General features: G+C 49.7%; 2 long non-coding RNA genes and 1 other non-coding gene across 4 annotated transcripts; 1 reads left to right on the top strand and 2 right to left on the bottom strand.

The window, feature by feature from the left end:
• Positions 1-22,067: 22,067 nt before the first annotated feature.
• LOC116658182 lies at positions 22,068-37,285 on the bottom strand. Its single transcript, XR_004313391.1, has 3 exons — positions 37,201-37,285; positions 36,178-36,180; positions 22,068-22,079 (listed from the first exon to the last, which is right to left on the bottom strand). It is a non-coding gene; the product is annotated as an uncharacterized LOC116658182 (long non-coding RNA).
• Positions 33,497-33,603, bottom strand: LOC116658400. Its single transcript, XR_004313780.1, has one exon. It is a non-coding gene; the product is annotated as a U6 spliceosomal RNA (small nuclear RNA).
• Positions 37,286-52,061: 14,776 nt separating the features above from the next.
• Positions 52,062-59,900, top strand: LOC116658178. 2 transcript variants are annotated; one of them, XR_004313386.1, is made up of 3 exons: positions 52,062-52,198; positions 52,896-52,944; positions 53,175-59,900. It is a non-coding gene; the product is annotated as an uncharacterized LOC116658178 (long non-coding RNA). The 2 variants fall into 2 exon arrangements; XR_004313385.1 differs by having other exon boundaries at positions 52,896-54,815; positions 55,356-59,900.
• Positions 59,901-70,690: the final 10,790 nt, after the last annotated feature.

Below are 70,690 nucleotides of genomic sequence, written 5' to 3'. Positions count from 1 at the left end.
AAAAAAAAAAAAAAAAAAAAAAAGTGGCTTTTTCCCCCTTCTGGATTGAGTTAGCACCACAAAAGATAGTACAGAATTTGTCAAAATAAAATGTTCAGCTTTCTCTTCCCTCAAGAATACCACACCGCAAACCATCATAGCGTCCAGAGGAGCTTGCTTTTAGCTCAGGAGTTTGGGTTGACTGAATTGCTCTTCAGGTCCAGAAGGGCTTGGCTGATTTGGCTGGACTGGCTCACCTGCCTGCAGTCAGCTAATTTGTCAGCTGGGATGCCTGGTGTCTGCTGCTCACTTTCCATTGGGCTAACTGGCCCTTATTCATAGGGTGACTGTGCAGGGTCCAGGGAGAGTGGATGTGACCAATCAAATCCTCTTGTGCCCAGCTTCAAAACTAACACATTATCACTTCTGCCACATTCCATTGGCCAACACAAGCCACAAGACCAGCCCAGGCTCAGGTGTGGGAATATAGACTCACAAAGTCACATTGCAGGGGCAATATTGTGTTAGACTTATACTAAGTATTTCACTTTGGGGATGCTGGATGCTGATGCATGGTGTTTTTAATTTCAAATTCCACTTGCTCATTGCTGATATATAGGAAAGCAACTAATACTAACCTTGCATCCTGCAGCCTTGCTATAAATAACTTACTAGTTCCAGGAGGTTTTTTTTTTTCCCCCCCCTCTGGGTCAGTTCTTTCGGATTTTCAACATAGATGATCATGTTATCTCTGAACAAAAATAGTTTTATGTCTTCTTTCCCAATTTGGATATCTTTCACTTCCTTATCTTGTCTTATTGCATTAGCTAGGACTTCTAGTACAGTGTTAAAGAGGAGTGGTGAGAGGGACATCCTTGCCTTGTTCCTGAACTCAGTGGGAAAGCTTCTAGTTTGTCATTATTAATTATGATGTTAGCTGTAGGTTTTTTGTAGACATTTTTTATCAAGTTGAGGAATGTCCCCCCATTTCCCAGTTTACTGAGAGTTTTAAAATTATGAATGGGTGTTGGATTTTGTCAAATGCTTTTTCTGTATCTCTTGATATGATTATAAACTTTTTCTTTTTTAATCTGTTGATGATTATACTAGTTGATTTTTGAATGGCAAACAAGCCTTGCATGCCTTGGATGAATCCCACTTGGTTGGTTGTATAATTCTTTTTATACATTGTTGAATTCAATTTGCTAGTGTTTTATTGAGGATTTTTGCATCTCTAATCATAGCATAGTTCAGATATTGGTCTGTAGTTTTCTTGTAATATCTTTTTCGGGTTTTGGCATTAGGGTAATGCTGACCTATTAGAATGAGTTAGAAAGTATTTCCCCTGTGGGAATAAAATTTTAATGATAAAATTGATAAAAATGGGTTTTAAGCTATTTTATTAAACAATGTACCAAATCTGAAAGAAATCACATGAAACTTTCACCCCAGGGCTCTAGCTAATGTTTCTTGAAAATTTTAGAAATGATTTAAAACATTCCAGTTACAGACCCGCATATGACTAAAATGATAAAACTCCAGTAGCTACATGGCTTTAGCAATTTGAATGTGCTTTTCTTCTCAGCTAATGACACCTCCTAGAGATGAATTTTAGGAACAGCGGCAAAGAATTTCTTGTATTTGAAAATGTGGGGAAGAAATGCATTTTTTAGCATTAAATACTTCTTATAGATGCCCTCCTTGATTTGCTCCTGCAGGACTGACCAAGAATGGTGATTTTTCTCTTTCTCTCCACCTCCCCCTTCTCTTGTTCTTTCTTTGACAGAGGTGAGAAAGTGGAAGAGGTGAAAAGTTGGTGAAAAGTTGTTCTAACTCCAGTTTCCCCACTGTACCGTCTACCTGAGTTCAGACATCCCAACATGGGCCAAGTACCCAGTCTGAGTAATGGGCTTTCCCTTAACAAGCGAACAGGCTAATGTGCAAACCAGGGAGATCCCGAGAGCCCTGTGAGTCAACAGGGCTTTTATCATTCATCAAAGGAGGCTCCCCTTGGGTTGGCTGCCCCAGAATTTTCTCATCGCAGGATTAGCCATGGGGAGATGTATGAGAGCTGAGGGGCTGCCTTTCTTTTATAAAGTGGGAGAAAGGCTATTGCAAACTCCAGCACCTTCTGACTCCAACCACTTTAGGAAAGCGCACACAAGAAGAAAGAGAATCTGAAACTTAATTCTCTTAAGACTATTCAAGCGGTATCCCCTGGAAAGTTTTCATGTTCCCCAAAGTTAGAGGGTGCCTAGTAAGTTAGGGGATCTTCAGAATAAAGAAGGCTTGTGCAGAGGGCAGACATTTCTCATAAAGAGGGACCCTCACGCATCATCGTGTGTGGGGGAGAACTGGGGACAACTCCCTGCAGCTCTGTGCACCTTCTTTGGGGCTTTGCACTGAGAAGCCACAGAAACTGCTTTTCTAAGTAGATTCTAAGCATTCTGAGGGCAAATGTGTATCCTTTTTCAGTCCTCCCCCAGGGGGCCCAGGACTGTGCAGGGCAGATAGCAGACCTGCACAGACCCACAGCAGATGGAAGCGGAGGACTCAAAGAGACTGTGATTTCCTCAGCTCACTCCATCATGCATCTGGTGAAATGGAATTCAAAGTCTCAAAGACAGCTGAGAATTCATCGGGGTTTTAAAAAGCAAGAGAAAGATCCCAATAATGTCATGTGTTGACCCATCCTCGGGGCTGACAGCCTCGAGTACAAGAAATGTTTCCTTATGCGTAACTTGAGGGCCTGGTTGCTTTCCTTCACGGGCTGAAAATAGCTGGTCACATTATGGGTGACCTTAATCTTCACAGAGCAGTTTTGTCTCCTCCACCCTCCCTGCCGTGGGCTGGAGAGTCTGAATGCCTTGTCTGTTTCGGGGGTGTAGCGTGTTGGTGAGGTGTTCTCACTTGCCTTCTCTTATTCTGAGCTGGGGAGAATTGAAGTTTACAAGGGAGAAGAATGTGGAAGTTACCTTTCTAACTTAGAAAAGCCCATGATCCTCATGGAGCGTGCTGTGATTGGTTTCCTAATGGGCCCTCGGAGTGTTTCCCCTGGAGTCGGTTCTTCCTCAGTCACCGATGCTCCTGCTGATACCAGGCGTCCGGCTGCCCACGTGAAGACCATGCTCCCCTGCCTCCCTCGCAGCTGACTGTGGCCAGAAAGACATCAACAGCAGTGTTGCCTGGAAGCTTATGGAACGTTCCATCAGAGAGGGCACTGCATGTGCTTTTCGGCTCTGTGCTTCTCCCGCTCAGTGCTCTCTCAGTCACCCACTGCTGTGTACCAATCCACTCTGAAAACTATTGGCTAAAACCACCGTCGTTTATTATTTTTTGTGATTCTGTGGGCTGGCAATTTGGGAGATTTCTTATGCTGGTCCTGCCTGATATCCCACCTGGGCTGTAGGATCCAAGATGACCCCAAGGTCATGTCTGGCCGCTGGGGCTCCTCCGTGAGGTTTCTTGTTCTCCCACAGGCTAGATGGACTTTATCACAACATGGGTATGAAGGTTTCAAGAGGGAGACAGAGGAAGCTTCAAAACCCTTGAACGCTTCCATCACATCTTGATGGAAGGAGAGGCAGTGTCCTTGACATTGCAAAGGGGTGCAGGTGCAGGAGGTGTGATTCACTGGGGACCATCATCTAGAACCGTCTGTCATGCCTGTTGGCTGGAATGTGGTTGTGCTGTGTAGAACTCAAGCAGTTTTCCTGGACGAGGTGTGGAGACCACGTGCCGGAAATGTTAGAGCAGCGAGATAGGATGATCTGGAGTCCCTGGCAGCTTTGTGAAGGCTCTCTGTGAGCCGTGGACCATCTACACCCACTGTGGTGTAATGGGAGAGATCCATCAACTTCCATATTGTTTGAGCCACTGTCATTTTGGGCTTTCAGTCCCCAGCAGCCATATCTTTACATACACTCCATGTTCAACCTCTTTGAAATTTCCAGCCCTACTTACTAGTTTAAACTACACTACTTAGAGTTTGCTGCAGTTTCAGGGTTGCAGAGGAAGAGGGAAACCTAACACTTTGAAGATGCCATCAGGATGTTTTGATGTAAAAAATGAGGGAAGTAGGCATGAGGCAGGAAAGGGTTAGGTATTGTTGTGTGCCTGAAGCACCGCCTGGTTCCAAGTCGATCAGCACGCTCTCAACGACTAGCCGAGGGGAGAGCCCATGAACCACAGTGGCAGGTCCGGGAGCATTCCAGGCAAACAAGAAGCCAAACTTGCTTCATGCATAGACTTGTGGGTCAGTGGCTCATTTGGCTGTGGTCAGAAGTGGGCCTGCTCCTGGATATAATGATAAGTTGTGTGTCTCAGGTTCCACCTGGAAACCAGACTTAGGTTGACATCATGAGGAGAAGATACTGAACTGGGTCTCTCTTAGTTCATCTGTTTTGCATGTGCACAAGGGTGGGTTTTAGAGATGAACAGCAGCTTTCCCCTCCCTTTTTTTTCCTTCAAATATTAGGGTTTGTTTTGGGCTTTATCTGTAACTCATCACATGTAGAAATACAGCAGGGCACTGCCTAGAGGGCAAGCAGCACCATAGCCTTTTACGTGGTCCCCACTCGAGTTACTCTAGGCTGTTTCACTTTGCATGTCATTTCTCTAATGATGCAGAAGACACAGAGCGTTAACCAGAGCCTGGCAATGTTCCTCTCTACCTCACCCTTAAACTGTCCCTTTCCTGGGTTACCTCACTTCCACCCCCCACCCCCTGCTGGTACGTCAACCCTGGGTTCATTAACCCACCAGTGAAAAACACATTGATCTGGAGGCTTCACCTTGAACCCTTATCTCATCTCCCTCTCTCCTCCAAACAGGGTAGTACACAAACAAGCCTGGACAGATAGGAGGCATCTGTCTACTTCCAAAGAATCCCCACAGACAGGGCTGATTCTGTGACCTTCTTTCTTGTCCATCTCTGAGTCTAGAGGCCTCACCACCAGGGACTGTCCCGAGTCCCTAGACTGCCAACGGTGTGGTCTTCTGGTCACTGAGACCCTGTCATTGACTTCAGATGCTGTATCTTGCAGATGCTTGAATTTCTTTAGTCCTCTCTGTGAAGGACAAGCTGGCAAGGCCACGGACGGACGGGTAAACCATGACATAGGACAGAATTCCAGCCTAGTTAAAACAAAATATGCACATATATGTATGTGTATTTGTTTCCAGAGGTCTTGGCTTAGAAGATATATTTGCATACATTGGGCATAAATTTGCATACCTGTGGCAGTATTTGCATACTACGTTCATAAATCTCTACTTCCCCATAAAGTTACGTGAGAACGCCTTATTTATTCTGCAATAATTTATACCCCCCACTTAGGCCCATGTTGAATTACATCAGCTGTGTTACTGATTTAAAGAGTCCCCTAGTTTGTCCTCCACTTCCTAGAATTTGTTGTAATTTTTAAGAAATGCTTACTAACTATCACCACTGCTTGTTGTGAAACCAACCCTGAAAGACATCAAGAGGCCTTTGTGAACTAATAGCTGTGTATGTGTTGTCTGTGGAGACACTGGGACACCCCACAGAGTCCTTCGGAAAGGACCAGTTAGTAAATTGGGCCTTTAACAGTATTTAAAAAATTATGACATTATGTTTATATCTATATAAAAAAAGATTATGATTAAAAATTATAGGTGTATAGAAAATGATTTTACCAGAAGTTCTGGAACCTGCATCACAGTTATTCTCAAGTGTGACATTAGGGATATTAGTCATGGTTCAAGATCAGGGTTAGCCAACCTGCTGACATAATTATGTGTGCCCTTGGGAGGGTTCCCCCTCTGGAAAGTGAGGATGATGACCGTGATCTCAGTGTGTCCCAAACCTCAGGCTTCACCTCACCCTCGTCTCACTTATACTATCATTTATTCGTGGTTTTCTGGAATTTAGTAACTTTTTAACTTAAACTGGCGTGACCTGCCTTACCCTAGTCCTGTTCAAATGTACCTGAGAAATGGCAGGTTTGATGGACTTTGTTGTTGTTGTTGTTTTTTTTTTTTTTTTTTTACATGAAAATAGAGACTCTCAAAGATTTTAAAAGGTGCTCCTCTGTATTCACTTTAAATGTTCTCAGGTTTCAGCGGCACCTTGAGAACCGTGGCCGCAAAACGAAATAGCATGCACAGGGCTTGGGATGAGGCCAGTCACAGCCGTACCGGGAGCTATGTTCACGGTGGCTGCAGCATGCATGTCGAGGGTGAGAGGGATTTTTGGTGGCTATATTTTCAGGTAGCCGACGATATCACCTCCTGGAATCTCAGTTTCTCCCTTTGTCAAGAAGGAAAGACACCTGTAATGCAATGTTATTGTGAAATTTCAATGCAATAATGCACAAGAAACTGGGACATAAGCCTGAGATGAAACAACTGCTCAGCAAAGGGCAGCTCAGCCCTCTTCCCCTTCCTTGCTTCTGCCTAGACACGCCCCTTTCCCGGCTTCTTTCCTGCATGACCTCCCCTCTGCTCCCAGAGCAAAACCATCTCAACCTCGCAGAGGTCTCCAGGGTGGAACCACTGGGATGGACGAACAAAGTTCTGAGTGACAGAGCTAAAGACTGTTTGAGGGAGTAGGGAGGTGAGGCAGGTGGAAGGGGAGGTAGTGAGGAGGCGACCAAGAACGGGGTCCAGGAGCAGGTGTGGAGACGTGTGTGACAGACAGAGCACAGACACGGAGGTCTCTGTTAAGCCTGGGACCTGCCTGAGTACCTTCTCGGTCCTTCTGATGTTAAAGAAAATTCAGAGTTCACTATCACATACAGCTTCCTGGAGGACTGTGGGTATTGACAGGTGTGTATGTGAGAGAGACTGATCTGTCCCCTCAGGGGACGTTTGGCAATGTTTTAGAGACGTTGTTGATTGCCGCAACCAGGGGGAGGATGCTACTGGCAGCTAATGGGTAGAGACTAGGGATGCTGCCAAACGTCCTCTGATGTGCAGGACCACCCCCACGGCAAAGAATCGCCCGGCCCCAAACAGCAAACCCTGCTTTAGGGCTGTTGTGATTTCTGCTGGGGAAAGAGAACGTGTCCTGCCCATCCCCCACCCTCACCAAATGACGTGTTTACTGGTGGTTTCAGAACTCCTTTACAAGATACAATTTTTTTCATACCGTAAACAGAGCTAAAAGCCTATTCATAATTCCCACAGTGTGGGTCTCAGCACGTGTATGTGTTACGGTCAAGGGGAGCTGGAAAGATGGGAGGAGAATGGTTAAGGATGACATAGAATAAGATACCCATGAGACCTTTAACAAGTGTTAATATTTATCGAGTCCTTCCTGAGTGTCAGACCTGGGCTGGACCGTTCACATGTCACACGTGTTCCTGCTGTCACTGCCTGGTGGCCCAAGCTCACTGTCCCCACGAGTCACGCCTTGACCTCTAACTCCCAGTTACTTTACCTTGGCTCCTCTGTCAGCAGGAGCCCCTGTGTGTCCCTGGGTGTCCACGGCTCTGCCACACTTAGGCTGTTGTGGACAGGGCCAGGCTTATATCTCTTCTGGTTACTTTTTTGAGGGGAGGGGTAGATTTATTGAACTATGATTCACATACCACATGATTCAGTCATTTAAAGAGTATGATTCAGTGGTTTTTAGTGTATTCACACAGTTGTGCCTCTGTCACTATAGCTAACTTCAGAACAGTTTCATCCCCCTACCAAAAAACCCCGTCCCCATCAGCAGTCAGTGCCCCCACACCCCGCCCTCTCCTTCTGCCCCGCAAACTCTAATTACCCTCTGTGTCTATAGGTTTGCCTGTTCTGGACATTTTCTATAAATGGAGTCATACAATATGAGACTGATTTCTTTCATTTGACAATGTTTTCAGGGCCCATCCGTGTTGTAATAAGTATCAGTGCTTTATTCCATTTTCTTTTTCCTTTATTGCCAAATAGTCTGTTATGTGGATAAAGCATATTTTATTTATCCATTCCTCAGTGGGTGAACATTGATGGTTTCTATTTGGGGGGCTGTTATGTATAATACACCTCTATGAACATTTGCATACAAGTTTTTGTGTGGGCATGAGTTTTCATTTATTTTGGGTGTAGCTAGTAGTGGAATTGTTGAAATATGTTCTGAGGAACAGCCAGACTGATTCCCAGAGCACCTGCACCATTTTACTTTCCCTCCAGCAATGCATGAGGGTTGCAGTTTCTCCACGTCCTCGCCAACACTTGTTATGATGTCTTTTTGATAATAGTCGTCCCAGTACTTCTGGTTACTTCTTGCTCCCTTTAAAAAAAACCTGCCCAGTTTATTTATTTATTTAACGGAGGTACTGGGGAGAGAACCCAGGATCTTGTGCATGCTGAGCACGAGCTACACCCTCCCCTGCCCGTTTTCTAATCTCACATCTAACCTCCTGTGTCTGTTCTCTTCTTTCTGCTTTACAGCAGCGCCAAGCCTGCTGTCTGGCACAGCACTGCTGAATGGACAAGTGACCGACCTCGAACTTCACCGTCCTTCCTGCTCCTGAAGGTGGACAGCAGAGGTCAGTGAAAATCTCTCCCAACTTGGCATCTGTCTTGCTGCCTCTTTCAGTGCTGGTGACCATCTCCATAGCCTTTTCTGCACTGGAAGCTCTGTGAAGGCTTAGAGGGAATGAAGGAGGGAGGGAGGGATCTAGGCTCCTGGGTTCATCCTGTGTTGTGTTTGGATGGTCAGGCGGGACTGGGAAAGCCCGCATTCCTAATAGCTGCTTTCAGAGAGGTGGCGGCCACTGCCCCGATTGGAAGGGATTTGGGTTGTTTTTAGCAATTGAGGCAGCAGAGTTCAAAGTACAAAGTAGTGAGTGCGAGTCAGTGTTCAGTGGGGCAGCATCCGGCTCAACAATTAGAACGGGGTCTGGACATCATTATATGAAAAGAGGGAAGGGAGGAAGAGAGGGAGAGAAGGAGGAAGGAAGGAAAAGAAGAAGGAAGGAAGGAAGGGAGGGAGGAGTTCTGGAAGTCCTCACCAGCCCAGCACCGCGCAGAGAAATAAGACTTCAGTTGGTGATTTAAACAGCAGGGCCCTGAGCTGAGGAAACAGTCCGGCTGTTGGGAGGGGGTGGCTGAGACAAAGCTGGAAGTGGGGGAGCCAGTGCCTCCTCAGAAGCCCTGCTCAGACTTGTGGCCTCGGAGGTTCCCTGCAGGACGCTGCAGGAGCCCCAGCGGAAGGCAGCGTTGGCGGAGGCAGAGGCCAGCACCGAGCAGAGCTGATGCCTCTGCTCAGCTCCAGTGGGCTCTGGAGAGGAGCCCATGGGCCCTAACTCTGGGCGGGAGTGACGGGCAGCTGCTGGGAAGGAGCCCCTCCCTGCTGCTTCCTGGGCCCGTCCTCGTCCTGCTGGGAGGAATGGGGCTGGTTTAGTGCCTGGTGTTGCTGGGCCTCCGCCTGAACGTAACTGAGCAGCTCGGCGTTGGTGGGTGTGCTGCTCAGGGACACATTCACTTTTCAGAGTCAAAAGTATGATGCATTCAAAAGCACTGGCGTTCAGAGAGCTCCCGCAGCACCAAAGTTATATGGGGATTTCTGCCAAATTAAACCAGTATGTTTTCTTCAGCATGTTAAAAAAAAAAAAAGCGCTTATTTTCGGATTTCAAAAAAATTACATGTTACCCTTAGCAGGCTTTAATATTTAAATGATATTTTTAGATGGAATGATTTAAGGGGAATGAAAATAAATTAGAAATTCATTCATTCATTCATCGTATTAAGTGCCTATTAGGTAGGGCGTCCAGGGAGGTATAAAGCCAGTGGTCTGCCTTCGAGAGAGAAAGTCAAATAGCAGTACAACTCTAAGACCCTTTCAGCTTTGGTTAGACCTGCTCTGTCCAGTCCGGCGGCCTCTGGTCACATGCGGTTCCTGAGATACGTGCCACGTCCAAGTTGAGATGTGCTGTCCTTGTAACAAACACACTGGTGCCTGGGGCTTCAGCGTGGGAGAAGAATGCACACTGTCTCATTAAGAATTTTAGATATTGAGTTTATGTTCATATGTAATATTTTGGTTACATTAGGCTGAATATGTTACTAAAATGAATTTTCATCTGTTTCTTTTTCCTGTTCTTTTAATGTGGTCCCTAGTGACTTTCACACCACACATCTGACCTGTATTCTATTTCTACTGGGCAGGGCTGGGTTAACGCCTCAGAGCTCTTTTCCATCAACTTTTTGGAGGAAGCTTGAAGATACAAACTCTATGTATTTACTATAGATTTAATATACTATATACAAGAGAGCCTTCAAGAGTTTATCCATCTAAGACCCTTTGTTGGAAAGCTGAGACTTTTTGCCCTGAAAGGTGAAACTTTAGAGGCCACCAGGCATGTATGTAGGCGTTGAGTTGGAGATGGGGGCTGTCACGGCATAGGGTCACTCCAGAGTGAAGGCAGGACAGTAAGTGTGTGCAGAAAGGCCCTGCACGGAAAGCAGGAACCCCGAGTGTTCCTTCCACCACTTGGAGGAATCGTGGAGAAAACCAGTGCGGTGGGAACGCAGTGTCCGTGCAGGTGGGAGTCCCGGGGACAAGAGGGCGGAGCAGAGCGTTTTGGTTCAGATTTTATAAGAAAAATAGAATTCCCCAATATGATATCCCTGAACTCCTTTGAGCAGGAAGGTTATGGGTTTAGGGAATGTGTTAAAAAGGAAAACTGACACAAACACAGGGAACACCTCCTATTGTTGCCAGAGACCCCTTGGCTCCAGCCAGGACTGCACTGGGACAGGCTGTCTCCCCACCAAGAGCCCGGGTGGAAGACAAACCCTCAGAGAACTTGTGCAAGGTGTGATTAGCAGAAGCACACAGGATAGTGTTTATGGATGTCTGGGGGGTTCCTAAGCTGAGAGTTAGGGCCATGGAAGGGGGAAGTGAGTTCTCTCCCGGCTCTCATTTCAGAGTTGTGACTCTAGACACCGAATTATTTAACCACATTAGATGATCTTTTGGGTCTGATTTGAAATTTATAGAAACGAGGAACTATAGTCAACACCAGGAATGAGAATGCAGGCTAAGCCTGAACACTGTGCCACATTCAAGGGACTCTCTCCCTAGAAAAGAAAGCATTTGGGTCAGTATCTCCTCCGATGCTGGGTTCCCTTTCATGAAGGACCTAAGCCAGATTGTTGCCTTTCCTTGGGTGGCACCGGTTATAAATACCTAAATATTTTCACTATCATTTCATTCCGTAAAGTGATTTCAGTTTCAATGTGTACAACACCCAGCAAGGAGAGTTCTGTTCAGCGTTTTTCCTGACCGTCATTGAACGGCTGTTGGTACCAGCTCATTCCACGGCTCCCCGCTCGTATTTCAGCACGCCTCCTGCTTGGCGTGTGCGGTTGTGGAGTGATCCGGGCAGACTCAACGCCAGTGCTGGTCTGTGATACTCCGTAAATAAACACCAAAGACAAGGGTTTGACAAATTAGTTACTGTACGTTTTGCGAACACTGCCAAGAGCGGTGGGATGGGAGTGGGATGGGGATGTGATGGGATGGGAGAACACCAGAAATAAAATAAAAAAATTTTAATCTGTGGGAATTTTAATCTTAAATGTAGACATTTAAAGAAATGCCAAGCGGACAGGGAAATGCGTGTCAACTTTCTTTTATCTTTTGTCACAGCTACTTTCAGTCTTGATTGGTCCAGAAGTTGTGGCATTCCTGCTGCTCTGTGGGGACCAGTTACAGCCGCACACATGCCCTTCCCTTTGTGCTGAAACATTGGGATGCGCAGGTGTGTTTTTTTATTTCTTGACCTTTTCTCCAGTCGTTGACTTGTAACAGGTTCTCATCCGCCTAGCAACATCTGTTCCCTTGAGATTTCTCTTAACAGTTTGGGTGCTGGAGTCAGACAGTCAAGGGCAAGTCTCGTTTGTAAGCTCTGAGACCTTGGGCAAGTTACCCACTCTCTCTAAGCCTCATCTGTTAAATAATGGTGCCAGCTCACAGGGCTGGGTGAGGATTAAAAGAGATTATTCACATAATGCCCTCAGCCCAGAGCCTGGCACTCGGAAAGTCAGGGCTATATTTATTGTCTCTCCCCAGCCAGCCTCCTCCTGGCTTCCTGTAGGGCAGTGCACCTCAGTGGGCGAACGGGGAGGCCTCAGTGCCCGTGTCCCCAGAGTCTGCAACACATGAACTTACCCCCCCACCCCCCACCTCGCACCTTCACAGTCAGAGCAAGGGCCAACCGGAAATCTGCATGGACTAGGCTCCCTGGGGCCTGGGCAGTTTGCATGCCTGGTCAGTCCCAGCCGGGCTGGGGAGCCTCTTGCGTGAGCCTGCCTCCTGACACTCACCTGGCGCTCTCCCTGCCCCGCCTCATGCCTGGGCTGCAGGTGTGGGAAGAACTGAGGTGGGTTCTGGGAAAAGGGCTGTTGACTCAGGGCTCCGGGATGGATAGATGAGGGTGTGGAGGCTCCCGGCCCAGCCCTGCCCCATCCCTGCCCCAGGGAGGGGAGCCAGGGGAATTTCTGAGTGTGCCCCCCAGGCAGGCAGCCAGGAGAGTTGGCAGACCCGGCAGGGGAGAGCACCCAGTCCCTTAATTCCATGAAGTGGGGTGGCACAGATCAGCTCTCAGGATGCACATCTGCCAGCTGGCATGCCACCAGGAGCCCCCCGCCCGGGAAGCACCCACACCCCTCACAGCCCCCTCTCCACAGCCCTGGGGTAGAGCGCCCTGGTCCGGCTGCTGTGACAGCTGCCCCTTGGGGCTCCGCCTGGGACACCCCCCCCCACTTCTCTGGCAGCCCACCCTTAGCACCACCCATCCTGAGCCCTAGATAACATATTTACATGTTTATCTCACCTGGGAAGTTATAAACTCCCCTTGGGCCAGGATTTCATTCATTCCCTGGACCACGATTTACCAAGTGCCTACTGTGGCCAGGCCCTTTCTGGGGCTGGGGATACAGCTGAGAACAAGGACTACAGCCGGCACCCCCAGTCTGGGCGACATCCCCCGACAAACTCCCCCTTGGCTCCCCTCCCCCACAGTGGTTTCCTCAACTCCCACTTCCTACAGTCCACGCCCCGCAGGTCCCCCTCACTCCCACCCAAAGCATTTAAAAACACAGATCACTCAACTTCTCTGCTTAAAACCCTCTAGGGGCTTCTGGTCATGTTTAGAACAGAATCCACACTCCTTTCCACAGTGTAAGCGTCTGTGTGCTCCCTCATAGAACCTTCGCCAACTCTCCGCAATTCCCCATTGCTGCACCAGCCTCCAGACCTGCTTCTGCCCCAGACTTTTGCCCCTTCCTCCTCCAGGTGTGCTCTCCCAGACCCCCAGGGCTAACTCTTTCCTTCTCATCATCCAATCACTCCGATCACTCCGTGTGTATGACCCCACACGACCCCAGCACCCGCATCTCCGCCTCTGCTTTGGTCTCCTTAAATCATTTGTCATTGCTCAAATACTAGACTCTTGCCATTACATTACATCTGCATCTTCCACTTGTTTCCATCAGTCTCCTTCTCTAGAATTTAGAAGTTCCTTGGAGGCTGAGACTTAACTGGCTTGTTCACTCGTCTATCTCCCGTGCCTAGATGTGGCGGGCACTCAGGAGGAGCTCCGTAACTGTTTGTTGAATGAATGAATCAGTGGTCAAATGATTGAATTTGGAGTTTGTAGAATCTCTCATTAGATTCTGGTCTTGGTGTCAATTCTTTTCTCCCCTGCTCCCTTGGAAAAGGTAGAAATGTTTTTTGAAATGTTCACCAGGCTGCAAACATGATTTCTCAGTCCTGAAGTTTTGTTAAGGTGTCAAGGATTGAACCCCAGTGGTATTTGCTGGCCTTCACAGAGGTCCTTCAAGATGTCGGGAAATACTAACAAATAGCTTTAAGGGAAATTCACTACTGAATACTAGCCTGGGAATAATAAACATTCACTGGAAATTTTCTTACAGTGCAAATACTACCTAAAGGGTTTCAAAATGGTCTTTAGAGTCCAGACAGTAATACAGTGTGGATTTGTCGGGTTACTTGTCAGAAAGCACTAAGTCTGAGCAGGAGAGGTTTTTTTTTTTTTTATATAGGATAATAAGCATCAACTCTCTTAATCCTAAAAGTAAAACACAAATATGAAAGTCTTTTTGGTAGAAGGCTTTTTCACAGAGTGGAATGTTCACCCGCATCTACACGCCACGTGAACTCTCCTTGCAGGAGGTCTGCAGACAGAGGAAGGGGGTTTCTCTGAAGTTAGAGCAAAGGAGATGATTCTCCAGGACTCTTCCGTCTACGTCCTCTCTCATTTTTCTCTCTCTTCCGTTCTCTTTTCCTCACCTGTGACGTGGGAATTTAGTTTCTTCTGGGCTTGTTGCTTCGGGAGTTCTCAGAGGGAAAAGTAAACACACGTCTGTCCTTTTAGCAGATTCTGTGTCTGACAGATGTTCAGTTAAACAGTCAGACACACTGACAGAGGCCCGGGACATTCCCTTTGGAGGGGCCACCAAGAAGCTGACTTCCCTGTTGCCAGCCCAGCACAGCTCTTCCTGATTTTTGCAGAACTCGTTATACTTAGGTAATATGAAGGAGATTTTTACAACGTATCATTTTAACACACTGTCAAGTCACAACGCACAAGGCAAGCAGGGAGTTGAATTAGTACCTCAAGAAACCATTTTCTTTGCCATTTCTAGAAGCTTCTGAAAGAATTTTCCAAATGAACTCAAGCTGCCAGGTGTCTGTGTCTGTCTCATGAGGACATCTTCCTTAGAAGACAACTGAGGTGCCCTGTTCCTGTGCTTGCAGGGGCGTACTTTCTGGAGGGGCTTTGTACCTCCTATCAGTGATCATTCTTTCAGTTGCAAGTGACAAGAAACGTGATCTAAACAGGCTTAAGCAAAATAGGGACTGTGCCGGCTGGTATAATCACGCAGTCCAGAGTACATGGGGTGTGGCTTCAGGTGAGACTTTATTCAAGCCTCAGGTGATATAAGCTGGGTCCTGTTGTCACTTCTTTCTGGAGTCCCCCTCCAACACAGTGGCTCTCCCTTTGCAAGATGGTTGCCAGTGGCTCTCAAGGTGAGGGGCTACTGGGTTCAAATACAGCATGAAAGAGAGAAGATGGTTGGCTTGGGATCCTCAGGCCAAGTCTCACTGCATCTCATGCTGATTAGACCAGGAGAGCCTGTCACTGAACCATCATATGGCCGGGGATGTGTCGTATCCTGATTGGCTTAGACTCGGGCCACATGACCCACTCCAGAGCCAGGTACCTGCACCCAAAGCCAGTGGGCTGAGAATGGGGGACTGGCTGCTCTGCAGAGGGTCTGGGGATGGTTACCAGGAGTAAAGAGAAGCTGGACAGCCAAAGTTGCAGATCTCTGCCACTGACTAGCTGCATTTTCACAGATACGACAAACTAGAGGCAGTGGTGGAACATAAATAATTTTCAGGGAGTCCTACAGATATGATCATACTTTCTTTAGGGGCGGATTTAGCCAGAAGTTTCCCAGTTGGTCTGTTATTGAAATCCCTGGGGCATTTGGATTCTATAGATTTGGAGTGGGACCCACTGTGTGTGATAAATGTGATGAATCTGGTCATTTTTAGAGATGACTCTGTGTAATTTGGAAGATCAAATGGAGCTGGGTATCCTCCCACGCACCCGCTTTCCGCAGGGCCAGCTCCAGCGGTGGGGTGGGGGGGGGTGGTTGGGCCAGTTTGTCTGTCTGCACCTGTGCTCCTTGCCTGCCAGGTCGAGCCCAGATGGCTCAGCTTCCTGAGGTCAGGACACATGGGAACTTCACAGTTCATCTCTTACTGCCCCTCTCCATGTACTTTTTACTCATTGGGCGGGCTTAGTCCCTTACATAAACATGCTCTTCTGTTCCTTTCCCAGTTTCCCATCCTTGCTTATGCCATTCTCTTCTGAACGTCCTCATCTTCTACCTGATAAAATTCTAACCATTATTGAAAACTCATCTTAAATCCACTGCCTCTTTGAAGTCTTCTCTGATCACCAGCCAGAAGTGATGGCCTTCCTTCTCTGCCCTACGTGCAGACCTGCATATTCTGCCTTGTCCTGTGGAGCTTCTGGGTGGGCTTCGTGTTCCTCACACGGTCACCCCCGGCGGGACTGGGGCCGTGCTGTCCCTGAGTCTTGCATCTCCCTGGGCCCTGCTGCTGCGTCGTATGCGTGGGAAGCTCTCAGTCTGTTTCTGTTGTTTGGATCAAAGTCCGAGTGAATGAAACCCTCACCTCCGCCCCTTTTTCCTCTCTCTCTCTGTTTTTGGCATTTTCTCTTTCCCAAGATGTCTGGGGCGCTCTGAGGAACTCTAGCCTGATTTGCTGCAAAGGCCTTGAGGTGTTAGTTCTGCAGGGTTGCTAACGTGTTAGTTCTGCAGGGTTGCTAACGTGTTAAGAGGAGTTTGTTGGAAGACAAGAAGTGCTAAGTAACGGTGAACAGAAGCAGAAGAAAAGACCTAAGGCCCAGAAGCTGGGGACTCTCTCCTTTCTTAGAACTGCTTGTTTCCTGAATTAGCTTCATTGGAAAGTGGGGACAGAAAGACATGACAATGAAAACAGTAGAATAATTTAGGAGGGTCGGTAGAGATTGCTTTTTATTTTTTAATTAAAAAAAGTTTGTGGGGGGAGGTAATTAGGTTTATTTATGTATTTTTGGAGGAGGTGCTGGGGATTGAATTCAGGACCTGTGCATGCTTAACATGTGCTCTACCACTTGAGCTAAACCCTCCCCACAAGACTGCTTTTTAAATAAGGTAGGAAACCCAGATAGCATTAAAAAAGAACAAAAATATATAGATTGAACTGAAAAAATCAGAAACTCCTGCTTCTGCAGGGGGAATGCTCCTTAGTCACAGTGGATGGGAAACAAGAAAAGGAATGATAACACCTACAACCACAGCAGTTTACTGTTTGATACATGTTCAGAATTCGGCATGAGAAAGCAAACATCCTAGTGAAAAACTGGCATAGGATATAAATAGGAAACTTACAGAAGAGGAAACACAAATGGCCAGAGTGTCCGAAAAGCTGCCGAGCCTTACCGCAGTCGGGGAAGCAGACGTGGAGTTGACCAGATGTCAGTTTTCACCCACCGATCTGCAAGGCTTGAAACAATTCACAACATCCAGGCCTGGGAGTGCTGGTGCACTGGGCGTCTCCGCCATTGCCGGCGGGGCTCTGAGTTGCTGTAAATATTTACCACAGTCATTTGGAAACATCTATAAAATAAATGATGTTTAGAGCCTTTGATTGAACTAGTAATCCTGTTTCTAGGAATCTAAGCTGTAGCTTACAGAGTGAAAGCACCAGGGCATAAGACCGCAGGTACATAGAGATGGTTTCGGCTTTGTCTGAGGTGAGGGGAAAAATAAAGGAAACACTGAATAGCCCCTCATAAAAGAATAGGCATCCATTCTATGGCATCTCGTGAAGCCAATAGAGAATGAGTTGGATCTATGAGAGGGCAGGGGGTAGGAGATGACTGCCGTATATATTATATTATATATTGGAATGCCACTTTTATTAAAACGTTAGAAAGAGGAAGCAAACCTCTTCCATATGTGTTTATATTTCTATGTGTTTATATTTCTATGTGTTTATGAGCCCACGAGAAAGGTGTGAGGGTGACATAGCAGGCTGTTAACATGGTTACCCGAGGGGAACAAGCTCACGACGAGGAGGCAGGCCTGCCCTTACCACTGTGAGGTGGGCCCCAGAGAGGGCAAGTGGGCTCTTGGCCTTGTCTGCTCCCTGCTCTTCTCCCCAGCTCCCGGTGCAGCTGAGGCTTCCTGCACACGGGCCCCAGCCTGCCCACTCCCACAAACGCTCCTGGAGTCTCGGAGCTCACACCTCCTGGGCCAGTCTTCCCCAGGGAGGGCAAGCCCCCGAGGAGGCCCGCACTGGCCCTGGAAGAGGGTGTGGGGCCATTTGGGCAGGGGATTTTAGCATCCTTGGTACCTGGACTGTGGTCCAGAAGGAGAATCACAGCCCCAGGTGGGCACACAGATAGCCTTGGTCCTGGAGACTCCTTGCTCCACTGGGTAAGGCTCAGCCTTCTAAGGCAGAGGGCTTGGTGGCCCGGGACCAAGGGTGGGGGGTGAATACAGGGGAGTGGGAAAGATGATTAAATACTTTTCTTTATGTATCTGCAAATTATCTGACCCAGTGCAAAAAACATTCAGGAATTTAAAAAGAATATTTAAAAAATATCCCCTTAAACATTTTAAACTGAAAATCAAAACATCAACTAAATTAGTCTCTAATGGAGAAATTTCAGGTGAGCTTGTAGGCAGGAGAGCGAGCTGAGGGCGGCTCCCACTTCCTCACACTGCCTGGCTCCATCTCGCTGTCCTCGTCTGCTGATCCGCTGTAAAGCCAAGAGGCCTGCAATGCACGGTGTCAGGCACACACACACACACACACGCATACACGCGTTTTGCAGGGAGGGCACCCGTTGGGTTTATCTGTCCATCAAATAGTGACTGACGGCTCTTAAGTGTTAGTTACTGTTTTGGATGCTGGGCAAACAGCAAAGAATAAAATAGCAAAAATCTGTGCCCTTGTGGAGACAGACATTAAACAACATAAACACGTAACAATAAAGGAGTGTTAGAAAGTGCTAAAAATAAAGCCAGGAAAAGAGTGAAGCTGGGGACTGCAGTTGTATGTGGCATGACCACAGAGGTCTGCCCTGGATGAGACATAAATCCGGATCTGTAGGGAGTGAGGAAGCCAGGCTTGAGTTGGAAAGAAAATTAGCTGAAGTGACAGATTCATGCACTTCCCCCCACCAGAGTTGATGAAACAACAAATCAGAGAGGAAAAGACATGGAAGAAATGTCCATATGTATTGCTAAGAGAAAGACACCAGTCTGAAAAGACTACGTGCTGTCCAATTCCAGTTACATGACATTCAGCACAAGGCAAAACCATAGAGACCGTGCTTGAGGGGGAGGGAGGGAGGGGTGACTGAGTGGAGCATATATTTGTATTCAGTATTTCCAGATATTTGTAGACATACGGGTTGGTGTATCCACAGATACGTCTTTGCTCTGTTAGCTGACGGCCTTAAGAAGAAAAATGAAAAAGGAGAAGACACCCCAGGATCAGTGAGCACACCCACTGCCAGATCTTGATTTCTAACACCATCTTCCAGTGAAGGAGCCAGAGCCCCACGGAGAAATAGGACTGGGGCGGAGAACACGCCACCTGAGCCTGGGGCACATCGTAGTGCCAGAAACGGAGGGTGGGCTCGCTAATGGGCTCTGTCGAAGGGCACAGGAAACAACCAAAAGAGCCTTGGGGGCCGAAGTGAGAACAATTCGGGCAACAAAATAAAGTACAGTTTGTAACCCGAAGTACAAAACAAATACCCACGAGTCCATGCTGAGAAGGCTGAAGGACTGAGCAAATAAGTGGGTGGGAGGTCAGACACGTCTCTGTGTGGAAGAGAGCTTCAGTGTCAGGGAGCTGGAGCAGAGCAGCCCACACAGGGACCACCCTCCCCCCAAAGACTAGGGTGTGGACGAGGGTGCAAAAGAGACATGACTGAGTTGGCAGGGCCTCCCAGGGGTGAGGAGGGGACAAGGAGCCTTTCTCTCCAGTGTCGGGGTGGAGGCCCTACCTACCTTGGGTCTGTCGGTCCTTGATGCACGTGTGCAGGGGTGTGGCAGGCTGGCCTGCCTTGCCCAGTGGTGCTAAACGAGGACCTGGACAGGTAAGGCTGATGGGGACTGTGGCTTTGTGCCTGGACGGGCAGGGGGGTTTGTGGGGAGCCATACTCCCACCTGAGGCAGGAGCAGGGACTGGCTGGGGACAGAGGCGTGGCAGAATCCTGGGGCAACTGGCAGTCTCAGGTCAGCTCTCCCTTCCAGGTCGTGCCTCGGACCAACCTCCTTCCAAAGAGTAGGGTATGGGAAAAGGGGGGAAAAGAGTCACCTTACAGTGGAGAAACCTGACAAAGACAAGCTCAGTCAGGTGACCAAGGGCAGCATCAACAGTGATGTCATGTTAACAGTCTGTGTTCTTGAGATGATGCGATGGGAATGTACTTGACCTCAGGGTCTTCCTCCCTCCAATCCATATTCCCTGTCTAACCGTAAGAAAAACATTAGACAACCCAATTGAGGGACATTCTGCAAAATACCTGACCAGTATGCCTCAAAACTGTCAAGGTCACCAAAAAACAAGAGAACTGAAACACAACCACACAAAATCTATGGGATGCAGCAAAAGCAGTTCTAAGAGGGAAGTTCATGGCCTTCCTCAGAAAACAAGAAAATTCCCAAATAAACAACCTAAGCTACTACCTAAAAGAACTAGAAAAAGAAAAACAAATAAAACCTCAAGTCAGCACGAGGAAGGGAATAATAAAGATCAGAGAGGAAATAAATAAAATAGAGATTAAAAAATTGAAAAAAGATCAATAAAACCAAGAGCTGATTTTTTTGAAAGATAAACAAAATCAACAAGCCTCTGGCCAGACTCACCAAGAGGAAAAGAGGGAGGACCCAAATAAACAAAAAGTTAAAGAGGAGAAATAACACCCAAATCTGTAGAAACACAGAATACCATAAGAAAATATTATGAACAGATACATGCCAACAACACGGACAACCTAGAAGAAATGGACAATTTTCTAGAAACACACAGCGCACCAAAACTGAATTAAGAATTAATTGATAATTTGAACAGACCAGTCAGTAGACGTGAAATAGAATCTGTAATTAAAAAAAACAAACAAACACAAAACACAAAACCAACTCCCTGCAAATAAAAGTCCAGGACCGGATGGCGTCACTGGAGATTTCTACCAAACTTACAAAGAAGAGCTTACATCCTCCATCTCAAACTCTTCCTAAAGACTGAAGAGGAAGGAACACTCCCAGCGTCATTCTGTGAAGCCACCAGTCCCCTGGCAGTGAAACCAGACAAACGCACTACCAAAAAAACAAAAGCAAACACAAAAACAAGTGGAGTGAAACCATCACAGCCAAGAGGAGCTTAAGAAGACGTGATCACTAAATGAAATCTGAAATCCAGGAGGGAAAAAAAAAAAACCAAACAAACCTTATGAGAAACTAAGGGGAAAACGTAGGAAACCTGAATAAAGTTTGAACTTTTTTTTTTTACTTTACTTTTTTACTAATAGATAGTTTCGCTAATCACGTAACCAATGTACCATCCTAATGCAGGATGTGGGTAATGGGAGAACTGGGTGCTGGGTATGTGGGAACTCTCTGTACGATCTTCAGTTTTCTGTAAATCTGAATCTGTTCCAAAAAATTGAAGTCATAAACACATACATATGTATATGCCTGTAAAACTGAAATCATAGCTTTTACACCATAGTTTTGTTCAAAGGGCAGGCAGCTGTGCGCTTCCACGCACACACACCAGAAAGACACTGGCAGCATTTGGAAGCCAGTGTGCTTGGTCTCCTACCGGGCCCTCAGGCCTCCGGGTCCTTCTGTGGCTTTGGGGGGCTGTGGAACAAGACGGGGCTCCCCGGGCACGGGCGATGTCAGAGCAGCCCTGGGAACCTCGCCTTAGACCCCCAGCCTTTGATAACAAAGCTTCTTTGCTTGCAAGAAGCAGAGTTTCCTGGCAAGGAAAGGCTGCTCGTGCCTCCTGGGAATCGGTATCTCCCAGCCGGGCCCAGGCTGCCCTGTTCCTGGGCATAGACAGTTACCAGCGGACGTGTCAGGTTTCATCCCAAGTTCGGTATTTTAGAGCTGGTCTTTGAACAAAAGAATTCCATTGGCTTCGGGTAATTTTATTTTCTATCTTCAAGGGGGAACAGTCAATAATTTACCTTGTGTAGCTTTGGGTTATCTAATAACTCCAGATTTTCTGCTCTAAGGAAGGGGAGTAGCAAAGTGACTTTTTGTTTCTTAAAGGAGAAAAAAAAAATTACTGCTGCTCTCGGGTGGAGGTAGGGGTGTCAGACGCTGGCCTGGCCGTCCCCAAGGGTTAGGTGGAGATGGGGGGGGGTGGTGGAAGAGCTGGCCTGGTGTGCAGAGGTGCTGGAGTTCACCATCTTCCCAGGGAATTATTCCTTGCACAGACAGCCAGATAAGTGAGGGTAGAACCCACTGATGGCTAAGGGGCAGACCAGACGCTCTGCCGCTTCCCAGTGGCCGAGGGTTGTACTTGTTTGTCTCTAAAAAGGAACTGAAAATGCTCCGGTTTGAGTGATTCACAGCAGTCTGGTGTGTTTGTAGATATCTTTTCCTGGAGAGATTTAAACAGGGAAGCCTGGAAGGTCTGTTTCCCGGCGTGCTGCTCTAGTGGGTGCATTGTGCTTCAGGGGCGAAGCCCAAGAGGCACTGATTTCCAGTCTCACGCGAGGTGCTACCCAAAGCATCGCTCTGGCCGCGAAGGAGGCGCCAACGTGAAGTTCTGAGGGGCCCTGCTTAACGGAGGTGAATTACAAATAAAGCGTTATCTCCGGGGGTCCAAGATCACCTTCTTTGTGCAGCCCCCTTCCTTACTGTCCAAACTCCCCTTCCCATCCCACGATGCTTGCTTGGGCCGTTTTTAACCTTCAAGGTGCTCCTGGAGCCTTTTTCACGGCCCCCATGAAATGTGAGCAAACAAAGCCGTCACTTTGCATCCCCACGTGGAGTCGGGCAGCCCCATTTTGCCCCAGTTTCTGCGGCAGGCTTGCCCTGCGAATCTGCCTGGCAGACATGTACTTAGGATATTCCCATTGTGTGTTTTCCCTCTTCCTGATTTATTAACACGTTTTCTCTGTGAGTCAAGCAGCCGTCAGGTAAGTCAGACCCGTCCTTTTGTGGAGGGGTTCCAGGGGTGGCGGTGGGTGGGGTGTGCTGGGGCCTGGAAAATCCTCTGGTGGGTGGGTGGGGCGGGCAGCAGGGAGGAACGGGCTGGTTGCAGAGGCTTTTCTTTCTCTCCCACCTGCCTTCTCCCAAATGTGAACGTGTTTCACGTCACTCCATGACTTAGGCAAGGTGGTGGTTGCCCCTGGTTCCTCATGTGCCTCCCGGGCTGGACGGCCCTTCCCCCTGTGGCTCAGTTGTTCTCCCTCAGGAGACTCTTGAATTGAATGAACTCCTACTTTCAAAAGTAGTTAAAGAGAAGAAGGAAGGAAGGAGGAAAGGAAGGAAGAGAGGGAGGGAGGGAGGGATGGAAAGAGGGAGGGAAGGAAGGAAGGAAGAAGGAAAGAAGGACAGAAAGAAAAAGGGAGAATGAAACTCGTGAAACCTGTGTGCCCATCCACGGAAATGCTTTGTTTCCACGTGGAGTCAGGGTTCGGAGTCAGGGTTCTAAGTCAGAGAGGAAGCAGGGACAGTCCCTCCCCTCCCCTCCCTTCCCCTCTCCCCTCCTCTTTCTCCCCTGCCCCCTTTTCACTGGCAAGAGTTGGATGCGCAGACAAAGGTGGCTTAGGGAGGAAAAGCTCAGGGAAGAAGCAAAGTGAGGAGAGTGGAAACAGCAAGAATCCAGACGCACTGATTCCCGCCCCGAAGTCGGGAGAGGAAGAAGCCATTTTCCTCCTCCGGGCTGGGGGTCTGGGTGGGAGGCAGTGCCATCTCCTTGGCTCGCTGGTGGCCCAATAGGAGGCTGGGGGACAGCGAGCGTCCTGCACACGGCAGCTGGCAGAGCCGTCCCCGCAGGAACACTGTTGGGCATTAGGTGGAACATATGCAGGGAAGATGCTTAGGGCTTCTCCCAGACACCGGGCCACTGTCCAGCCGGAGAAGCAGCTTGGAGGAACCCAGGGAATTAGATCATCTCCTGCCTGGAGGGACCCGAAGGCTTTACTCCCCTCCCTTCCTCTGCCTCCTCCTGGCTTCCCATCCTTTCCTTCTTTCTCTTTTCCCACTTTGTAATTTTTTTCTCCATCTCTTTCCTGTTCATGCTTTCCCTTTATTTGTCCCAAGTTTCTTTTCCTTTGCCCCTTTTGCTTCTCTCTCCTCCCTTTTCCTGCTCACTTTCTTCACCCGGCTCTCCGTGCTTCTCCAGGTTTGTCACAGCTTCTGGTTTTGACTCATTTCTCAGCTGAAATGGGCTGCAGTTCTCACGACGAGAAGGTAACGCTGTGTAACTGAGAGCCGGTGCCTTCGCGTGGCTATGGAGAGGCAGTGGTGAGAGGACACGGAAGTAGTGAGGGCTGCCATTGCTCGGGTCCTACTGCTGATTTCTGTAACAGCCCAGCTAAGTGGCCCAATGGTTTCTGGTTTACAGACTGGGAGACCCAGGCCCAGACGCCAGTCTCGCAGGAAGTCACCCTAAATGCTGGAGTGTAGAGCCGAACCCAGCTCTGTCCAGTTCTGAAGGCTCCCTTGCTCTGCCCAGCCTTGAGGATGGTGGATAAAGTGGCCTTGAATGCTGGGCGGGGGAGAGCTTCTGGTTCAAATCGAACATCTAAAGCAACATTCTCCAACTCTTTCGTGTACCAGAGTTGCCTGCGGGGCCCCACCCCCTCGTTTTCCAATTCAGAGCTGGGGTGGGGCCTGAGAATGTGCATTTCTGACAGGTCTCCAGGTGGTGCTGATGCTGCTGGCCTGGCCACCACACTTTGAGAACCTGTGGTTTAAAAGGCATCAACTCTAGACACAGGAGACTGGTTGGAACTCAACCCCAGGTGGCAGGAAACACTTTCCAGTCCCTGACACTAATGCAGAGTGGGTGTAAATGGGAGTGCTTAAGTGGTTAAACCCAGGGCATTTCACAGAGGACCTGAGATTGCCTTATAAAATGTAGGACTATAAGTGTGATGAACAGTTGAAGAAGTCAAAGGAAAAGATAGGAGTTTAGTAAAAATAGTTGGCATCCAATACGGATAATTTTCCCTCTTTGTGGCCGGAGTTACATGCAGGTTCCTTTCTTTTCCTGGTTGACCACGTCCTGTTTTCATTTTGGGAAGAGGACCCTTGAATTTGATCCCTTGAATACAATTTTCCTTTTCCCCAACATGCCTTGTGGTGAATGTCTTCTTCTTACTTGGACCGGTTAGAAGGGATGAGCAGATTGATCTTTATCATTTTTTATAACCTGTGAACTTTGGCAAAATGGCGGTTGCAGAATGTGTGTTAGCTGAGCAGCTGTCTTTGTTAAATCTCTCTTACTTGCTTGTAGTAGAAAAGAAGCCTGAGAACTCTAATCGGGAACCAGAAAGAGGCCAGCACACGACTCCTGTCTTCAAGGCGCTCATAGCCTAGCTTGGAGAAAAAGATGTACCTGTAAACCGCAGGAGAATAGTTGTGTCCTTTAACAGACTCCAGCGATTCCAAGTGTAGCAATTGACAGAAAGGAGAGAGTAGGTTGATGCAGGCACAAAAGAATAAAATTTAATTTGATAGATACACAGGGGGAAAAAATGAGAAAGCGTAAAAGAGGTTTAGATATTAAACATTAGTACGACTGCAGAAACGAAGACGGCAAGGACTTTGTCTGACACACGTACACCTGTGGGGTGGTGAGAAAGAACCGAGTTTGTCGTCGTGAAGCTTGCTGTAGATTTGCCGTTTGTGGCTGTATGCCTGGGACCAGTCGCTTGAGCTTCTTTAGGCTTGGTTTCTTCACAAGTGACATGGGGCCTTCCAGTATCTGTCGGTACCAGCTGAACTTCAGCCAGGAAACAGAAACCAGTGCTTGAAGCAAAAGGGCATTTAAACTGAGACTTAGGTGCTTTCAAAAAAAAAACCATTGGAAAGATTACAAGAACAAAAGTTGGGAGGCGCATCACTTGCTCTCTGGTTTGCTGGCACAGCTGGGAGGGTCAAAGAGTTGCTTCCACCCCAAGTTCGGGAACGGGCTGGGGCTGGCCGGCAACGCAGAGTCCTTGGCCCAGCAAAAGCGCATGTTTACCAAACCCCTGAGTGACTCCTGCCACTGTTAAGACGCCTTCCATCCATCGGCCTCCTGCCGACCCAGTCTCACCCAAGGGCAAGATGTTGGAGGAAAGCAGGCTGGAACTCTGTCGGCCAGGTACTTGAGAAAGCAGCTTCCAGGCTTCTAGCCCCAAGAATTTAGGAAAGAGCGTAGAAAGAGGCGTGGAGAGGAGTCAGGTGCCCTCGGATGAGTTTAGCACTGACTGAAAGGGTCATGGAAAGCTGTAGGTGGCAACCATTTGTGGCTTGTGAAATCAGTTTAGAAGGTTGTGCCCAGCATTAAAAAAGTCAGATGGATACAATGCCAAGTAACAGTGCATTGCATAGAGTGGTATTTGAGTGTGCGTGCAAGTGTGCTTGTGTGTGATACCTATGCTGAGCCAGAAGTATGAAAGTCCAAAAGGTTTGAAAACCACAGAATATAGAATCACTGAAGTGAAATGATTTGTGCGCTTTGTAACTTCTGAAGTGCAAAGCAAACGTTGTGAATTAATAACACATTTCCTCTCCTGAGCCCCACGTTCCATTTTTACTCAGCCTCAGTGCTTTACCGCTACAGTATTAAGGCAGCACCTGTCTGCCCGGGCAAGTGCCTCAAGATTCCTCCACACTCACGGAGGCTCACAAAATAAAACCAATGGGGACAGAAAATAGAGATCAGGGTGTCAAAGCAAAAAAGAGGAAAAGCGGCCTTTCTTCACGGCCCACCTGACTCTCTTGATGGAAGGTGTGCTCAGTCTGCAAACACGGCTGCTGGCATTTAGCTGGGGAGGAACGAAGCTGGGTGATTTGTGAAATAGCTTTTAATAGATACACTGAAACACCTTACTCGTAAGAACAGTCTATTTCCAGACTGAAGGATGTCCTCACTCCGACAGCAGCTTACCGGCGATCCTCATTACCGACATCTGGAAACTGAAATAATACTCCAGGGTCAGTTTCATACTTCAGTGAAAGCAGGCTTTGAAACTTTATTAACTGAAAACCACTGTTGCCTCTCTTCGTAGACCGTGTTATTTCAAAGGCTTCCGTATCTTTGGGAATGGGTTGGGCTTCGTTTTGCTCAAGGGTAAATGAAATGTTAAACTGGGTACAAGCTTAATCATTTTATTTCATTTTTCTGGTTTAGAAATTCCTCCTTATCTCTGTTTCCCTGTACTCTCTCCTTTTAAAAAAGTCGCTTGTAAGGGGCAGTCCAGGATGGAGTAACTGGTTTTTCCTGGAAGAGCGAACACATCATAAAAAGGGCACCTTTCGCTCCTAACAATTTGCTGGTTGTTCTCTGAGGCCCCTGGGAGGTGGAGGAATGTTGTGACTCTTCTCTTTACAGCAAGGATGTATGACAAGGCGATAGGACCCAGGGTGATGCCAAGTAGGAATTCAAAACCGAGCTCTGTCTATGGAGAGCAGGGTTTTCTGCCTTCCCACCAACAGGGGACGAAGAGCTGCTATCAGACCAGGGCCGTGCTTATCAAAAGTACCTGTGGGGCTAGTATTTGCCCCCAAGGGGAAGGGAGGCCAGGAAATGAGAGTGGAGAATGAAGGGAGGTGTGGCTTGGGGCGGGGCGGTGTGTGGGCAGTAGGGTGGGATTATTTTGGGGAGGGTGTGAGGTGTGTAAAGCAGAGTTGGGAGCATTGAGAAAAATGAGTTTGTGTGGGATTAGGATATGGGCCAGGGAAGGAGGATTCTGATTGAATCAGAATATCCTGGGTCCTGCATAGTTTTAGGGTTTGTCCAAGAATGGATTTAAGGCATTTGGGGACTAGAGAAAAATGATGTTAAATTCAGAGGGCCCCAGAGAGCTGCCTTTTGAAATGAGAGTAAAAGGAGACAAAGGAAGAAAGTTCCCGTTTCTTTATTTTTAAATTAAAAAAAATTTTTGGCGGGGGGGAGGTAATTAGGTTTATTTATTTAATTCTTAATTTTTTAAAAAATGGAAATATTGGGGATTGAACCCAGGACCTCATGCATGCTAAGCACATGCTCTACCACTGAGCTACATATACCCTCCTCACAAAGTTCCCATTTCTGACAACACTTCAGAGACTACGCTGGGTGCTTCTCTTCCTCCCTTCCTTCCTCCTCCCTCCCTCCCTTCTTTCCTTTCTTAAAAAAAAAAAAATCTCAATTTACTTCTCTCAATACTCTTATGATTATTCCTACTTTAAAGATGAAATTTTAACGTTCCAAGAAATCAAGTAGCATGCCCAAATTTATACAACTAAATGAAAAAGATTCAAACTGAGCTTCTCCTAACCCCCAAAGCCACGTTCTTTCCAAAACATTACCGCTCCCTTCCAGAAAATGGAATGGAAAATGTCTGCAGAAACCCAACTACTGTTCCAAGCTATATTGCACAGTGAGACTGTGCTTAAGTTATCTTCCTGTCTGCAGTCTGTGCCCCAAATTTCCATAAAGTTTGCTTTCTGCGTGGCTGGATATATGTTCCTCGCCGAGGACTTTGTGGAGTTGCAGGAAGAGTGAGAAGGAAAGGCCATGGTCAGAAGGGCGCTGCCCTTGGAATAGAAATTCCTTGGCCACTGAGAGTCATCACCGTGAGCGCCGGGCAGATCTGTAGCTCAGGGCTGGTGTTTTAGTTTCTCTGAGTGTCCCATAGGCATGATTGTGGCGGGGGCTAACCAGGGCCCAGTGCACAATGAAAATGTGGGGCCCCTTGCTGAAACATTATAAAGGGTTTTGAGATAAAGGCAGAGTGTTTAACAAGTGCAGACCTCTGAGCGTGCGGGGCCTCTCGGACCGCACAGGACAGCCGCCCCTGAAGCTGACCTTGGCGGGAGCTAATCCAGAGCGATTTGGCCCAGCAAAGATACTCACCGAAGGCCTGTGGTCCTCTGCATGTTATGCCAAGGCTGCTGACGCGGAAACATCTGGCAGGGTGGAAGTGAGGTTCTGTGCAAAGCAAGTTGACAACAGCAGCCATCATAAACTCACTTGTTGGTCCCTTCGTTCGTGAAGTCGTTGGTTCACAAGGCACCGATCAAGCTTACTGTGTGCAGGCACCATGCCGGGTGTGCACGCCCCAGGAAGTGTGGCCGTTGTGTTCTTGCCTCTCCCACATCGTGGCCGCGGCCCTGGAGACAGAGCAGCTTAGACACTGGGCGTGGACGTGAGAAGCGAGGGGCCCCTGAATTCTCCCGACCCAGAAATCTGTTCACTGAGCAGGCTCTCCACCGCAGGGATCCTCTCACTGAGGACTTCCTGGGTTCTTTGGTGGCCAGCAACAGAAACTGATTCTGCTGCCTTAATGGAGAAAAACAGGTATTATTGGAAAGATATGGGGAGCTCACAGAATTATGGTAGTTGGGGGTGACTATGCCTTACCAGGGACAGAAACCCAGGCAGGGTAGGGCAGTCTGGACGGAAGGGAGCTACGTCTCGTCTGAATGCTGCCTGTAGGAATGAATCCATTTCAGCTTTAAAAAGTTAAAAAAGAAAAAAAAATTTTTTTTTTGTAAGCTCAGCTAGATGCAGAGATTCTTTGGTGGCGTAGTTAAGCCTACTCTGTCTGTAGTACCCTGACCTCATAGGTCTGGGCAAGGCCCCCTCTTGCTTTATTTTATGCATTTTCCCTGTTTAATCCATGAGCCCTACTCTCCTCCCCCAAGACAGCTACCCTAAATGTGCTTGATTTATGTCCTGGATTTGTAGGTATAGACACATATATCAGATGCACAGAGTCTCTGGTGTATGTGTGTTTAGAATTTATGTACGTGGTTTTCTGTGGCAGATAGTGGTCTGAGGCTTACCTTTCTGATCAATAAAAACGTTTCTACAGGCCTCTCTGGGCTGCTGTGTGTGCACTTAGTTCATGGCTCTAAGCTGCACGTCGTGTTTTGTAGAATCATCCACCACACTCCTCAGTCCGTGTCTCTGGAGACTTCTTCTCAGCTCTCCACCAACAGGCTGGCTGTGAGGAGCAGTCTCGTGTGTGTCCCATGTTGACCTGGAGATTTTTTCTAGGATGTGGAGAGAAGAGGAGGGGGTGCTGCTTATTAAACATGCAGATTCTCAGACTTTCTTCTGGAGATTCTGATTCTGTAGGTTTAACAAGTGCCCCAGGTGATCCTTAGTATCAGGTACCTTTGGGGGAAATTGATCTACAATAGACACCCTGAGATAGGGTGCCTGGGCCCAAGGGTACAGATGCCCTTAACTTCACTGCTCTCCTCAAAGCCGGGACATTCAGGTCTCCACTCCATCTACTAACTTCTTGTTTTCCATAACCAGCACCTCTACTTGGTTCTCATTTATGACTACAGTAGCCCCTTGAATAATGTGGGGGTCAGGGGTGCCAACCCTTCACCCAGTCGAAAATCCACCTGTAACTTTCTAGTGCCCTCCCCCCCGTATCTGTGGTTCTGCATCTGTGGATCATGTAGTCCTGTGGAATTTACCATTGAAAAAAAATCACATGTAAGTGGATCCCCGCAATTCAGACCCATGTTGTTCAAGCGTCAACTGTACGTGCTTTACGTGACCAAATTCTCCTTTGTCTGTTCGAAGGAGAGAGCAATGCTCATTTTCAAGTTCTTTTTCCCTGGTTTGTTCTTAGGAGCTCATCTAGCACCGATATTTCCATCTCTTTTCTCTGACTCCCGTCATGCCCTTCTGTTACCATTCCGTTCGAGTTTGTACTCTTGCAGACCATCAGGTGCCTTGGCTGCCCATGTGAACCTCAGGGGAGGGTCTTTAGCTCAGACCTCAAATGTGCCCCACCTGGAGTTTAGGAAGACAAAACCAGAGGAAATGGGTGTGCGTGCTGGGAGGGAGTGGGGGAGCCGGCGGAGAGAGAGCAGGAGCCTCGGCGGCTGATTCCAGTCTTCCTTCTTACACTCCTGCCTGGGAGGCACGTTTTCTAAGAACCAGCTGGTGGCCCTTGGTCGTAGCCACCTAACGCTTGAGAAGTGACGAGAGGGGCGGAAGAAGGACACTTGGCGGTGGGAGGACCTGTCTGCCCCTGCCGTCAATTTTAATGTCATTTCTGGAACCCCTGAAGGATTCTGGCAGCATCCTGATCCCTCTCTGTTGTCTGCAGCCAGCTGGGTTAGCTGGGTTTCTCCTCCCCAGTGTGGACAGTGACACATCTGGGGGCAGATGAGGGATGGGAGGAACTTCTTATTTCCCCATCCATGCCCACAGCCACCTTCTGCCCATGGTGCTGTCTACACCCCTCTCTCCTTTAGAACCCGACCAGGGGCTTCTCACTGATTTCATGTTAGTTTCTCAGATCCTTCAAGCTCCCTGTATCATCAGGGTGGAGCTCCATGCAGGGAGGCAGCAGCCGTATTACTGAGCCCTTTTTTCCAGCTTCAGTGAATTTCCAAGCTTCTGCTATTCTGTTCAATATTCGTAGGAGAGAGGGTCTTCTTGGCCTGGCCTGGGCCATGTGACCACCCCTTAGCCAGGGCAGGACATCTTGACTGATTGACAGTTATGGCAAGACTCATTACATTGTTGCGAGAGGGGAACCTAGGTGATGCCAAGATGTTCCCACTGTGTAGACATTTGCCTTCTATGGGGGAAGGTAGGGAAGGTTCGTGCCACTAAGTAGGAGAACCTCAAGCCAACCCCTGTGCTTGCACTGCGGTCCAGCTGGGAGTGAATCTTCTTCGAGACAGAGCTCTCTGAGTAGTCCACGCGTAACATCAAGCCCACGCTGACAGCCCGCTGATCCCTTATGACCCTGTCTGGTGGGTGATCTTTGCTCTGCCTGACTCTGCTTACGTTTATGTAAAGCTGGCCTTCAAAGGCGCTCTCACGCAGGTCCCAAGTTTCTCATGAGTGGCAGTTACATTAAGTGAGCTCAGTTTAGTATTTCTGTCGACTCTGAAATTCTACAATGATTCGAGAAGATCATGCTTTTAATAAAAAGTTTCCAGTTCTGGAAAAAAAAAAAGGAAACGGCGGGAGTAGGAGGTAAAGGTACTGCGGCAGGTGCACTTCAAAACAGACAGTTTTGGACAATAATTTTCAAAGTCACTTTCTTACTGCAGGTGGGTTGAGTGGCTGCCTAGGATTTTTTATTTCTTACTTCTTTTCCAAATTCCTATAACAGTTTGATTGTGTCTATATTTATCATATTTGGAAAAATTCTCTAAAGAGTTATTCATTGTGTCAAAAACTACCAGTTTTAAAATCATACAGATGCATTTAGGTAAAAGTAAATAGGTGCAAGACTGGGTTTTAAACAACGTGTGCTACAAACACTAAAAACACAGCTCCCTGATCGTTCGCTTGTAATCTATTGATTGCATATTTGCTTGTTTTTGTCCTCGGTTATGGTAAGAAAAGGTACGTGACACACGCTATTGATTACGTTCTGCAAGTAGGTTTTTTAATTTGATCACATCTGAGTTATAATCTTTTTCGGACCTTTAGAGTAATTTATAATCAATATCTGTTTAAAAGTAAAAAAAAATTGTGAATATTTAGTGTATAACAGCTTCAGTATTCAGAGTCAATTAACCATTATAATGTGGCCCAAGGATGAATAAATTTCTGGAAAAAAAAATAAAGCTTCTAATTCTGAAATATTAAGTGTTCCATGTGTGACAGCTACCAAAGATTGAGCCCTAGGAAGCCCTCAGGAAGTATGGAAATTGCAGGCAGTGTGGTTCAGCGGTCAAGGCCACAGGCCTCAGGGCCAAGCCTTCTGTGTGTTCAGGTCAAGGTTCCGTCAGCCTGTTGTATCTGTGTTACCTTGGGCAAGTTGCTTGGGCTCTCTGTGCTGGGTGAATTCTGTAGAGCACATGTTTAGAGTAGTTACTTATTACGCACATGTTGAGTATTTAGTCATTATTTAATCATTACTATATTCTTAATATTTGATGCAACTAAAAATAAAAGGAAACGTCAGGTTGCTTTGTTCTCCTGTCATTCTCAAAAAAATGCCAATACTGCTGGTTTTCTCACCGCTTGAGAAAAGTGAGACAGTCCCGATATGCCTACTCCCAGAAAATAAAAAGAGCTTTGAGCCATAAACCTTCCGGGGGCTACTTGAGTTCTCCTCATTTCCCCCTTAAAAATGGCGGCTACGAATCCACCCTGCCACCTGTTCCAGACACTTCACACAAAGTGCAAAGATGTAAAATGGACAGAAGTCCTGCAGTGAGATGCTCCAATGGGTGAAGTCATTGTCGATTATCAGAAGACACTTGTTTTTGGGGAGTCATTGATGTACCTCCGTGGAGAACTGGTGTTTAGGGACCTAACGTGAAAGCCTCTACAGCAGGAGGCAGACGGAAAACAGAAAAGCTGCATTTGTTATGAGACACCCCCCCACCCCCCACCAACCCCTGCGTGTGGCCCCTCACAAAACACTGTGGGCGGTGTTAAGGTTTTATCCTGTTGAAGGACTGAGGTTCAGTGGAGTTAGTCTGGGGTTTTTTTCCTTTTGTTTAGTAACTTCAAGCCGCTGTGTGAAGGCCTTTTCAGTTCCTCTCCTGTTTCAATGGTGCCTCCTGTGACATAACCCTGGGATGTCCTTGGGTGGCTCTTCCGGTGCCCCGTCTTCCGCCTTCTGGGTGACACAGGGAGATGTGTCAGGAAGCAGCAGAGTGGTGGCTGTTGAGGGAGGTGGAGTTGGTCTCCATGACGTTCCCCTCCTGGCTCAGCCTCACAGAGTTGCAGGGCCCAGCTTCACCCCTTTTTTCTTTAAAAAATTTTTTTAAAACATGGAATGCTTCATGAATTTGCATGTCATCCTTGTGCAGGGGCCATGCTAATCTTCTCTGTATCGTTCCAATTTTAGTACATGTGCTGCCGGAGTGAGCACTTCACCCCCTTTTTTAATTGAAGTGTAATCGATTTACAATGTTGTGTTAGTCTCTGGTGTGCAGCATAGTGATCCAGTTATATATATATATATTCCTTGTCATATTCTTCTTCATTATAGGCCATTACAAGGTATTGAATAGAGTTCCCTGTGCTATACAGTAGGACCTTGTTGTTTATCTATTTTATATATAGTAGTTTGTATCTGCTAATCCCAAACTCCTAATTTATCCCTCCCCTCCTTTCCCCTTTGGTAACCCTAAGTTTTTCTATGTCTGTGAGTCTGTTTCTGTTTTGTAAACAAGTTCATTTGTGTCATTTTCGTAGATTCCACATATAAGTGATGTCATGTGATATTTTTCTTTTCTCTTTCTGGCTTACCTCACTTAGAATGACGATCTCCAGGTCCACTCATGTTGCTGCAAATGGCATTATTTCATTCTTTTCTATGGCTGAGTGGCATTCCATTGTGTGTGTGTGTATATATATATATATATATCATATCTTCTTTATCCAGTCATCTGCTGATGGACATTTAGGTCACTTCCATGTCTTGGCTATAATAAATAGTGCTGCTATGAACATTGGGTGCATGTATCTTTTTGAATTAAGAGTTTCCTCTAGATATATACCCAGGAGTGGGGTTGCTGGATCATAGGGTAACTCTAATTTTAGTTTTTTGAGGGGCCTCCATACTGTCTTCCATAATGGCTGCACCAAACTACATTCCCAGCAGCAGTGTAGGAGGGTCAGTGTTGCCCTTTGGACCTCAGCCTCTTCATTGTGCTCCAGTGTCTGCTTCCATCTCCCAGGCAACATACTCATACCATACTCCTTGTCTCAGCAGCAGTTTCTGGGGGATCCAAGCGAGATGTCACCCTCAGCGTCACCTCCAGCCCCTCCACTCTCCAGCCCCTCCACTCACCGCCCTTTTAAGCTCTAAGGTCTGGCTCTTGGTGCCATGTCTGTACAGTACCAGCTTGTCCTGTCTTCCTGACCACCTGCTGGACCTGCTGGACCAGGGAGCGAGACCAGCTGGGCCAGTCAGAGTCCTTTCCCCAGAAGACTGGAGTTTGGTTGGGATGGATGTTGGGGGAGGGGTGGAGAAGAGAGGAGAGATTGCTCTTCCTGAGGGGGGGGGCACAAAGACGCACATACTCTTGGGAGCTGTGACACCTTTTGCTGTGTATTCTTGTTCCGGGGAGACAGCTCAGCCAGTCTGCAGAGAGCAGAGGATGCTGGTGTGCAAAGGGAGGCGTAGGTGAGGGACATGGAGACCCCCAGTTAACAGTTGTACGGGAGGGTTCATGGCCGTCCTGGGGCGGGCAGAAAATGGGGGTATTCGGGTCTCGAGTAAAGGGCCTGAGCTTTGCACATCCCAGGGGAGTTGTGCTCAAGTGGATTAGAAGAAATGTAAAGGCGCCTGCTTACAGTGCTGCTTGTTAGAGGGCAGAAATCAGTGTACGTCAGTCTGGCCCTGGCGCTCTGCCAAAGGATTTTATTTCCTGAATCACCAAAACCATTTCCCTTTGCAGGATGCCCCATGGCCCCGACCTGCAGCGCAGAATCGCACACAGGGATGCCCCAAGGCCACGGCCCTCCTGGCCGTGTGTGCTGGTGCAGACTGCGCCCTGTCAGGGGCTTCCTGGCCCAGCTGCAGACCTGCCCTGACTGCCCTGGGCTAGCTGTCCCCCCTTAGCAGCAGCCTTGAGGGGCTGCCTCGTCCACACATGTCCAGCGCCTGGCTGATGGGGCCTAGAGTCATGTCCCAGGGCTGCACATGTAGTGCAAGGGCCACAGCCATCCAGAGTGGAGGCCGGATCCCTAGGGACCCTGGGAGAAGACAGGGTGCACTGGTGCCATGCTCGGTAGTGTGTGCTTTTGGAATTTCCATCTTGCATTCTCCGGAGCATGCACTGTCTGATTCCTTGGCACACTGCACCCCGAGTCGGTAATCCGAGTCTCTGCAGGGCTTGGTAGCTGCAGCCGCTAAGCCTGGGCCACTCTGTTTTTTCTCACCGGTTACCATGTCCCAGCTCTTCTGCAATGTCAAAATGTTTTCCCATGAACGCCAGGGGTAGCACTTCCCCGCCCGCCGTATCGGCCCTAGCAGCCAGAAGCCCGATTTCCAGGAAAGCAGCCACTCGATCCAACCTGGTGAAACCCACTCCCCAGCGCAGCCACTGACGTGGCATTTACGCTCCACAGCAGAGGGTTTTTTTTAGCTGCGGCCACATGACATCACTGCCAGTTGGCCAGCCTTCCTCCACCTCCCCCCCACAGCCTCACCCCTGCCCTTCTCCTCCCGATGTCCAGGCTGGTAGTTGGCGGAGTGGTGGGGATGTTTCGGGCTTTGAGGGGGTGGTGGTGGTGGTTAATTCCCTTTGTTTCTGAAAATATCCCAGGCCCTGGCTGCTCTAATCTCTTCCCTGGGCAGAGGCAGCGTGACTCGGGCCCCAGGAATGCCACCTGCTCACTTAGTGATCGGGCTGGGTGGCCCTGGGGAAGACCCTCCCCTTCAGTGGGGCACCTCCCTCCCTGGTGTGACATGGAACACTGTGTGTCTGCACCCCACATCCTCTGGGAGCTTGGGGAAAATAACCATGATGCCCACATTCGATTGTTAGGTGCTTCCCGAGCCTGGCAGCCGTCTTGAGTAAGTTTGGTGGTGTTTTGGCGAGCTGTGGAAAAGCAGGGTGGTGTCTGGTGACGTGAAGAGGTTCTTTTCCTAACCATATATGTCTCCCCGAGAGAAGCAATAAATAATGTGGTCACTTTGGCTGGGCTGTCTTTCCGTAGCCGCCCTGGGAGCCCTCTGGCCCCGCTTGCTGCTTCTCCTGTTTCAATTTCCATGTCCTCTCCGTTTTGTAACTCAAGGAGCATCTTGAGCTTAGGAACAGCTGACAACCTGGCAGCTCCTGGCCGTGGCTCCTGGGGAAGGGGCAATGGCCACTGACTTGCAGTTGTGCTCCAGGGCTCCTTGTCCCCAGCGGCCGTGAGTCACTGAAAAGTGAAGAAGGATGTGTGCTGGGGGGTGGGGACCTCCAGGGCCAAGCCTAGAAGACCTGGCAAGGCCACGCAAGTGAGTAATGACATGATGTGGACAAGCCTTTCTTGCAGGAGGATCCCGTGGACAGACCTCTCACCCAGCCTCATCTTCTGCCTCCATCCCCCGCCAGAAGCGGGGCGGACTGCTCCTTCAGGGGGCGTTTGTGGCTCGACTCTGCCCACGTTGTTGAATTGGGGAGCTCGAAGGACCTTTGCAAACTCATCCCACTTCAGCCCTGTATTTTACAGACGAAGAAGCTTAAAGCCCAGAGGAGAAATGACTTGTCCCACGTCTGGGTGGAGTGGTGCTTGGCCCCAGAGCCGTTCGTCCACATAGTCTCTACACCAGAAAGCTCAGGGGCTGCCTGCTCCACTTTCCCTGTCCCTGTTTCTGCCCCTACCCTGTGCGTTTCCATGGCACCCAAGGAGGTGAGTGCACCCAGGGACAGGTGAGGAGGAGAGCTGGACGGTTCAAGGCAACCGAGACCACGGATTTCATCCCTGGAGTCCAGCCCCTGGCCCCTAGCTCTGCTGACGCCTCCCAGTGCACCCCCGACACCTTTCACAAGTGGTGGCTTTCCCTTCTGGGTCAAACTAAGTCCTCCACCCCCATAGCTCTGGGGGAGGGACAGGTGGAGTCCCAGGTTGGGGTTCCCGTTCCCTGCCTCCAGCTGTTCTTTTATTACTGAGTGCCTGCAGTGAAGATGCCAAGAGAGCCCTTGGGAGCTTGGGAGGGAGTGAAGCGAGTCATCTGGGGAGTGGCAGCAATGCCGGGGTTGGTGCTTGAACGGCAGAGGCAGCCAAGAAGTCCTCAGGCTCCGGCTTATCCTGTTGCTAAGCGCTGGAGTGGAAATTTCTGAGAACGCCCCTGAAGGTGACAATGTGCACGAGGCGGCTCCAGGCTGTGGGCTTGGAGGGGCACCTTCGCTCAGAGCTCTGGAATGCCACGCATTTGTTTATCTGCAAAGAGTCATGCCCGCCCACTCCATCTACCTCTACTTTCTCCATGGGCTCTGCGTGCCACTGGCATTTCATAAATGTTAAAAAATAGCAACATCGGAGCCTCTGACCTTCACACAAAGGCCTCTGAGACCACTGCCAGAGCGCTTCCTCCTTCGTGGGGCCAGACAGCCAGCGCCTGGGAGGGGAAGGGAGAAACGCACCCTTAGCTCGGGCGGGGATGCCGGGGTCCAGGAGTGGCGTGGAGTTTGCCCTGAGCCCAGCTGGGCTCGCAGGGCAAGGTCACAGTGAAGGGGACGGGGCCAGGGGCTCCAACCGTGGATGCTGGGAGGGTGCCCTCTGCAGACCAGGGGCAGTGCCAGCAGATGACATCGCCATGCCCATCAGGATGGTGGGCGACAGGCGTGCTGGTCACCCAGCGCTTCAGACCCCAGCACTGCGCTGAGTCCTGGCCCTCTGTCGCCCTTTCTTCTTTGCCTGCCTGCCCCTCCCTCAAAGTCCCGTCCACCGTGGTTCAGCCGAGACTTCCTCGTCTGGTGGTGAAGGACCGGAGGGACTGGGGTTTTCCAGCCACTCTTAGGTTAGGATCTCTTCCTTTAAAAAAAAATCATGCAGCCTTTCCCTGCAAGGCCTGCTCAGCGGGGTCCAGGCAAAGCCTGATTTTCGAGCCAGCTCTTTGTTCTCCTCTTCTCTTCTTCCCTGAGTCTGGGAAGAGGTACAGAGGGGAGGGGACGTGTGTCTTCTGAAAGGCAAGGTCATGTTATTTATTTAACCTCCCCACCAAACGACTTGACAGCTGAGGTTCGGAGAGTCAGCGAGCGGCCGGGATCAGCAGCCGGCAGTGGACGAGCCCTCTGCGGGGCTCGATGTTGGCACCTGTGGGAGGCTCACGGCATGGCAGGCACTGCCGAGGTGCTTGATGCATTTAGTCTCTGTTCTTCTCAACCACAGCCTGGTGAGAGGGTCTATCCCCATTTTACAGATGAGGAAACTGAGGCTCAGAGAAGTACCTTCCCAGACTGTCACTTTTGTTTCTGAGCCACTGTTACAGCAGCAACAGATACGTCCTGGGCCTTATGGGTGACTGGACGGTTGGAGTGACCAATGACCAGGACTCTTTCAGGCTCAGCCATGAAAGTGTCATGTCCTGGGAAAGCCACTGGTCCCGGGCAAACCCAGTGGGTTGGTCCCCCCACAGAATGCCCATCCCTCTCTCCCTCTTCCTTTCCCACGCCACATCCATTGCTTGTGATTTTCACGGGAACAATCGGGTAACTTCAGTTGTTTTCTGGGGAAAGAGAGCGGGGACCTGGGAGTGGAGAGCAGACCCAAGTCTCGGGGATGTTTACAGAGCTGGGAGGGAGCAGACGCCCATTACGTGGCCACTCTTGTCAGCATGACGTGGTGAGGGGGGGCAGGTGAATGGCAGCGGGGTGACAGCAAAGCTGGGGACTTGGGTGCGGCAGAGGCAGCCCCTGAGAGGAGACCTCCGCTTGCTGAGCCCCTGCCGGGCAGCATTTCCACTCCTCACCCGCGTTCTGGGGGCTGGGTCTGGTCTGTGGGGCACGGCCGGGTTGCAGGTGAGGAGATTGTGGCCAAGCAAGGGGGTAGGGGGTGAGGATTTCTCCGAGCCCATCAGCCTCCGAAGCCCGATTGGAGGCGGGGCTCTCTTACTGGGAAGGAGATGGGAGGGTGATGCCCTCAGCACAGGTGGGAGGCAGGAAGAGGCAGAGAAGAGGAATCTGTGTGGGACTGGGAGTGGGAAGAGGTTTCCGCCAGAGTCTGTAAGAGCCGTCTCAGTGCTGCGGGCTTTCCCACACGCCCAGCGTCTCTCTGTGCTTTCCCGTCGTTCCCCGTTCACGCCTCCCACGTCCTAGGAGGCTGGTATCATCATCGTCATCATCTCCATTTTACAAATGAGGGAAGTAAGGCACAGAGGAGTAAAGAAACTTGCCCAAGGCCACATAGCAAGTAAGTGACGTAGCTGGGATTCAAATTTGTCTGACGGGTAAGGGTGAGAGTTTTTCCTCTTCCTTCCTTCCTTCCTTGCTCCCTCCCTCCTTCCCTCGCTCCCTTCCCTTCTTACTCTCCTCCTCCTCCTTCTTGTTAAATTATGCAGCCTTTTCTTCAGTCTCAAGGCCAGGTCACTGGAGTCTAGGCAGAGTCTTCTTTTTCAGCCAGCCTCTCCCTTTTCCTCTTTTATTTTCTTCCCTAAAGGCTGGGGAAGTGACTATTTAGCCCCTCTACCCCAAAGCCTCTTTCCTGCCTCAGGCCCCATCAAGGAGTCAGGTTGGCAGTGGAGTGAGTTGGTGATTGGTAATCCAGGCGTGTGTGAGAATGTGTGTGTGTGCGCGCAAGTGTAGATCAAAGTCGCTCCAGGAGAACGTCTGGATCCTGGAGCTTGTAGACCACCCGCCCTGCCCTCACCAGCTCATGCCTAAGCCCTTATCAAGCCTCGGGGCGAGGGGAACGCGCCAAACCCTTAGGTCACCTGTTGGCTTCATCCCAACTCACTACGCAGGAAGCAGCCTCTGTGCTCCCCTGCACCTGTGTCTAATGGGAAACTGGGGGCAGGAGGAGCAGATCAGGGAAGAACCTGTGCTGGGTGTGCCAGGTCCCACACCTGGGGCGAGCTCTCCCTCTGCCCCACCCCTCCTGACAAAGGGGAGCCGTGAGTCACCGGCCCAGGCACCGCCTCATCTGTCCGGCCCTCTTCCCAGCGCCACCCCTGCCATCACTTCCTCGGCCCAGGCCATTACTCACTCATCTCCATCTGCTTCCCCACTGCTGAGTCTCCGTGGGGCTTGTCCGGGAACCACATAACCATGACTGGCCTGCACGTCAGTAGGTTGAAGTGGATGAACAATACAAGCCCAACACCAGCCACAGCCGATGGGCCAACTGGTAAAGAAATACAGCGTCGACTTCTGCATGGTGGGGGGTCTTGGTTCAAGTAGCTTTCACACCGGAAGTTCTCTTTGTGCCAGCAGGTTAGGGAGTCAGATACACCAGAGCCACTGGGAAGCCACTTCTAGGTAGAAAGCGTTTTGCAGAACAACCAGTAGACAAGCAGGAAGTGCCTTAAACTGCAGCGTTGTGTGGGCGTTTGTGTGAGTGACGGTCCACCGTGGCTGGAGCAGTAATGAGACCGAGATCCATCTTCATAGCTCATAGTAGGTACTCAATAGGAAAATTATGGAGTAAATGCGTACAAACTCTATTTTTAGGTCTGAAGTTTGAGCAAGTGTAGACTGAGAAATTGAGAATTCTCTGTGATCAGAACTTCAAAACTGATACAAAAATTGATTATTCCAATCCAGTCTGGCTTGGAAGGTAGAACAGTTTGAGATCAGAAATAGATCGTGAAACCAGGATGATGAAAGAAAAGAATCAGTGCGTGTGATACATCTCTTTGCAGGACTTGGCTGAAGGCCACGTTGCACAGCTTGTGTACTGCACAACTCCAGAAGTCACGCTTCCTAGTGGCCACAATAGGCAGAGTGTTTTGCAAAGTGATGGCCCTGCTTAAGGCTTTTCCCAGTCCCTTAGTGAGAGATACAAGAAAAGTTATTGTCAGAACAAAACAGTGCACATTATTTGGAGTTTGTCTATATGTCAATTTATGCTTAACTGTAACTGTTTAGCAAATTCCATATATAATTCATTCATGCGGATTTAGTCATTCGAGAAACTATTTTTATGAAATAGTGACAGATTTACAGGAAGTTGCAAAACAATGTACAAGAAGGTCCAGTGTACCCTTTATCCAGTTATGTTCAGTGGTAACATCTTGCAGAACTAGATGTAACATCAAAACCGGGAAATTGACATTGGTACAATCCACAGAGTGTATTCAGATATCACCGGCTTTACATGCAGTTATTCATGTGTGTGTGTTTCTGTGCCGTTTTATCACCATAAACTGGTGGTAGAATATTACAGCCACCTCCACAATTAAAATACAGAGCTGTTCCATCCCCAAGAATCTCTCCCACCCCACCACACCCTCCTCCATCCCTAACCCTGGTAACCACTCATCTGTTCCTGGCTCCGTAATTTTATTTTGAGAATGTTATATAAATGGGGATTTCAACCTTTTTTTTTTCTTTCAAATTGTCAATCATCTTTTAACTAATTCTTTCACTACAAAATTCTGACTTAAAGCTTTCTATGTAAATATTCCCCAGGAGAAGTGCTTGGACCAGGGGGAACCCAACTGACAGGGATCAAGAATATGGTTAGATAAACAGTAAGTTCCTACTGTATAGCACAGAGAACTCTATTCAATATCTTGTAACAGCCTACAGTGAAAAAGAATATGAAAAAAAGAATATATATATAACTAAATCACTATGCTGTATACCAGGAACTAACACAGGATTGTAAATCAGCTATACTTCAATTAAACAAAAAAAGGAATTTGAAGGAATATGAGGCTGGCCAGGGAAACCAGCAGGGCACCTGTATTTACAAAGCACTTACTGTGTGCCAGGCACTGTTCTCAGGTTTTATGTGGGCTGTGGACATACTGGTGCCTCGAGAGGTTGCTGCCTCCTTGGGGTTCAGCCCCCACCCTCACCCAACACACATTCTTTATGTCCTTTGCACATGAATTTCTCATTGGGTCACCATCCCCCCGAGAGCAGGAACATCTCCCGCTCCTCAGGGAGCAGGCATGAACCACGGGGCCTCTGGCCACTGAGGGTTTCTGCTTTGATGGCCCCTCCCCTTGGGCACGAGTCAGGTCTGGCTGCACGGGGGTGGCTTGTGGCTCTCGGATGGCCCTTGTTGTCACTTCCCAGCTGCTAGGACCAAACATCGTCTGGGAGCTGGATGCAGGTGGCCTTCACCATTGACGTCACTTACTGGAGCACTTGGCTGCCTTGTGCTCTCACTTCTGAAACTCTAGGGAGAAACACACACAACCATTGTTGGCACTGTTGGCATTTTCAGGAATGAAAGATTAATGAAGAGGAACTCACTGTCCCCCGTCCCCAGCCGGGTGTGAGACTGAGGAAACTCCCCTCTTGAGGTTACTAAGTCTCAGTGGCCTGGTGAGGCTAGGTCGCCAGTGACATCATGTAAGTGGCCTCTTACCTGGGGGCTTTGGGCGAAACGGGCACAAGCTGACTACGAGGGACATCAGACCCAGGCGTGGATCACAGGCGCCAGTGAACTCCTGCGTCTCGAAGCATCTGAAAACAGAAGCGGACGTGGTGGGTGTGACCAGTTACGTGCTGTCCGTACCCGAGGTAGAGGCAGAACCTAAATGCCATTTCAGAGCCTGAGCTGCGCTTGGTTTTGTGAAGTCTCTGCCTCTGTTTGTCCGTGGACCTCTGGCCGGAGGCAGAGCAGATAAATCTTGGTGTTCAGCTTTGCCTGAACACCAGTGAATACACTTCAGCCAGTCTACAGGCAGAGCCCTCCGGCTCCCCGGACTGCACATGCACAGCCGTCTTGAAGCGAGGACACCTCGTTGTTTGATCAGCGTTGCGGCCAGGTACTTTATGTTGCATAACACATATGCTTTATTTACTAAGGCAAATAGTAACTGTGTTGGGAGGATTTTGTTGCTCTAAGAAAACAGGAGGCTCCTTGAAAATTGTGACAGGAGATAGCTCGCATTTAACCATCCTCTCTAAGCTAGAACCTGAGGCCATAAAGCAGAAGTCAAAAAGACTGATACTTGGTTCATAGAAGCTCATGTAAGGAGAGAAGCTGTCCCTGTGTCTTTGTCACTGGGCACACTGACAACTATGCGATTACTTTCACCCAAAATTGTAGACACTTTGATGACTTTAGAAATGTACTGATGACTCATTAAACCTTTGTTCTTCAGCCCTTTGTCTTGGAAACCCCTCTTTCTCAGGCTCCTCCTCGTTAGAGTTAAAATAGTCTACAATTCTTGTGAGTCCTTCAAGGGCAAAAGTGGTTAGATTCCCTTTAAGTGGGTTCCAAATCAACGCAAACAACGTTAAAGCAAAGTCCGAAGTGCTCTGATCCTAAAAGAAACACTGGGAAACTTCTGTTTACAAATAAGAGCACTGTGATGCCCTGGAGATGTGACCTTTCCATGAAGAGAAGCCCTCAGATTTATTGCATGGAGTCACCATCCACCATTTCCTCTTCGTAGCAAGCATCCTTCTGGTGAGACCCCTCCTCTCTTATCTACAGTCCTCACATCCAGAAAGCTAGGAGGACCCACACCATTTGGTAGCAAAATCTGACCTGAACTGACTTAAAACTATTTATAAGACTTATTTATCTCACCTACCACGAATCTTCCTATTTCATTGCAGAAATATTCATATTTGAATATGGGGCAGTGCCCCACATCCTCCCCGGCAAGTGGTGTTACATAAGACGTGATACACGTACTGTATTCTCTCTCTAAAAATCTGAATTCCGTAACACAGCTGCCCCCCCGGATAAAGAATTGTCCTAAGACACAGCCTCTTCCACCCCCAACTACACAAACACCAGATGCCTTTTTTGATAGGTGATAGGACCCAACCAGATGGCCCAGCTTGTCAAGCCTTTAGTCCCGCCACCGACAAAGTCTAAGGCGACATGATCCCACGTTAAACCCCAGACTCCACTGTTTCCTCTTCCCTGCCTGGCACCCAAGCAGTGTGGCCTTCAGGCTGGCCAGGCACAGAGGTGACCGCAGCTTTGGGGCTGCATTTCCAGGAGCCCCTTTCTGCCTCTTCTGCAGTTCTTCTGCGTGGGAGAGGGAGGGAGGACCGTGAGTCCGGGCCCCTTGCTCCCCAGGCTTCGGGCAGGGGTGCAAGACCTTATGGTAAATCCACTAAGTCATTCACTCATTCATTTGTCAATCTTTCATTCACTCATTTAATACCTGCAGTGTACCTTTTGTGATCTGGGTATGTCTTATTAAGATCCTCATACAAAATGAGAGGGAGAGTGTGGAGCTTGGACTTAATCAGGATTTTCCCAGACAGTGTTTTATAGAATCCAAGAGATGTTCATGGATTTTAGAGGAAAAAGATTTCGAAAGTCTCGATAATAAGGCATTAAACAGATGGCTTCACTGTAGCACTTAGAATTCTGAGTCTTTCAGCCACATGCATGGCCAGCATCTAAAAGGGGCATTAGCACTGCCCAAGGAAGGCTTCCCCGAGGACCTCCAGGTCTCTCCCGGCTCACGTCATTTTTGTGTTCTATAGAAGGTGGCGGAGTGGAGTGACTCTATAAAGCAATGGGAAACATCTCCGCCCTGCTCCGTCTTGGGGTCGTCAAGAGCTGTAGGCTATTTTTGCCTCTTTTAGCTACTCTCAAACAGTAAGAAAGTGCAGGTGACCACCGGGCAAAGAGAATGCTCTCCTGGGCTCATCTAATCTGGAGAAGTCATAGCCCCTTGAGAGCGATTTCCAACTGCATCTCTTGGCATTTCTTCTGTTCCCTGGACAGCCTCCTGCCGTGGCAACCGTGTCAGGCACAACAGAGAACATTACTGCCCTCTGACCTGTAGCATTTTGAGAACTAAGATTTCTCCTGATCTAAGAATATGTGGAGGACAGGAGGCATCCCCTTTTCATGACTGGTCTTACAGTTGAGTTAAGGTCTTGCTTTGGAAAACCACACAGGTGGTTCAGTGTGGCGGTTAAAACACTTCCCCGTGGTTGGAATGTTTTCCCCATGGAGATTCAACACGATGTTGTGACTAATTCACAGGACAGCGCTTTGCTGGAGATAAGCTGCAATCTTGAATGGATGGGGGTAGGTGGATTCGTTAGTGTTTGCTTCCTTGAGTGATGATTTGAGTTCAGTTTCTGAGTGGAACTTGGGTTCTTTTTACCGTGTTCATGGTTGTAGCTGTTATCATTATAATGATTATTTCTGCCACCAACCTGCTGACAGGAATTATACCACTTTATTTCTAGTTGATTCAGTTGTGCCTCAGTTTTCCTGGAGGAAAATGGGGATTTATATTTATGAAGAAATGCCTGTGAAATTGGAAATACTCCTGGAGAGAAAAATTGTAGGTATTATGAAATGACTTTACTTTTTTCAGTGGTCATTGTGTAAAGGGCACAAAACAAAGATACGACTATGATGGAAGAAAGATGCCACTTGAGAACAGAGGTCTCTCTTGCCTCCTCCACTGAACCCCAGCGTCGGTGGGGATGTGCAGTGCTTGTTGAATGAATAAACAATTGATTAGTGACCGTCAGAAGGGAGGAAAGAAGGAAAGCGGGAAGGAGGGAGAGAACCATCTTCTGAGCTAGCAGCAAATGGAATCTCACCTTTGTTCTTTTGTTGTCTGGAACCAAGGAGATGTGGAGAACTCGATTATTGATAATTCTTTCCAAGTACATAAAATGTTTTTCAATATTCCAAATTTCCTTAGATGTTAGTCTTCCCCTTTTTATGTGGGTAAGTGAATCATCCCACTGATCAGGACTTCTGGAGCGGGTTAGTACAACAAGCATGATTCCCTACTCTTCCCTTTTTAAAATTCTTTCTGCCCCAGTGAAACTGTCCTCGAGTAGTGGGGTAAGCCCACATTTGGACTGTCTGCTAGCGTGCTTCTAATGTTTACATCACTTGGTCCTCTTAAACTAGTCTATGCAAACCCAAGGGACCCTCAACCCAACACGTTCCGTCCCTGATTGTAGAAGAGTCCACATTGCTCTGGGACTTTCTCCCCACATCTCCCACGTTTCCTTCTTCCCGAGGGGTCATAGCACATGAGGCCAAGGTATGTGGTCCAGGGGAAGAAAGAACACTGGGCTTGGAGTCAGGAGACCAGGGTGAAGTCCCAACCTCACTTCTCATCCATCACGGGGTCTTGGGCAAATCTCTTGGCTTTTCTAGTCTCATGTTACCCAGCAGGGCTGTCCTGGAACACCATGAGCTCCGTGTGGAACGCTTGCTTTTTCCTGGCAGAGGACGCAGGGCTGGGTCTGCACTGTGGCCACACGGCCTCTGCTCCAGGGATGTCCAGCCTTCTGGGGCTGGCAGTGCATTCGTAGGCGGCCTGAGCAGCCCAGGATCTGGGTCTTCCGTCACAACTCCTGCTCTAATTAAAACAATGGGTAATGCCACCCAGGCGTCTTTTGATTGATGTGTAGTAACGATAACCATTAAAGAAAAAAATTCCAAATCCCCTGGACCGTGAGCCAGGAGATCTGGGTTCTGGGCTGAACTCTGAACAGCAGCAGCCCCAGTTCCTGGAGTTTCAGTTTCCCCACCTGTTGGCTCAAGGAGGTGGGCTGATACTCATCCCGTACACTGAGTTCCTTCATGTTTGCTAAGCGCTGTTTTTAATATTCATTGTGTAATAACTATGCAGTAGGTACACTCACAACGTCCATTTCATGGAATCGGAAGCGGAGGCTCAGACTGGGTCACAGAGGCAGGAAGTGGCGTCTGGATTCCAGCCCGACTGCAGGCCCCGTGGGTACCTCCAGGCTTCCCTCAATTAAGTGACCCTCAAAGCAGATTTACTCCCTGGGGCAGGGGCTCCCAGCCCCCTCAAGAGTTCTGCTTTTAGGATGCAAACAAACACCCTCCTCAAGTAATTTCCAGCCCTGCTGTCTGGATTTCTGGGATTAAAAAAGTGCCGGCGGCCTCATGATGGGACGTTCCTGATCCTGGCCTGCCCAGCTCTGATCTGCGGATCACCGCAGGAGGCCGCCCATGCCTGTTAGTGTAGAAGGGCGGTCTCTGTCTTCCAACGGTGGGTTGTTTGTTTGTTTGTTTTTGTTTTTCACTTCTGAGCATCTATGAACTACCAGCTTAGGGACAGTTCAGCCGTGGTCCACGGGTGCTGATAAAGAACGGATCGCCCAGAAGCGCACACGGCAGGCATTTACTACGGCGGGGCTACCGGGCGACGAGGCAGAGCGGCACTGTCGCGGAGGGAGAAGTTGGTGCCTGGGCCCCATGTCGCCTCCTAATGCCGGCGCTACGTGCGGGTGGGTTTCCAGTTTGGAAGGAGATGAAGATGCGGATGCTGGGGATGAGGGTGCGCCTCGTGCAGCCCCAGCTGCGCTGTTGTCCCGTCCGCACCCGCACCGCAGCCCTCCCTTCTCCCCTGGAGCCCAGGCTCACCTGGAGACAAGAGGTTTTTTCTGGACGCTGGAGACACCTCGGCAGCAGTCACAGCCCGCAGGCTGGTTCGATGCTCAGCGCCCCCACTCCCCCGTCCCCTCTGCGCCCGGAGTGTGGGGGCAGGCACGTCTCCTATTTCAAAAGAGACCCCTGCTGGAACGGAGCCAGGAGAGGAAATAAGTTAAGAGGGAGGGACTCATTTCCTGGGAGGTGCCTTCTAAGAAAGGGCTTCAGACCAGACCCTGCCCTCACCTGTCCCTCCACCTGCGAAGGGCCCACTGAAATCAAAGCAGCCTAGATGTTGCTTGATCTGCCAGGAGCTGCTGGGGGGCCCTGAAAGTCGTGTTAATGAGTACTGACTGCTAGACTGAGGCCATGCACCTCCGGGCAGCAAAGTTTGACTTTTTTGGTTCCTGCTCGGGTGGCCTGGGTTCCACACTGTGGCAGCAATGGACCTCAGCAGCCCAGGAAGGCTGACCTCCTGCAGGGTGATGGTGGCCGGCAGCCTGGGGGCAACCCCGGGAGGGGGGAGTAGAGGTCATCCAGCGTGGTGGCAGACTCCTAACGTTATTGATCTCTGGACAATCTTACTTCCCCCTTCTCTCAACCCTTACAATCATTTGTGATCTACTCCTTGAGTTAAGCTCCCTCTGTTTGAAGCACCTAGGGTAGAGTGGTCCCTGATTCCACAGGTGTGGAGGAAGAGATGGAGAATTCCTGCAGGCATCCTGTCCCACACCTCCGTGATTACCAAGCAATTTGCAGTCATGGGAGCAAGACAGCTTGGAAAAGAAGTGGTCTGTTTTTGTGCTTATATCTGGAACTGAGAACTTCACAGGCATGTGGAAAAGGTCTATGGCAGGTCTCTGATTTTCTCTTGTCCTGAAGACATTTGGTGTGACCAGACACTTTGTGTCACGCAAGCTCCCGTGTCCCCCCTTCTCACAGCACCATCAGGGCCTCCATCAGACGTATTTCCTTTAGAGCCCATCCTCTGGTTTGCGATGCGGGGCTCGTCCCTTCACCCTCCGTAACTTGCTCTCTCAGCGATTTAGGCGTTCTTTCATATTTAGCATCTGTTCAACCACAGCTTTCTGCACGTAGTGTCTACTCCCCCAGGCCCTGTACTAGCATCTGGAGGTACCAGGGACCACATAGACACACTTGCTGTGAGCACACTGTCTCATGAGGCCTGCGGGCTGGTAGGTAGAAGTCCCTGTGTGATGTGAGGAGGGCCATGGCAGGGGCCACACTGGACCCTCTCCTACCAGGATGTTCTGTAAAAGGCATATTCTTGATCATCCCCCAATTACACGTGTGTGGGCCCCTGTGATCCTTGTACCTGACACAAGGAAGCACAGGTCTGGCCTGTTGTAGAATGTAATCTGGTAAACAGTGAACATAGTTACGATGAAAATACATAGATAAAATCCAAACACAGTTGTTTTTCAAAGAGTGTGGGAGTCTGGGACTGACTGGCACCCTGGGAGGAGAGCTCTCAGCAGCTTCCTGGCGCCACCGGAGTTGGAGTCTTCAGAGCAAGAGCCCAGTCGCCTGCCCCAAACTGCGCTGTGACCCACCCTCTGTGCTGTCCCTGCCTCAGGAAGGCGACCCCTGGGTGTGGCCCAAGGCTGCCCTCAAGGTTTATGCAGTTCCACAGCCTGCCGGGGCTCCTCCAAAATCTTCTGTCCTCTTCCATTCCGGAGCCTCATCTCGGAATGCCGTGTGTGCAGGGAAAAAAATCTGCATTTTCCTGGAAAGAGGGTTCGGTCACCCAATGCAGGGTTCTAAAGTCTGAGAGTAAAGGAGAAACCTTAGCGATGCCCTTAGGTTTTCCCAGTGACACGCCTTTCACGCAGGCAGTGGCCACTCGGGAGGGGCCTGGCGGCGGGGCGGCGCTTTTTGTGCCCCGTTTTCCTCCAGTGCCCAGAACTGCCGGCTCTGTTTAAATGAGTTCTGTCTGTTTAAAATGCTCATTTGGCCAAGCCCTGTTGTGTAACTCAAACGTGCGTGGACGTAAGTCTGCTGAGTGTAATTGGAACGTTGTTTCCCCTTTCTCACAATTTCTTGTGTTGTGGGGTCTCACCACAGGCATTTTTAACTTTTTGAAATTAACTTTACTTGTGAGCCAACTGCTCTTTACCTCCTAATACTCCCACTCCCACAAGAAGAGGGAGACAAGGGTGCAGACTGGGCAGGACGCAGGTGACTGGGTATGTGTGCCCGGTGAGTACGGGCTGGGAGCTGTCCCTCTGCTGCGTCCAGTCCTTTTGCCTAAAGAGGGGCATGGATGAGGAAGCAGGCTGCCCTAGTCCATGGTATCTCTGAACTCTGTCTGGGAGGCTCAAGGGAGGAGGCTGCCTCCCAGGCAAAGGTCTTTTAAAATACTGTCAGCCCTCAGTATTTGCAGATCCTGTATCTGCATTTTCAACCAACTGCGAATACAGAAGGCCACCTATATGGAGAGCCCACTGTATAAAGCCTCCAGGCTAGACCCCAAGGCATTTGCCAAAGCACTGTAGTAAGTCTTGGTCCTTGGGGAAGGGATGGTGAAAAGTGGGTTTGGAGGAAGTAGCAGGGTTATAGGATGTGCTAAGGAGTTTGGAGAGCATCGAAAGATTTTAAGGAAGGGTCTTGTCCAACCAGGTTTGTATTTTAGAGAGAAGACAGCAGTGTGGCCAGCTCTCCCAAGTAGGTAGCAGGGGAGTGAGCCTGCAGGACAGGAGGCAGATTAGGGCCTCTCGCGGTAATCTGGTTGAGGTGACGGGCGACAGGGGATGAAGTCAGAGGCAGTGGGGTTCGTGTGCAGCAGTCTCTTTCAGTGCGTTTCTAAATTTAGTTTTGATGCTTTTCGGCTTGGAAAGGTCTTTTCATTTTCCTTGGACACTCAGGTGAGCTTGCAAAACATTTTCAGTGTAAAAGAATCAGACACATGCAGGTCATTTCACTCTCCCCACTCTGAAAGAAATGGGTTTACAATTTTTAGAAAACCAGTGCTTGGCAGTGAGCCGTACCCAGATAAAATACCTGTGATGAGCTAGTCATAGAGGCTTTGGCCCTCAAACTCTATCCAGAAAAATTAAGAATAGGAAGCAGCCTTGGGTTCAAATTCCATGTGAAATGAAGCAGTGTTTGTTGAATGACTGTCTGATCCCCAGAAAACTCCTTGTGGGGAGGACAGGATGAAAATAAAAGTAAATGAGGTCTGATTCCTGCCTTGTGCAATTTATAATGAAGTTGGATGATGAAATGACACATGTGGGACTATTAATTATGTCAGTAAGTGTTAGGGATTCTGTTAGTGGCTTGAAATAAAGTGAGAGTTTATGGCCAGCAAGTGGCTCGAAGTTGCCTGGAGGAGGTGGGCTTGGAGTAGCTCTGAAAGTTTGCAAAGACAGAGAAGACAGGGGCATGGGGGCAGGCGTGCCGACCAGGGGCCCACTCTGGACGAGGCCGGCGTTAGCTCCAAATAGAGCTGCAGTGCATGATGATTTATTTCACAAAGACTGCAAGCTCAAAAGAGCCCTAAGTTCCTTTTCTTAAGCAAAGAGCTTACTGTTTTGAGTGATGATTCCATGTCTTTCCTGAAGTGTTTAACTCTCCCGGGCCATGGGTTTGGACAGGAAACGCAGCCCCGATCTTGGCACAGTCTCCCAAAGAAAGGGAGGCTTGGGTGGGGGCCTCCCTGCCTCCCGAGGAGGAAGAGCAGCTCTTGTCATCCTGACATGCGTCCAGAGCCACTGAAAAGGGCATCAGCCCAGCCTTTCCCCAGGAGCTGTGCTGTTTCCAGATGGGCTGAGGGTTTTGAAGGGGGACTGGATTTATTTCCCTTTTTACCAGCTCTTTCCACCCAAGGGGCAGTGTGGAGTGAGGTCAGTGAGAGATGCAGTTGCTTTTATTGGGTCTCTTGTCTCTTCCTAAGTGTAAACCTATGAATTCCTTGCAGGTTAAAAAACATGTTTTTAAACCCATTTTGATCCGTCCCAGTGTCTACCTGTCACTTAGGGTGGTAGAAACATCCATGTGCTGGCAGAAACCTGGAAACTCTACTTGGCGCCGCCAGCCAGCCCTGAAATGAAAGCGTGCCCTTGGCTTTAATCTTGAAGCCTTTTCAGAACCCTCGCTGTGGCTGTGAATGCTTCAGCCAAACAGACACGCCCTTCCCCAGGGTCTCAGGCTAGTCAGAATTTGAGAAGATCTTTGATGTTTAATAAAACTGGCTTCTATGTGTCCCCTTTAAAAACAAATCAAAATGAGCCCAAATCCCGGACGCGACCTGCCCGTCGCATGTGTGTGTTAGTCAGCTGGGGCTGGGTTATCCCTCAGTAAACAGACATCCCCAAAGCTCAGTGGCTTAAAACCCAAAAGGTTTACTTCTCTTTCTTACTACACATCCACTGTGAGTGAGCCAGGGCCCTTCTCCACACCAGCCTCACCCCAGGATGGAGGCACCCCGGGCAGACAGCTTCCCCAGGTCGCTGGTCCCCAGGCCAGATGTAAAGAGATGACAGGTGAGTCACCAGTCTTTCCAGACCTCCTACCTGGACACACGTCCCCTCTGTGTGCATTGCTTTGGCCTCAGCCAGGCCCCAGGCCACTTCCAACTGTAAGGGGACAGGAGAGGTGGTCTATGGTGTAAGGAGAGCTGGACATTCGGTGACTCCCAGACTGCCACCTCTGGAGGGTGGGGATGCAGTGATGCAGCCTGGTTTCCTGGCCTGGGATCCAGCAGGCCAGCGCTTTTCTCTCATTAGCTCTTGCCTGTAGGCAAATCGTGTAACTTCCAAGAGATATCATTTCCTTGTTCTTTCAGCAAGGAATTGGGTAGGAAAGGGTGGGGAAGGGAAAGAAGTAATCACACCTGTTTGACCTGCCTTGTAGGGAAGTTGTGTGAATGAAAATAAGGCAACGGCAGTGAAAGTGAAATGGGAGGGAAGGGGACTAGGAGTATTTTACTGACGGGCCAGGGAACCGCAGCCCAGACGCGGCCCTCACCTGCGGCTGCGTCTGTCAGATAAGGTTGCAGGTGACAGAACATCCAAAATAGCTGTAACTCAAATAGGACAGACGTTTTGTCTCTCAGATGAAAGGCTGAGGGGCGTTCGATCCAGGATGGGTGCAACAGCTCCAAATTCTCAGGGCTCTGGCCCCACCCCTCTGCCCCTTGCTGCTCTTCCATCCCCTGAGCGTCTCCCTGTTTCAGTCCAGGTTCCCGAAACCAGAGCTTGAGCAAAGCAAGTGCATCAGTGCTTCAGTGGTGAGTGCATCCCCAAGAAATGGAGGTGAGGCCGAGGGGAAGGGAGGGAGACACAGAGGGGTGTGTTGCTCTGCCAGCCACAGCTTTCAACAAACGTGGCCAGTTGTCTCATCTTGTGGGGGATTTCCGGAAGGGCCTCTTGGGGCTTGGACCAGTAAATGTGGTAGGAGGAGGGGAGAAGAATCTGTCTGCCTGGGCCTGTCTCCCATTGGTCCACGTTGGCTTCACAGGGCATCGGGACCCCATACTTCCATGTGGCACTATCTGTATCTCCTGCATGGGAAAACCAGATCCCCAGATAGCAGGGGAAGCATCCGCAGCATGAACCAGGGCACCTGGGTTGCCCGTGAACAAGCATCCAACCCAAGCATCTCAGTCTGCAGCCTCAGTCCCATGGAGGGACCTGGAGAGCAGGTCCCGTGGTGTCAGGGAGGCCCTGGGGCAGGAGGTGAGAGGCCTGTGACTGAGGCATGAAGCAATGTGCTGCTGGGTTGTGCCTGGAGCAACATGCGGAACCAGCAACATCTGTTGCAATGGGCCCCACCCTGCCAAGCAGGGGAAGTGTCATGGCACCACAACCTTGGCCACAAGGTGGAACTCTTTTTATAACATCGAAACCCTCTGTGGCTTACAAGACTGTAGTTGTATCAGGTGATCCTCTCAGAGGATCATTAGCAGCATAGAGGAAAGAAACCATGGTTGAGCAAATCCTGGGAGGTATGCAAACTGACTATGATGTACCTCATAGGCCAGAATAGCTGCATGAGCCCCAGCCATCATGTCCACATCCCTGCTAACAAGGAAGATGGAAAGGAAAGTTTGCACACGACCTCCTGGCTGGCCTCCTTTTGGCCAGCCCTCAGTCTTTGCACCACACTTAGATATAAAGCGTCATCATTATCCTCGGTGGTCTGCTGAGCTAAAAATTGGCAGATGGGTAGAACAGAATATGAGGGTCGACTGGCAGTTTGTGCTACAGGTTGAGGGGCCATGACCTGGCACAGCAGAGTGTCCCCACTCTGTGTCCTTATTATAAAGGGACACAAGCAGGGATGTGGGAGGGGGAAGGAAGGAGGGTGGGGTAAATGAATGGGAGAAAGCCCAGGGGAAGGCAGATGTGGAGGAAGGACAAGGAAGTAGCAGAGAGTGAGAAAAGGGGTGAATGCTGATAGAGAAAGAGGGAAAAGAGGCTCCCCCAACTCCCAGACTGGGTTCTTGGTTTCCATGGAAACCACAGACTTTTTGGTGGCAAGGGAGGATGAGTGTGAGGGTGGGTTCTTTCCAGCCAGGGCTGCACAGACCTCTTGCTGACCTTGACCTCACCATCCTCCCACCTCTGCCCTGAAACCCGGCAAGGCTGATGCCCTGCCCACACCTACCTTCTGCCTCCTTCCCCTCCCACACTCTCAGACGAGGTCAGACAAATCCCTTCTAGGGTTGTGTGGTCAGGCTTCACCTATCAGCCTGGCTTCCACTTGGATCCTTTGTAGCCACCCTCACTCTGAAATGTTCCTTCTTGTGTCTAAGGAGCTTCTGGGGAGAGCAAAGGAGTGTCTGGTCTGCTGGAAATGAAGGCCAAATCAAGAATCCCCCTTCCCCAGGCCATGAGGTCTCCTGGAGGGGGAGGCTGTTAGAGACAGGTTTCATCGGGGTGGGCTGGCTTTGGCCTCCCTCATGTGCATCATGACCAAGCGGCCTGTGAAGAGAAGGTCCCCGCCCACCTGGCAGCGCCTGCCCTGAGGCTGGCCGGCCTTCCTGGACCTGCCTGAACTGGCACCACCCAGTTTCCCCGCCAGCCCAGCCTCTGCTCTTCTTCCCGCCTCCACCATGTGCCTCAGCACTGCAGGACGCCTTGGCCTTGGTGCTCTCAGGTCAGAAGCATCCACACACCCCTGGGCCACGTGGAGGGCGTGTGGGGCACCAGGAAAGGATTCTGCACTTCCGGGATTACCGGCCTGAGGCAGTAGAATTGGGGAGGGGCTTGGTCACCTGTGAGCAGGACTTCAGATCCCGAATCATCGGAGGGCAGCCCGCTCAGTGCCTGGAGGGCAGCGTGATGAGAAGGGGTTCAGATCTGAGCCCCCCAGTTACTGGGCCGTCTTGGCACAAGACAGACTCTCCCAGCCTTGGTTTCAGTGTCTGTAAAATGAGGATGACGTGGGCCTGACCGGCTTAGAGGGAAGGCCCTGGCACGTCCTGGGTAACGTCTTGTTCATCCCACCCCCTGGGCTGGGTTCCTGGTGGGCAGACAGCTGGCTCAGTCTCCATCGCATGCGGTTGGAACCCCAGCGATGCCCCACACGTGCTTCCCCCGGAGCTGCAGCCTGCGAAGCTCGGCCATCATGCAGGACCGCAGGCCTTCCTGGTGCTCCGCGGGGCTGTCAGCTTACAGAGTCCTTCTGTTTGTCCAGGTTAGCTCCAGGCCTCAGGGCCAGCCATTGGGCATCCTGGACGTGAAAAAGGGCCTGGTGTGCAGCCGTCGGTGGCCCCCTCACCTCCTGGGAGCCACTGCTCCTCTTCAGATGATGCCAGAGTCCCCGGCTGGGGCCTGGGAGGTGGCCCCCCGCCCCAATGGTGCTGTCTAGTTTTCCAGGCGCCACTGCTCATCGGAAGGACTGCTCTGCGCAGGCCCCTCCCCCGGGAAGGATGCCTTGGTCAGAAGTCTCCCCACACCCCATCGCTCCTTAACCCCCTTCCTTGGGATTCTCTCAAATCTTTGTCCTTTACACTTTTTATTGAAGAATAATACACCGCAACTATTTCCCCTCAGCCAAGAATGGGTTCATGGCCACATATGAAGGGCACCTGAGGACATAGCTAGTGATGCTGGCTCTGTCACTAGCTTGCAGGTGACCCTTAGGACTTGGTGCGGTCTCCCGGGGTGGCTTCCTTATTTCTTCCAGGAGGTGGCAGGGTGGCTGTTCCGAGGAGATGGGTGCAGTGCAGGGAGTCCAGCGTATGTGGCTGAAGCCGTGGCATTGGGTCAGGCTGGGGAGTCGGGGAGAGGGCTGGGGAGGTGAGCGGTGTGCACCCAGGGGGCCGGGCCAAGCAGAGAAGGGTTTACAGAAGGGAGCAGTTTGCGGGGTGGAGAGACTGAGGTCAGCCCATCCCAGGTGTGTCTTGGGAGAAGCATGTCCGTGGGAGTCGGGTGATGAGGCTGTGGTTGAGTCAGTCTGCCTCCGAGAAGAGCCGTGAGCTGGGAGGAGGAGGGGACGAGGGGCGAGGTGGCCGGAAGGGCTGTGAGCCGCAGGGTGGGGCTTTGTGGTCTAGCCTGGGCCAGGGACCTGGCAGGTCACGTCTGTGTCTGTGTGGTGTGTGCAGGGCTGACTGCCTGGGCCGTTCCTGGCCTCTGCGCATGCACCCTGACCCACTGGCCTCTCTCTGTGGTTTGCAGATGGGTAAACTGAGGCAAGAGCCACCCAGGCCCAGGGGGAGTGGAAGACGGTGCTGTAACTCTCCCTGGTCTTTCATTCATTCACACCCCGTGCAGCTCTCCCCCGCCCTGCGGTTGGCCAGTCCGTGGTGGCAGCTGTGTGGTGATGCTTCTCTCGTCCCATCCCTGACTCCTCCTGCTTCCCCATCGTGTTCCGGCCCCTCCAGTCCCCACCACGTGCTCACTGAGCTGCCTGGACCGCAGCCACACCCTAGGGCCTTTGTCCAGTTTATCGTCTTTTCTTTTTTTTTTCCTTCACATCTCCTTGCCACAGGTGCTGGGAGGAGGCAGGCGAGGGTCATCCTGCAGAGCGAGACTAGAGACATCAAACTTCCTCTTTCCCTTTCGCTGCCCTGGAGATCAGGGAACTCCCACGTGTGGTAACTCTGCACAGCCCAGCTGCCCAAACTTCAGGACAGGGTTGAGGGCAGCAGATGCTGCAGGCCTGGGGGTGGGGGACAAGCCGGAGAAGACCCCCCGATTCCCGCTGACCCCGAGGGTCTCGGGGCTCACCAAGTAGGAAGCAAAGCGATGCCTCGCCTGGTCCAACCCCTCTTCCCTCTTCTGTCAGCTGACCTTGAGGCTGGACGTGACTGTGAGATGAAATGTTCGTTTCTGCTTTTAAAACAGAAAACCAAACAGAAACCATTGTCCAGTGAACTCTCAGCCAATCTGGGAGCAGAGCACTGGTTGGAGCCAGGGGCCTGGGCCCACGTCCTGGCCTGACCACCAGCCGGCTGAGTGACCACAGGCAGGTCACCCATGTGTCACGGCCTTGGTTTCCACACTAGTGAGTTGGTCAGGGGGGAAGATGTTTCTCCACGGCGTCTCTGGTTTTCAACATCATGAGGCTGAGTCCTGGTAACATGGTTGCGAGCAAGTAATACGGTCTTAAAGTAAGTTACCAAAAAAAGTGCAACTGTTCTGGTTTTTTACAATGCAAGTGTTTTATTTTCAAAGGTGACTTGGAAGATGCAGCTGTCCCAAAGGGGAAGAATATTTTCTTATGCCACAAAAGAGGTTGGAACTGATGAGGCTTAAACTCACATTTATATTTCAGATAGAATTGGAGTCTCACTTCCCCCTTTCAGTGCTGGAGCGAATTAGTCACGCTTCCTCGTGGACGTGGAGGAGAGATCTTCTGTGCTACTCAAAGGCCCTTTCAAAAAGTTCTGGGGACAAGCACCGTGTGTGTGTATGAGAGAGAGAGAGAGACAGAGACAGAGAAATGAAGAGGGAGAGAGAGAGAGGGACAGAGAGGGAGAGAGATGGGAGATGGAAAAGATGTGTGGACAGGGTGGAAGGAACAAAATGATTAAGACACAGTTGCTGACCTCAATGGTTTGCTGTCCGATGGAAGGGCCTAACATGCTGACAAATATAACAATATACAACGTAGAATGGGGCTATAAATAAAGGGTCCTGGGGAGAATGATGGAAACCCTGGTTAATTCTTGCTGGAGGGATCCATGGAAGACTTCCTGGAGGAGGTGGCATTGGCATGTGAGTTTTCTCTTAAGGGTGAGCTGGATATCTGTGGGTAGACTGGGAAGGCGTCTGGGCAAAGGAAATAGCAGCGGCAGAGGTAGGCTGCTCCCTCCCTCTCCAAGGCTTGGGGCTCCGGCCCTGCCCTCTTCAGGTCACCCTTTTCTCCCCAGATGGGGCAGAGCGCACAGCAGGCCGGGTCCCTGTGCCGGCCCGGCCCCTCCCCCCTCCCCGGGGCGGCACAGGGGCGGCTGTCCGCGGTCTACAGGCAGCGAAGGGGGGGCTTTCACTTTGCTTGGCAGGATCTTTTCTTAGAATCACAGTTGGTTCTTGCAAAACTTTCCTGTCACATAAAAGCCAAGAAGACAGTTTTCGAAAAGCTTTACGTGCAGAAAAGGAATGACCGAGGAAGGATGCTGTGTCACTGATGAGGCTGTCTCCACCCCTCCGTCCCGTCCCTTTATCGCTGGGATGGCGGCAGGGCAGGCAGCGAGGAGGCCGCAGAGCGGCAGTGAGCGCAGCCACGTCCTTGATGGACAGAAGCCCTTCACCAGTGCTGACCTCTGCTGTCCGTCCATCCGGCCCTCATCTGTGCAGCTAACTTCCAGCGTCATCTTCAACCCACCTCAGGGCTGGGAGTTCTGAAGGACGGAGTGGGGAGAGGGTGAGGATTCCAAGGATGAATAAAATGAATTGTCTTCCTTTTAAAGTTGCAAACGAATGATCACACCACGAACCAGGCTGTTGCAGGGTACAGTGGGAAGGTCCTGTGTCTGGGGGCGGCATGGAGGCATGCTTCGTACTTGGTGTGGAGGGCCAGTACTTCACCCCCGAGACAGGCAAGAAGGGCGCTGGAAGAAGCGAAGTAGCAGAAGCCCCTGGTCCTAGCGTGCTGCTGCCCCTGTCACGCCGCCTCCCTGGGCCAAGCAGAGCAGGTGGCCTGTGGCAGGGCTCCGGCTGCTGCATTTTGTCAGCGGGAAAGGGGCACGTGGTCTCCTCGGACTGGATGCTCTAAATCGACGACTCCTGTGTGTGAGCTTTTATTTTTCTAAATAAGTAAGCATTAAGTACATCCTTAACTATAATGTTTGAGTGTTTATAAGCCTTAACCGCATGGAACGGAACAGATTTTTAAAAATTAGGCATTGTTAGCATGACTTTAAGTGGCTGTTTATTGAGTAGGGATGAAGGAATTTGCACACCAGTTTTTCTGACTCTTCTCAGTTGCTTTGATTTTTCCTCTCAGCCTCCCCGTGTCATCTCTGGAGGCTGTCTGGGCTGGAATACCCTGACTTGAAACAAACATCTAGACGAGTGATGTGGGCTTAAAAGAGGGAGGGGCTGCAGGCCTGCGCACAGGGAGAAAAGCAAGGGGGCCGGGTGCAGAAGGGGGCAGGGATGGTGGGGCAGCGAGCCTGGCGGGGCTGGGCCTGGCGGGGCCGGGGCTGAGCAGGGAGGAACCAGGCTGCACAGAGCCTGCAGACTGAGAGGAAGGGGCAGAGCTGACCAGTGGGTGTGAGGCATGGAAGGGGCACCTTGTGCGTTTCAATGCTTAGTCCTCATTTTCTTTCCCCTCTAGAAATGAGACTGAAAGGGAAGACGGTGGATCCTTCCAGGCCAGAGTGGCCCCCAAATGATGACATCTGGGGGGACCTTCTGCTGCAGGGAGGCCCGATGGGGTAGTGATAGAGCAGGTGGGCCCTGGAGCATGCCCTCCTGGGAGCAGATCTTGCCGTCTCCCCCCGACGACTGCGTGATCTTGGGAACTGACCTTACTTCCTGGTGCTTTAGTTTCCTCTCCTGTAAAAGGCTCAGTAAGACTTCCTGTCACGCGGAGCGCTCTGAGGACCACGGGAGATGGAGCACATACCGAGTTTAGAACAGGGACTGGTGCGCACACACCAGGGACGTCACCGACGTCCTGGGACTCCTGCATCTCACCTTCCCCGGGGGCCTCCTGAAACAATGGGGCCTCAGCCCAATTTCTGGTTATAAAACCACCGGGTAAGGTCGCTTCTTGTGTTTGTGTCAGTTAGGATGTCTTTAGCTGCAAGTAGTAAAAAGGGGCTTCTCTCATAGGAATGTTTATTTTTACTGAACAGGAAACTCGGCTGTAGCCGTCCACCCACATGCTTCTGTATCTCCCAACCTTCTTGCCTGATTTTGAGCCACTAAGGTGGTCATGAGCCAGTCTGCCAGGGTTGAGAGAGAACACAGAGATGGTCAAGCCCAAATAGGTCCATTTGTGAGGTGTGGCCTCACAGGAGGGGCACCACATTTTAAAAAGAAACATTTCAGGGTGTATGAGGTGGCCAGCGGGGAAGCAGGGCACTCTTTCCCACTGTGTGCTGTGTTGCTCCAATGTGTTCGAACTCTTCTACCAGAATCTTCCCCAGAGGTAAGTTATGAATCACAGACAAATACTAATTTTATAGTAAGCTCCCAAATTGGACCCCTTTTGACTTACTCAGTCCTGAGGGTCCCAGTCGAACAGATGTTTTGTGAGAGTCCACAGTGTGCCAGAAGGAAGGAAGTGACCACAGCCCAGGACTTTGCATAGATATCTCACTCACCCCCCCCCCCCCGCCATGGTGCCGAGAGCTGGCACCATGCTCTCCAGTATAGAGATGAATGAATGGAGTTTCCCTAAAATCACATGGAATGGGGCTGTGCGCGAATCCTGTGTTGTGTGGCTTCATCTGCACACACGTGCCCACAGGCAAGGCGGTCGCCCTCAAGGGACTGTAATTGGAGGGGTGTAGAGGAAACGCACAAAACATCGCAAGATGATACAGAATTTAGGAAATGTCCTAAGATGTACAAATGTTTTAATGAAAGGATTCAGAGTCAGGAGAGACTCCTTTTAGCTGAGAGTATCAGAAGGCTTCACAGAGGTGGGCTGGAAAGTCTGGGGGCGGCGTGGAGAGGGGCAGGGGTAAGGAGGGTGAGAAACAGCCGCGTGTGGAACCCAGGGCGGGTGTGAGCAGGGGTGGTGGGTGGGGGCTGGAGTCACAGGTTGGAGCTGGGTTTCAGAGGTCGAAGACTCTCCAGTGTATTTCATAATCATTGCAAGGCCCTGGAAGATTTCAGCAAGGAAATAATATATTCAAAAGTGTTCTAGAGAGATTAACTTGACAGTGGTGTCCAAGATAGTTGGGGAAGAGATCTTGAAAGTAGAGAGACCATTTAGGAAGCTATGAAAATAGCCAAGACAGGATAATGTTTCCAAGACATTTGGATTTTAAGGACCAGCCAAGTCTTGTCCCCCGCCCCCACCCCCGCCAAGTTACAGGACTGACAAAGGTGTCCCAGTATTTAATTTTGCTAAATAATGGCACACACAACAACAGTCATTAACCATATCACTTCATCAGTGGAAGGACATGTCATCTTCCATAAGCAGAAAGGACATTATCTCTGTGTAAATGACAGTCTCTCCCAAAAAGGACATCGGGGAACTTACGTCAATATATCCCTCCACGCAGTAAACACACGCACCCATGCGCGCGGCACACACACACACACACACACACACACGTTATTTTCCTCCTTTCATAACAGAAAGGTAGAGACTCGGTTCTGGACGGGCCTCTTAGGGCTCCACCCCACTTCTAGGAGCAGCTGTAGTAGAAGGTGGTGGGGTGTCTCCCTAACAGCCCGCTGTCTGGGAAGGAAGGTGCACACGCAGGGATGTAAACACCCGTGATTCCACCCGGACTAATCCAGATGCTGGCACCAAAGCTGGCCTTCAGGCGAGGCTGGTCCAGTCCACTGTGGCCGGCTGTCCATCGGTCTTCTCTCTCCAGACTCTGAACCAAATGAGAGCCTGTGTTTAGACTGGAGAGCACAGGAGGGGTTGGGATGATCGCTCTGAAACGTGAACATCGAGGGGGAGAAAAGCAGGAGAACAGGGCACGGCTGCAGAAGGAAATCCAGGCCGAAGAGCAGATGGCCCCGGAGGGGGAGCGAGCTGGAACCTTATCCCCAAAGCCTTTGCAGGTCTAATCTCATTTGCTACAAGGCCCAGCTGCCTTTCCATTTTTGTGTCAGTGAGATGCCCTTGTGCCTTTTAATAATCCCCACAGGTTGACTGGTTATTTCTTTCTGGCAACCACAGAGCCTTGACTCGGGCTGAAGTTAAGACAAAAACAAAGATCGTGATGTAAATGAAAGGGACAGACAGAAACAGGAAAGCAGAAGTGAATGAAGTTGGGTGAGGGGTTGAATGTGGGGTCAGCGGTGAATGTCAGGGTCGCTCCAAGGTCTTGATCCAAGGAGAGGAGGCATGTTGGAAACAGAACAGAAACACGAGGGGGACTTGCTGGTGAGGGGTGAGTTGAGCTTGAGGTGCTGGTGGGGCAGATGGTTGGAGCAGACACTTTGGACCGGAGAGAGAGAGATTCAGGAGTCAGCCACAGAAAGGAGAAGCCTGGACCTCTGGGCTCAGATTGATCACAGAGGGGAAGAGCGTGGGATGAGAAGGGAGAGTGGTAACTTGGGTGCAGGTCCTGGGTAACTGGTCAGGGCAGGTAAGGGACTGAAGGGTGCTCTGAGGCCTGGCATTGCAAGGGTGAAGGTAGATGGAAGCAAGAGAACGGAAGAGGGACCAGGAGGATAGAAAGGCCTGGCTAGCGCCAGTTTCCCAGCCGCTGGCTGATGCGCAGTAGATGGCCGCGGAGCTCCTCTGAGGATGAGCATGTATCCTTCACAAAGACTTTCGGAGGCACACATTCTGGTATGTGAAAATAATTCTCGTAACTAGGGTCACGACATCCTAGTAATGCTGGCATGGGATTTAGAGCAGGAAGTGACGTGGGGTCTGAGGGAGGGCAGGGAGGAGGAGCCGGGAGAGAGGGTTGATGGAAGCAATTAGAGCACAGAGGAGGTAGAAAGGGGATGAAGTTAAGACCATGGCCCCAAGTGAAGCCTTTTGGATAATCTATGGGTTCCAGTGATTTATAACTATTTTTCGAAGGGTCTGATGACCTTTTGCTGGATGACATGTGGGGTTTATTTCGAAAGGAGATTCTTGGGCCCAGGCCCAGCTCTGGAGCAAAGGCCTAGGGTCTGCATTTCAAGCCAGCCCTCTAGGTGGTGACCCTTGTGCCCGCTAACATTTGAGAACTTGTCTCCATTATCCTTGGAGAGCTAGCTGTATTACTTCACATTCTCTCCTCTGGAAAACGTGCGGAACACTGAAGATGGCTTCTTTTACCATCTGTTATGAAGAGAGTCAGCAATTCCAGAGTGTGCTGCAGGTCTCCTAGAGCCTCCAGGCCAGCGCTTCTGACATCTAATACAGGGCAGAACCCGGAAAGTGTCTCCTTCCTAAACTCGGGCCAGGATAGCGCCAGAGAGGCCTGTTGGTGGTCCCACCTCTGCAGGGTCTGTTGGCATTTTGATGGTAGGAGGCCAGCTCCTCTCTTTGTAGAGCTGAGGAGGCCTCTCTGGGAGCCCCCTCGCAGCATCGTAGGGAGCGAAGTGACAGGCGCAGGGCTCACAGTGCAGGAGGCAGGTGGGCCGGGTATCCCCGGTGGTCTGCAGGGAAGGGCAGCGTCTGGGCTGTGAACGGGAGGCGTGACGGCCTCGGTTCTTCCTTGGGGGATAGAAGTTGTTTGGGTCGACCCACAGACATCACGGTTGTCTTTTTGGGTTTTGGGTTTTGAACAACCAGGCATCCGTGCCTTCTCGGACAATGTGAGACAGATGACACTTTCACGTCTCTCTTAACGGCACAGTGCGTCACTTGGGGTTGTTTTGGCTGCAAGCAGCAGAAAATCCAGCGACCCTCAGCTCAGCTGTTTGGGTGGGCTCAAGGTCCGGGTCTGTGGCTTGGTGACGTCACAGAGGGTCTGGCGCTTTCTGTATTTTGCTTCTCTGCCATCTTCATTGCGTCCGTGACATTCCACCTAGTCAAGAGCGGCTGTCCCTGGCCGAGGATGGATTGCCTCTCAGACACAGTATCCTAGGAGAGCCTTGGAAAAAGGGCTTCCTCCTCCTTCACCTATCTCATCAGAGAGAGAGAGAGAGACACCTCTCTTGGAGGCAGGACCCCTGGCCGCATGTCCACTCCTGGACCATGACTGCAGAGAGGGGATGGCCACGGATGAGGAGGGGCCACCACCCGACCCAAGGGCTCTGTTGGCAGCCACGGGGCTGGCTGCGGACAGCTGTCACAAAGTGGGTCCCACGTGGTGAACAGGTATTAACAAATACTGATTTCAAAGGACCTTGTTTTCTCCAACCTCAGCACGGCGTTGAGTGGAGCGGCGTGTGTAGCAGGAGGGCAGCACGAGGGGGAAATCAGAGCCTTTCCCGAGCCTTTCTGGGAGTGGGAGCAGGTGCAGTCACGGCTGTGTGGATCTGCCACAAAAAAGGATGGGGGAGGTGGGGCCGCAGAGAGGGAGCTGGAAAGATTTGGGGAGGGAGTCTGACGGCAAGGTCGAGGCCAAGGTGAAACCCTGAGAAGTGGATCACAGGCTCTTGAATTTTCCCGTCCCATCAAACGAGGAGAGAGATGGAAGGGACACTGACAGTGTAGTGTTGGAACCCTTCTGTTCTCTTCCAGTACATTTTAACTGCGCGTTTGCCATTAGCCAGACTGTTATATGCTGAGGTTCAAGAGAAGCTTTAAATATAGACCCTAATCAATTTATAAAGATACTCACTGTCTTTTAATGACTTTCAGATTCTCACCCCTTTTTACATCTCTGTGTATCCCTTTCTCGTCAGCTGAGGGCTCATCCTGTGCCAGGTGCTTCCCGTACGTCACGTCATCTCATTCAGACCTCTCAACCTCCCTTCAGTTGGGATGATTATCTTGTCTAACAGCTGAGAACCTTGAAGCCCAGAGGTGACGGGACCTACATACAGTCCTACAGCGAGATTCAACTGACAAAGCTGGTGTATTTTTCTTCCCCCTCATGCCTACTTTGTGTGTGTGAGTGTGTGTGTGTGTGTGTGTGTGTGTGTGTGTTTTCAACATTTGGTTAATTTTTATTTCTAATCAAGTCGTAGAAACACATATTTTAAGAGACTAATGGTTCTAAGCTTTACCACGAAGACCTGGCATTGTCCTGGACGTCTTCTGCTGTCTCTTCCCGCTTTCCAGACACAACCGCTTTCAAATGTTGGCTACTTCAGTTCTAAAAAATAGGCTAGTGGTGCTATTTTTTGATGTGTTAATTTTAGACACGATTTTCTGTCTCCCAGCCATGACGTTCTAGCTCTCTCTGCTGGATGCTGTCTGCCTCTTCCAGACGTGTTCTTCTTGCCCTTAGTGTTTCCCGGGAGGCTGATCTTTGTGGGTGAGGTGGCCAGGCTCCCTCACCAGTTGGGTCTGGCTAGTGGAGGCATCAGCAGGAGACTGGATTGGAGGGGCAATGAGGCGCGTGGGGCATGCATTCTCCTGGCTGGATAAGACCCCTCCTCCTCTTCCGGCCGTCGGCCCTATCAGCTGCTCTCTGAGATCTGAGAATTGCCCCGCCCCTTCCCCTTGAACTTCAGACCTGGAGGTGGCACTGACTACTTGCTATTGTTAGCTCTGCTGCTTTCCTATCTCTGTTCTCCTAAACGCTGTCCACACTTGTGTAAATAGTTCCTGTGTTGCAGTTTGATACCCTTTACCCCCACCCCACCCCCCATACAATACATTGTTTATGCTGTTTGTTTGTACAATGCTTACCTAATTAAACTATTTAAATATTGCCGTTTGCATAGCCAGGTAGTGAGTTACGAGTTATGATTCCAGTTTCTTTACTGAACAAATTTTTGGTTTTACTGCATTTAACTGCCTACTTTGAAAAAATGCTTTTGTTTTCTAAATTTCTGCCTTTAACTCTTTCCACATGTTTCATCAGCTCTGTCAAATGCCTTCAAATGTTGTTTTCCCAAGGCTCAAACTTGATCAGTTCTCTGTGTCCTTTTCTTGGAGGGTAGGGTTGTTGAGCAAATCAGCCTCCCTGATAAACAGAACTCGGTGCCAATCCGTAACTAGCAAACGAACAGAGTGATGAAAACGGGTGTAATTCCCCAGATCCCGTCATTTATTTGCAAAGATGTTATTCTCCTTGGCAAATACTGTGACCACTTACAGGTCCTAAATATTTTACTGAACAAATACTATGACCTCTTTCAAATGTGTTTTATGCTCACCCCTTTCAAATGGCACACTTTACATTTGCTAACTTTTAGCAGGAGGGTCTGCTTTCTCCTTTCCCGATGAGATTTCATCTTTGCTGCCCAATCATCTTAAGGTCTAGCTAACCCATGAGACAATTTTTATGTGTTCTTCTCTGTAAAAGAAAGTCAGGAGATTTGATGTGTTCAAGAATTAGTGTGTAAGAGGCCCCCAGCCTCTGACTGACTCACACATCCTTCTTGCAATGTAGTCCTTACAGACGTAAGATCTGTTTTGAAATTCTGTTTCCTAGAGACCCTTCCCTGGAGTGCTCTGGCCAGCACGCCGGGACTTTCAGCATTATCTGGTCCTTCCCTTTGCCCCTTCTGTGCTGGAGTTCCTGTTTCCTGGAGTTCAAACCTTCCTGTTTCTTGGTTTACTCCCTTGTTTTGTTGGAGTGTGTTCTTTAGCAGCTTCATAAGAAAGAACACATAGAAGGTAAAGTTTCTTGTGTTCTTACATGTCTAAACGTGTATTTATCCTACCTTTTACTTGATTTGTAGTTGGGCAAGCACACAATCTTACGTTACAAATTATTTTCCCTCAGAAATGTGAAAACACTGCTCCGTGGTCTTCTTATATTATCCAGTGTCGCTGGAGAAAAGGCTGAAGCCGTTTGAACCCCATTCTTTTGTTTGTGATATGTTTCCCTTAAGAATTTTCTTTTTAACCTGGTATCCTGAAATTTTATGACATATGACTTTGGTTTGGGTCATTTTTAATCTATCGTGCGGACCACTCAGCGATCTTATTCAATTTGGAGACTCAGCTTTCAGTTGCAGGAATGTTTCTTGTGTAGCTGTAGTTGTGTGTATACACACACACACATGCACATTTCTTTCCTTTCAGTTTACATATTGCCCCGGAATTCCTACAGTTTTATTGGGAACTTGTGGACTGTTCTTATGTCTCTTTCATTTCTTTCTCTCTGATTCTGTTTTCTGGGAGATTTCTCTGACCTTATCTTCTAATCGTTTAATACAATGTTAATGATCGTATTTCTTATTTTCTGATTGTTTCATCTTAAAAGCATTTTGTTCTAATCTTACATATTTAACACCCTCTCTCTTTTTCTAAAGAGATTATCAGTTTTTTAAATAAAAATTTTAAAAGATATATAGAAATTTGTTGTAGGCACGATGGGGCAGCCAGTGGGTGACATGGTGATGTTCGGGTTGGTGAAAGAATTTATCAGAGATAAAGTATAGGAACAGGAAAGGCATTTATTAGGGGTACACTGCCATAGACAACAGGCCACACAGACAGGAGGTGCCTGAGTGAGCCCTGGGGGGAAGAACAAGGGAAAAGTTAACAGTTACGATGCTATAGGGAACAGCGGGCCACACGGGCCACACGGGCCACACGGGCGAGGGAGGCCTGCGTGCATCCCGAGGGCTGGTTGTTGGCGTGTTTATAAGGTCGGGTCCCAAGGTGCCTGAAGGGCTTGTGCACAAGGCTCTGATTGGTTGCAGGTGATGCTAAGAAGCTTGGGTTTATGACTCTGATAAGGTGGGCTGAAGCAAGCCAGCCTGAGCGTCACCCAGGGCTATTAGTTTGTTAGGGGAAGCAGGCCCAGTAAAGAATGCACTTTATCTGTTGAGGGATCACAGGCAGACATGAGAGCCCAGAAATGGGGGTCGTTGGATTTGAAGGACGTCAGTGGGCCTGACAAAAGTTTCCCTCTGTTTCCTGTATTGTCTCTGCTTCCTCGAGGTTCCTATTTTTGATGTGTCTGTTTCAGTTTCTCACACTTTGGAGGCTGAATTCAAATGCCTGGAGACCCTGAGCGGGCTGAAGCCTCATGGTTTTAAGGTTGGACTTTAAACTGGTGGGCATTCAAAGTCGGGTGAGTGCTGCGCCGGACATTCTTCTTGGGGACACCCCATCTCAGTATCTGAGGGCTTCTTTCTTCTAGTTTATCCAGAGAGTAAATGTCCGTACTTTTACCTGCTGGTGAAGTGCTTGCAGTGCTAGGGTGCCCGAGGGTGATGCCTGGCCTGGCTCAGTCTTCCTCGGGTGTACTGACTCCAAGCCCTCAGTTTCATCCTCCCTGACCTTACCCTGTGTCTGATGTCCCCAAGTCTGGAGACTCCTAGCTTAATTTTCTCCAGGGCAGAGTCTCCAGGCCTTGACTGGGGTGGTCATGTGTATGGGGTGGGAGGGACTTGCTGGCAGAAAGAGGGAGGAAAGGGCACACGGAGACCCCACCAGCCAGAATTCAGACTTTCAGTCAACTCCCCTGTTTCAGGCCCAAGACTCACACCTGTCCCTCGGGGTGTCTGGGGCCTTAAAGGCTGAAGGTGGGCTCAGAGGAGGCCTTTTGTTACTCTCTTCACCCCGTCACCCCCTAGTAAGCACCTTGCTTGCAGCTTACTGCTCAATCTTTATCTTTTTTCTATCTGCCTTCTGTCTTCCAAAAACTGTTAAAATTGTCCATTTGCTGAAGTCTCCTCTTCTGATCTCTCTTAACTCCTTGCCTGTCCTTTGAGTGGAGTCTCTGGAGGTCAGGGGTTTGGTGAGACGTCCATAAGCCACACCTTGAACCATAAGGTCGTTCTGTCTTCTGGGTGGTAACCTCATTATCTGCTTTGAGGGTATTTCCCTCCAGTCGTAACAACAAAATGACCTCCATCTTTCTGTTGACCACAGCTGGTGACAAGGCCTCTCTCCTTGACCAAACTTTAGTCAGGCTCCTTTGAGCCTGCTTCTCAATGAGACCTTGACCTTGGCCGCTGTCCTGTCCTTGGCCTGCCTCGCCCAGTCTTAACAAGAATTCTGCTAAGTCAGTTTAGTGAGAACCCTCCCACCCTTAATGTCTGATCAAATTCCTCATCTCCTTCCCTGAATGTCCCTGTCCTTGGCCTGCCTGCAGCAGGAATCCCCCTACCCCGACACTCCTCTCAGTGACCTTCCACCCACTGGCCCCCTCGCTCTGCTCCTTGGCTGTAAATCCCCACGCATCCTTGTTGTGTTTGGAGTTGAGCTCTGTTTCTCTCCAGTATCATAATAGCCCTTTGACAGCAGTCTTGAATCAAGTCTTCTTTACCATTTTAACAAGTGCCAGAGTAATTTTTGTCTTTAACTCTGGCCATTGGGAAGCAGTGTTCAATCAGTGGCTGAAATGGGAATCAGAACGCTCGCCTTTGCTTCACGAATGCTTCGTCTGACCTGTGTGATACACAGAGAGGTTTTCTAGGGCATGCAACCCATCTACTTAGTCCCAACCAACATTTAAAACATGAACTCGAGTAGTTTAGAAAACACCATTGTGTGTTGCCTGCAGGTGGGGCAAGTGTTGATTCGTGAATCCTTTGTTTCAGTTTTTGTGTCTGTGTACTGGGTCAAAGTGTAAATATATTTCTCACCTTGGAAACTGGTAAAATCTGAAAGCCACTGGTCTGGGAAGTAGATTTGGATCCTTTGCCTTGTTTTTCTAAGAATAGCTCTACTAGTCAGACTGACATGGGCGTCTCTATTTTGAAGATGAATTTGGTTGGGTAAACTCTCAGCCCTGAGTGCTAATACATTGATTTCTCAGTCTCTGTTTTACCATAGCCTTTTCAGCATTCTCTTTTGCCTAAAGGATTTTCTTCATTTTGCCTGGCCTAAGAAAGCTAGGATACGTAAGAGCCTCTTTCCTGAAGTGGATGAGTATAGACAGCGGGGCTGGGTGAAGAGGGGGAAGGTCTTACGTCGGTACCAGGGATTAACAAACAGATCACAAGCAACAACCAAACTGGCCCACATGTTTCTGTTTGGGGTAAAACTTAGCCTTTGTGAGTAATTTATATGTTAAGTTATTAGGTCTTGGAAATCTAAGAAAGGAGTACCTGATTCAGCTTTTTATTTCCTCTCGGTGGGTGGTAGGAGTTGTGCAGTGAGGGATTAGTGGCAAGATTTAGTGCTTGGAATCGCGGCACCTGCAAAAGTGGTTCGATAGGTGATTCTACAGAAGAATGGTCAGAATTCAGCGGGCTTGGAGGCTGCGTGGCCGGCATGTCTGTGGGGCTTTTGGTGGCTGTGATTTAAGCAGGCCTGCACCCCGGGGCTGTCACAGTTTTGCTTTGTGAAGGAGGAGAACACACCCTCTCACTACTGTGGAGCGCTGGGGTGGGGGGGGGGGACCTGGGAGGCCGTCAGCCAAAGCTCAGGGGAGCCTTCGCTGGAAAGTCAGCGAACCTCGGGGGACTCTGGGGAACCCCGAGATGAGGCTGCTTCTCTGCCAACAGTTGGAAGGGGTTGGTTTTGCTAATGAATAGGAGAGGTTACTTTCTGGGGGTTTCTTTTTAACTTTGTCCTTTTGTTTAATGTGGACTAGTCATTTGATGAATTTATGTCGGTAAAGAACCAGATCTTGAAGCCCACTTCCTTCATCCGCGGCAAAACAGCACACGAAACCTGTAGGCATAACCTAAACTTCTACTTGAAAAACAAACCAACCTAGGGGGCGGGTAAGCTCAGTGATGGAGTGTGTGCTTAGCATGCACGAGGGCCTGGGTTCAGTCCTCAGTATTCCCATTAAACTAAATAAATTAAATAAAACCTACTTAACCCCCCCCCCAAAAAAAAGACTGGTTAAAAAATAAATTAATTTAATTAAATAAGAAAAAAAATACCTGAACACATAAATAAAAACATCCAGCATGTGC

The sequence above is a fragment of the Camelus ferus genome, chromosome 20, assembly GCF_009834535.1.
Source record: "Camelus ferus isolate YT-003-E chromosome 20, BCGSAC_Cfer_1.0, whole genome shotgun sequence".
Lineage (NCBI taxonomy): Eukaryota > Metazoa > Chordata > Mammalia > Artiodactyla > Camelidae > Camelus > Camelus ferus.
Note: the sequence above shows the minus strand (reverse complement) of the source record. Positions and strands in the feature narration are given on the sequence as shown.